This window comes from Phocoena sinus, chromosome 12 (assembly GCF_008692025.1).
Source record: "Phocoena sinus isolate mPhoSin1 chromosome 12, mPhoSin1.pri, whole genome shotgun sequence".
In the NCBI taxonomy this organism is placed as follows: Eukaryota; Metazoa; Chordata; class Mammalia; order Artiodactyla; family Phocoenidae; genus Phocoena; species Phocoena sinus.
In genome coordinates this window covers 68,739,269-68,811,357 of record NC_045774.1, presented here as the reverse complement: position 1 = coordinate 68,811,357, position 72,089 = coordinate 68,739,269, and the positions used below count along the sequence as shown (strand labels likewise).

Genomic DNA, 72,089 nt, shown 5'->3' with positions numbered 1-72,089 from the left:
AGGCTTAAAAATCCAGAATATTCCCTTATTCACAGATGTGCTTTATAATGTTAATATCTTAGTGGCCTTTTTTTCATAGCTTCTGATTAATTACATGCACACAATGACATTCATGCTATGTATGTGACTCTTATTTTAAATGATGCAATTAAAAATAATATGGCACAGATTTTTCACGTTTAACAAGCTGAAATTAATAAATGGATGGTTCGCATTTTAAGTCATCAGCATGTTAAAAAGCAACCAGGACAACTGCAGGTAACTTTTGGTTGAGATAATTGGTTTGCTGCTTCAAGTGAACACTTTGAGGTCAACAATTTCTTCAGTAACCATATTAGCATATTTTAATACCTGTTGAATCTAGAGACACACTAATATGCTTAGTAAATGGAATTGCTATTTACAGTTATTACCATATTCAATCTTCATCCTAGCTACAAGGCTCTGAAAGCATCATTAAAACCCCATTGCAGTAACAGAATCTCTGTGAGTGTTTAAGATCATTCTGTTATAGAGCAAACAGGAAAATATAAACTCTCCTTCTGGACAGAACCTTTTCCTTTTAGGCATTGTCTCCTGTGTGGGCTTCCTAACAGACAGTTCAGCATGGGCTCTGGATCACATTGAATGGCTTTGAATTCTGGTTCCATTACTTAGTCATAGGGTAGCCTTTGGCCAGTTATTAACCTCTCTGTGCCTCAGCCCCCTCATCTGTAAACTCAGAATAATAACAGTACAAGTTTTGTTGAGATTTAAATAAATGCCATGCATGCTCTTTGAACTACACCTGGCATAAAGTTAGGGACTTTCATTTATTTAACTAATATTTTTTGAGCCCCTACTATGTGCCAGGGAATATCTAGGCACTTGGGTATATCAGTAAACAAAACAAAGATTCCCGGGAATTCCCTGGAGATCCAGTGGTTAGGACTCAGCATTTTCACTGCCAGGGCCCTGGTTCAATTCCTGGTCAGGGAGGTAAGATCCCGTAAGCTGTCTGGCATGGCCAAAACAAAAAAAACCACCAAAACCAAAAAGATTTCTGCCCCAGTAAAGTTTACTTGTATTCTAGCCAAAGAGACAAGCCCTAAACATAATAAATGAGGCCAAGTATAATAGTATGTTAGAAGGTGATGGGAACTATAGGAAAGGGCACATGCAGAGTAGGATAAGGGAGGTCTGAGTGCCAGCAGGTACCAGGGAGGTTGCAGCAAATAAGGCAGTCGGAGTGGGTCTCACTGAGAAGGTGAAATTTGAGCAAAGGTTTCAGGTAAATTTGAGCGGAGGCAAAGGGGTTTAGCTATTGGATATCTGGGGGAAGAGAGCTTCAGGAAGAGGAAACAGCTGGGCCAAATGCACTGGGTGTATTCAAAGTACAGCAGGAGGACTATGTATGGAGCAGATTGTGTGAGGTGTATTCGCACGGGTGAAGGGGCCAGGTCTTGTAGGGCATCGTAGGCCATTATAAAGATTTTGGCTTTAAATCGTTGTTTTTGTTAATTATCATTACTCTTTCCAAGACAAGATATCTTTGCTATTGATGTTGTTCGAAGTATTTCTGTCCCAGGCCCTTCGTACCCAAGTGACAGTCAGTGAATGATGTTCTGAGATTGGCCATGGCTCCTTTCAAGGTGCCAGGACTTGCCAAGATTGCCAAGGATAAAAGTCATGAGTTGTTTGCGTAATCAAGGTAGTATTAGATCCAGCCTATGTGAACTTGTGTCCCAGGACATGATCAGTACTAACGCTTAGGAGTAGAGGCAGTGGTGGTGGATGCTGTCTGAATTTATTGCTCTTCAGAAGCACTTCTTTACTGGTGGGGGTAGGGCAGTCACCAGCCCTGTGGTTAGCAATAATTCAAGGAAGAAGATCCTCTAGACACTTCTACACCTCCCTAAGCCACTTCCTTAAGCCACATTAGGGTAGAGATAGGACATTCACTTAAATGGGGAAAAAGGGATATGGTGTAAGAAATTGGAAGAGAGCCCTTTGTTCTGTCTCCTTTCTGTATGTTCCAAATCCCTGCCCCATCTTTCCAAAGCATATTCCTGGCAAACCTACAGTGTGTGTAGGTTGCACGCGTGTGTGTAAAGTGGTGTGTGTTTGTATTCCTGTGTGTCTGAGTATTAAGCCGTGCCCGCTGTTGGAGCTGTCCATGGTCAGTTATAAATGAAATATGTTAGCAGTGGTTTCAGCAAATTACAGGAATACGTTAGCCAAAGAGTTCACAGGCGTCTCCAGAGGGCAGAGAAGAATTTAGTTGCCTCTTTTTGCCTGGACCTGGCTTTTGGAGGATAACATCAGCTGCTTTTTGAATAAGAAGCATTTCTCACTTCATGATTCTCCAGGTAACCGGCCAGTTTTCACTGCTGGATTGATTTTCTTCCAAGTTTCCTGTGCATATTAAATAGGATGTGGTGACTCATTGTCTCCCAAGTTCTCTGAGGTTCCTAACCAAGACAGATTCCTCAGCTTGAATAGATGTGCTTCTATTCCCTGTCTCCCCTTCCTCCTCATGGTTACATTGTCTTGTGTTGCCTGGGGGCCACGCGGCTGGAGGACTGCACTCTTCTTCTTAGCCCTCCCTGTGTGCATCCTTCCCTCCTTCAGAAAGCTGTGCAGCGTTTGCCAAATGTGCATGAACTCAGGCACCAAAACACTTCTGTTTTCTCAGGCATTTACAAATAATCTAACAGCCTGCAAATTATTTAAAAGCAATCTAGCCAGAGTTCTCAGAACCTCCAATCATATTTTAGTATCTGCTGCTCTGACAATCTTTGGGCATATTTTTCCACTCTTCTGGGCACTTCGTTGGAGTTTCCTACACACCAAATGTAAGTTTGCCCACCCTAAATTTTGGGAAAAACATGGCCTTTTTCTTCTTTTTTTCCTCTGGCTTTCCGGTCCCTGCCAGCAGAATTCCACTGAAGAAAGCTTTCCTATGGTAGTTCCTTCACGTGGCTGTCCCCCGCCAACCCACCCCAAACCATAATGACTGTGTACTAGGTGATCTCCCTTCCAATCCTCAGGACAAGACTTCAGGGTAAGCATTATTAACCTTTCACTGACAATGAGGAAACGGAAACACAAAGCAGGCAACTTACTGGCTCAAGGTTCCATAACTACCAAGGCAAAAGGTCAGGATTTGAATCTAGATCTTCTGCTCCATAGCCACACTCCATTTCTTGCCTTGTCTTTTCTGCCAGATGGCACCTTGGTCTCAGAACACCCTCTATTCTATATCCATAGGCTGTCTCCATTTGCTTTACCTAGATCTCTAGACTTGATTCTACCAGAGTCTACTCTAGCCCATCCCAACATATCTGTGAATGGAATAAAGGAGAAGTGTGCTCATACAGCCTGACAGATGCAGCTCCAATCAACCTCTCTCTAGTGACTATTCTGATCCCTCTTGATGTGAGATCAGGACAGGATTCTTTTACTTCCTAAGCCAAGGTCATAGGACTTCAGTCATGCTAAAGAACAAGAGAGAGGGAGGGTGGCATTTATACCTGTGGGAGGTTGACAACAATGTCTTTAAATGAAGGGAACTCAGGGAGCCAGAAATCGAATTTCTCATCTTCTACAACCAGCTGCCAAAGCACTCCCCATTTGAAAATGACTTACTTCAGTTTCAGTGGGAGCTGGTCTCTGTGGCATGTGTGTATGTCTATAGCAGAAGCTCTCTTCCCCAGAGAGTGGAATTCGTGCAAGTCTAACAAAAATTGGGAAAACTCAGAGCAGGTCTGCAGTGTCCACCCCTCTACCCATGTTCTTCATTTTCTGTTGACTCAGATGATGGAGACCCTCATCTTCAAGGCACCCTTCCTTCCTCCATGCTCTGGCTAACCTTGCCTCCTTCTTGAATTACCCACCACTTTTTCTCTCTCTAGGACTTTCATTTCCTCTGTCTTCTTTGTACATGTCCTTCCTATCTTGAAAATGCCTTTATCTGTGTCTCTGGCCCTCCCTCTTACCACGTTCTCTCTCGCTCTCTTCATAGCCAAACTTAAAAAGAAAGCTGTTTACACCTCACCACACCTCTCAGCTTCCTTCTCGCAAATCATCTGAAATTGTTCTCTTAAAGATTATTGTAAGTTCCTAGTCACCCACCTGATGGTTTCTGCTCATTCTTCCTGGGCTTTCTGCAGCTTTCCACACCTTAGCAATGTTCTTGCACTAGTTTTCAGTCTTTTCCTCCTGAACTTCTAAGAGTCTCTTCCTCCTCAACTTCTAACACTCCCTTCCCCACCTCAGATCCTTCTGTCTCCCTCTTCCATTCTCTGAGACTTTGGCTCTATGTGAAATCTCACTCCAAGAGACTCATCCCTTCTCAAGAATTCAAATAGGATGGGCTATTCAGATGGCTTTGAAATGTCTATGTCTAGTTCCATGCTATCCTTCCTCTAGACCCCAGCCCTATGTGTATACCTATTAAATATTCCCACCTAGACGTCACATGATCTCCCTGAAGTCAAAATGTCAGAACAAAAACATCATCTTTTTATCCAGCATTATTCCTTCCTGATGTCTTTATATTGGGTGATAGCATCATAATCCTATAAATTACTACAACATAGAACCCAGTCCCCTAGTGTTTTTCCTTATTCTTCAGATGACGTAGATTTTCCTCTAGGACATCTTTTCTGTTGATATTTTTCTTTTATTCTCAACCATGTCGCCTATTTTTTCACTGAACCACCTCTAATCTATTTTCGTTCTAGTGCTAAATTCTCTGCACTCGGGGCACAATTTCTGTCCATTTTCTGGCACATTGTACCAGACTCATCTTACTGAAAGACTGGCACTTTTCTCCTCAAAACTCTTTTCTGGCTCCTCACTGTCAGCATAACAGAGTCCACACCCCAAGTCCTGCATTAGGAGAGTCCCTGCTAGAGGGAGGCAGCCTCCACCACCTGTCCAGCCTTATCTTCCACTTCTTTCCCACGTAAACCTACACATCTGAAGTTTCACTGCACTTCACTTTCCAAATCTCCCTTGTACCCTCCTCACCCATCTTCTTTCCTACTTTCATGCCTACCCTTCATCCTCATTCTTTCCTTTAGAAATATTTTACCCTACTTCCTTCAGGAATCCTTCCATAATTCCCCCAGCTGGAGTGGCCTCAGCCCCATGGACATCCTAGAGTACTTGGTGTCTCTATCTCTTATGTGGTATTACATGTTTTCCTAGATTCTTCCCTCCATGCTCCCCTACGTTGGTTATTTGTACATTGTTTTTCTTCCCAACTACACTGTAAGATCATATTTACATTCTCCATGACACTTAAGATAAAACTTATTTATTGAATAAGAATAGTCTCTTCTGTGTGTGTGTGTGTGTGTGTGTGTGTGTGTGTGTACAAAACCAAGCACGTCCATGTTGGGGTCTTCCCAGTGACAGACCCCTCTGTGTTCCTGCTTATTGTTGACTGGAAAAACGGCTATGGAAATACACTGTGACCTCCTGGGCCTTCCATGTAGATCAAAGAACAGGCCCTAGTAGTCAATGTTTGGGGAAGTAAAGAATGCAGAAACAAAGATAGGACATTTAAGCAGGAGAGTAGCCATAACTTAAACAATAAATCAGTCACAAGGACCCCTGGTTCTGTTTCAAAGGTAAAGGTAAGTGAAATGCACATTCCTAAGTTGTTTTGCAGGTACTAAAACCCCCACCAGGTGGAGGAAGCTAACTCTGTGATGACCAGGAACACATAACCCACGGACTGGCTGGAGCCTGAGGATTGATAATGTTGATCTCTGTGATATCACCCTGTTACATCACCATCAACCAGTCAGGGAACTGAGCATGAGCTGATCACACACCTCACAACCCTTTCCCTCACACTGTCTTTAAAAACCTTTCCCTGAAAGCCATTGAGGAGTTCAGGTCTTTTGAGCCTGCCTGTGTTCCTTACTTGATGCCTGCAATAAATGCCATACTTTTCTTCACAACCTGGTGTCAGTAGATTGGCTTTGCTGCACATTGGGGCTGGGGGGGCGGGGGTAAACCCAAGCTTGGTTCAGCAACATGTGTAAGGGTAGGGGGAGAGGTTGCACAAGACGGTTCATTGAGCTTTGGAAAGAAAATATTAGAACTTCAGCTTACATTTATTTTACATTTCTATTTTGTGAATGTTTTGCAGTGAAATAATATTTAACAGTATCCATATATTCAACATTTGAATACAGTATTCATTATTAAATAGATCTGAGGGTTGTCTTAGACTGGATTCACTCGAAACAGACTTGGAGGTAGAAAGTTGCATTCAGAGGTTAACTGGGAGTGGTCACGGGTGATACACCTGCTAGAAAGAAAGGAGGCAGGATCTGTCACCGAACTGAACTTGGGTCCTGTCGCCCGCTGCACAGCAAAGCCAAATTACTAAAATCAGGTTGTGGTGAAGGAAAGTCAGTGTTTATTGTGGGGGACCCAGCAAGGAGCGTGGGCGGCTCAAACTCAAAAGACCTGAACTCTCCAATGATTGTCAGAGAAGTGTTTTCAGGGTGATCTAGGGGAGCTTCAGCCTGTAGTGGCTTGAAGAAGGATTTTGGTTCCTGGCCAGAGATCGAAGTCAGGCTGCATCAGTGAGAATGCTGAATCCTAGCCACTAGGCCACCATGGACCAGTGGCCAGTGACAAGGTCCTGGCCTGTCAGCTGTGTAGAAATGACTTTCTACGTAGAGATGGAAAGTAGTGAAACAAATAAAGTGCTTATTAGGAGACAAATAGTACATGTGGATAGACACACGGGTGGACTCAGAGAGAGAGTCGCACCCTCATAGTACTTTGAATCACTTTTATGGGACATTTTTTCCGGGTTCCCTTTGGCCAATCATCTTGCTTTGCCTGGTTCTGAGTCTGTATTTGGTATATCTTAGGGTCCTCCTATGTGTGCACACGCATCTCTTAGCCAAGATGGATTCTAGTGATGGATTCACTTACTGTGAGGTGAGGCCCCCTCCCTTTTTGACCTTCAAGGAGCCTTTCTGTGCATGTCTATTGGGAAGGTCACCTTGACTTCAAGAATGAGGAATATGTGGTCTTTTATCTCTTATCTGGGCAGGGCTTAGCTTCTCATCTCTCCTGCTATTTTGGAGTATCTGTCCCTAGGGGATGAACTCCAGCTGCGCAGCCTGGGGCCCATCTACCTCCCACCTCAAGGAGAGCATTTTTTTTTTTTTTTTTTTTTTTTCGGTACGCGGGCCTCTCACCGCTGCGGCCTCTCCCGCTGCGGAGCACAGGCTCCGGACGCGCAGGCCCAGCGGCCACGGCCCACGGGCACAGCCGCCCCGCGGCACGTGGGATCCTCCCGGACCGGGGCACGAACCCGTGTCCCCTGCATCGGCAGGCGGACTCCCAACCACTGCACCACCAGGGAAGCCCCAAGGAGAGCATTTTTAAAGGCAATATTTGGGGGTGAGGGCTACAGAGAGCATGACTTTCTTCTGATTGACTGGTGGTGAGGTAACAGGGTCCTGTTTGGGGAATCTCAATCCTCAACCTTCTGGTTCCATGCAGCCTGAGGTCTACTGCTTGTGCTCAGCCTGTAGTCACCATTCTCCACCTGGGTGGGTAGATGGGTTGGTGGGGTCTTAGTTCCTAAAGAACAACTCAAATATACCCAACTCAAATATACCCCTTGAGGAGGAACTAGGACTCTGTTTTTTATTTTTTAACATCTTTATTGGGATATAATTGCTTTACAATGGTGTGTTAGTTTCTGCTTAATAACAAAGTGAATCAGATATACATATACATATATCTCCATATCTCCTCCCTCTTGCATCTCCCTCCCCCCCCACCCTCCCTATCCCACCCCTCTAGGTGGTCACAAAGCACTGAGCTGATCTCCCTGTGCTATGCAGCTGCTTACCACTAGCTAGCTGTTTTACACTTGGTAGTGTATATAAGTCCATGCCACTCTCTCACTTCATCCCAGCTTACCCTTCCCCCTTTCTGTGTCCTCAAGTCCATTCTCCACATCTGCATCTTTATTCCTGTCCTGACCCTAGGTTCTTCAGAAACATTTTTTTTTTTTTAGATTCCATATATATATGTTAGCATATGGTATTTATTTTTCTCTTTCTGATTTACTTCACTCTGTATGACAGTCTCTAGGTCCATCCACCTCACTACAAGTAATTCAATTTTGTTTCTTTTTATGGCTGAGTAATATTCCATTGTATATATGTGCCACACCTTCTTTATCCATTCATCTGTCAATGGACACTTAGGTTGCTTCCATGTAGGACTCTGTTTTATGGCTGCACTATTGTCTTACTTTTCTTGTTTAGCTGCTTTTTCTGTTTTTGCAGTCCCACACTTTCCTAATTAGTAACTGCCTGTACCTGCTCTTTGGAACTCGGGGAAGGCCCAGAAGACTAAAGTTTTTTTCTATACACAAGAAACGAGGGGAACGGAAGGGCTTTTGTATACAGAAAGGCTGCACAGGGTCCTGCTTAGTTTCAGATCCAGTAGAGGGAAAAGGTAACCTGCAATGTATTTGCACCTGAGGTCTCAGCAGATACTACTGTGAGCTCTGGAGCTGGGAAGGTCCTTCAGAGTTTTCCTGAATTCAAGTAAGGGGGCTGGGCCTTCCCACTTCCACATTGGCCAGTCATTAGCCATGGGCCACCCTCCTGGGAGGAGGGAATACCTCAAAGGAGGCAGTTCCCTTCAGTTGAGGGCAATTCAGGGAAGGATGCAGCTGTGAAAACCAGCAGTGGGGAGTTTGTGCATCAGCCCTGGGGAGGAGAGCTAAGGGGAGCACCACAGTATCCACTATAGTGGCATGTCCTCGTAGTTTTCATTCTCTCTCTCTTTTTTAACTGATGGGAGTGCTATAAAAAATATTGGACACTCCTTGATGACTGAGGGAAGGCAGAGTACGGAAACTAACACTGCTAAAGGCCTCTCTGCTTTAGGCACTTTGTCAAGTTTTTAGCATATTCTTCTGCTCCATTTCAAAGCATAAAAGGACAAAGAATAAAAAGTGATGAACATCCTTCATGCATGTTTCATGCTGCCAGGAAAGCAGACTCTGAGTTGCATTTGGTTTTCTAAAGATGGCGCTCTATGATCTCATGGGGAGGACTGTACCCATTTCCATCAATGGCCACCCATGCAAGATGTGAGGCAACAACTCTACTCAGTTATACTCTTTAACATTCAGTAATGGTGTAATCAACAAAGCTGGTTATTGCCACTAAGTGGGGGAACAGAAATTGAGTTGGAAAATGTTTTCCCTGTGAGTTTGTTTTGAACAATTATGGGATCCTTTCTTACTAATGAATAACATCTTACTCTATCTCCTATCTGCAATCTTTTCTGAAACTCTCAGGGACTGAGAACATTCATTTCCAAATCCTTTTCACCCTGGACCTTTTAACTTACATGACTCTTCAATTCCTTTTCCAGTCCTACTTGGAGGAGACAGTGCAACATTGTGGTGGGAGTGAAGACCACAGAGTTGGACAGATTCAGGGTTTTTTTGGTCCAGCTTTACATCCTGGAGTGAGTGAGTGACTTTCTTTTAGCACAAGTTTTATAATCTGTAAAAAGGAGAGAAGGTTGGTACGTATCTCTCTTATTGCAGAGCCACTCCCATGGGATTGTAGTAAGAATTCTAGAAGAAAAATCATATAAAGTTCGTAGCCCAGTACCTGGTTTAGAGAATGTGTAAATTAAGTATTAGCTATTTTAAATTTTGGATTTTTCTTCTTTTTTAAAAAAAAAATTTTATTTATTTATTTTTGGCTGCATTGGGTCTTCCTTGCTGGGCACAGCCTTTCTCTACTTGCAGCAAACGGGGGTTACTTTTTGTTGCGGTGCATAGGCTTCTCATTGCGGTGGCTTCTTTTGCTGTGGAGCACGGGCTCTAGGCACGCGGGCTTCAGTAGTTGTAGCAGGCAGGTTCAGTAGTTGTGGCACACTGTGGCTTAGTCGCTCCGTGTCATGTGGGATCTTCTCAGACCAGGGCTTGAACCCCTGTCCCCTGCATTGGCAGGCAGATTCTTAATCACTGCACCACCAGGGAAGCCCTAAATTTTGGAGTTTTCTTTGCTTTTTCTCACACATATTTTTTCTCACTATTCCCCAGGAAAGTATACCTTATGGAATCTCAGAGTACACAGCACCTAAAAGGTAAGCCAGTTGTACCGCCCATCCCCACGGTTAGTTGCCTTTTCAGCACCCTTTGTACCTTGCTAATTGCCCCTTCCGACCACATTTTCATAGCCTCTCCTTTACATTGTCAGTCTGAGCATAAGATTGCACCAGGAATACATTTCTGTTTAATTACTGTTATTTATTTATTTATAATTGAAGTATAGTTGTTTTACCATGTGTTAGTTTCAGGGGTCTATTATGCATATATATATATATATATATATATATTCTTTTTCATATTCTTTCCCATATGGTTTATTACAGGATATTGAATATAGTTCCCTGTGTTCTACAGTAGGACCTTATTGTTTATCTATTTTATATATAGTAGTTTGTATCTGCTAATCCCAAGCTCCTAATTTATCCCTCCCCACCCCCTTTCCCCTTTGCTAACCATAAGTTTGTTTTCTATGTCTGTGAATAGGTTTGTGTTTCCTAAATAAGTTCCTTTGTGTCCTATTTTAGATTCCACATAAATAAGTGACATCATATGGTATCTGTCTTTCTCTGCCTGACTTAGTTCACTTAGTATGATCATCTCTAGGTCCATCTATGGTGTCGCCACGTTTGTGTTTCTTGATACCCAGAGGACACCCAAAGGCCAGCCCAATGTGAGGTGCCAAGCCCTGAAAACCAGTGCCTGCTCACTCAGCCACCTGCTGTGGATTAAAGCCCCATCAGTGTCCGACTGCCGAGTTTAGAGCCCCGCCAGCATTAATACTCAAAGAAACAGTTCTTGATCACTGCGACCGTGCTTCCCAGTGCAAAAACAGCATGGGCTCAGGCCAGCCAATGGGGAGCCATTTACCGAAATGCAAAGCGAAAGGGTCAGGGGGACAACCGTGTGAGCCAATAACTTTAAGTTGCCTTGCGACCCTGAAGCTATCGGTATAAAACCATTTCACCCGTTTTCCTGATTATTGATTCCTTGTCTCCGTTGCTGACAACTGCTAAACTCTTTGCTCTACAAATACTCCAAGTTGCCCATCCCCACCGTACATTCAACTTTATGCTTTTTATTTCTTTATTTCTATTTTTTAAAATGAAACAAATAGGCCAAATATCCTCTCATGTCCTCCTTATGCCAAGTTTCCAAGGAAGGCAAGTTCCTGCCAAGATCCCCCCCGCCCCCCCCACACACATACACACCCCAATCTCCAAACCATACCTTTCTCCAAAGGCAAAAATGCCTTTGTGTCCACTTACTCCTGGGGCCCCTTGCATCTATCTGCCTGGGTCTGTTTTCTGCACCCCACTCCTCTAGCTCCTCTTTTTGCTGGATTTTTGGAGATCTACTCTTAGAGCCCGTTCCAGGAAGACAGAGGGTCTTTCCAAGCACCAGATTCTTTCCAAGGTCTTTCAAAGCCCAGATTCCAGGAATCTACAGGAGTTTCCCTTTTGTTGTTTGTTGTTGTTGTTGTTGTTGTTTTTTGTGGTACACGGGCCTCTCACCGCTGCGGCCTCTCCGGTTGCGAAGCACAGGCTCCGGACACGCAGGCTCGGCGGCCATGGCTCACGGGCCCAGCCGCTCGGTGGCATGTGGGATCTTCCCGGACCGGGGCACGAACCCGTGTCCGCTGCATCGGCAGGCAGACTCTCAACCACTGCGCCACCAAGGAAGGGAAGCTCCCAGTAGTTTCCCTTTTGAGCCTCCCCAGATTATCAGCAGCTCAGAGTCACTGACAAGACTTCCCGTCCTCCTGGTGCACTTATTAGAATTCCTGTCAGTTTCATTCACAGGCTGGGCAAGAGGTAGAAAAATTCCAACGTGAAGAACAGCTGTTAACCAGTTCTCTCTGACCCCCTTTGGCCCTCACTGACCCCAGAACACACTCCAGAGAGATGCATCCTGCAGAACCAGCCTATGCATTTGTCTTTCTCCCGGAGGAGATTTTCAGACCCTTTGCAGCAGGAAACAATCATCTGTATCTTTTTTTTTTTTTTTTTTACATGGTAGTTTTCTCTTACATGCATTCCTGTGGAGGATGTATACCCTTTTCATTTGTGGTCATTTTTTAAATAATCAGTGCTGTAATAGAATATAATTTCATAGCACTCTTCATCCAGGAATCTCATTGCTCTTTATAAACAGTAACTAATTGGAGAGGGACTGCTGTGTATTTATTTAATGATACAGTTGTATCTCCGGTTTTAACAAAATGTTCGGTTCTTTGCTGTTTACTGTCAATGTAATTTCCTTCAAATAATACAAATTAATGAGGAGAGTAAAAAGCAAATTTGTTTTTCATTAGTTACTAATTTAAGGGTTTCCAAACTGATTCATCAGAGTTCTAGCCCACTCCCACCCATGCCCTCAACTGATCAGCCATTTTTCTTCCTAAGAATGTGATCTGTAATGAAATGTTTGTTTTGATTCCTTAACCTATACTAATTTTCCATTTGCTTATACATCTGCATTTTTCACATTTCTCCGTTCTCTTCCTTCCTCTCCCACAAAACCCACATGCACATGATACAGATACATGCACACTGTCTCATTTTCACCTCTCAAGCAACTCCTTCTTTTTCATGTACTCTCTCAAAATTATGCCTTTCTTCTTTTCACTTTTTTCCACTACCTTTGAATTTAACTCAGTGGCCTCAAGGGTAAGACCTTTCAATTTGGAGTTATCTCCAAATACACACGCAGACAGAGATGATAGCTTTCTGCAGCTGGGGAGATTATTAACTGCTCATATGACTTTATCACAGATTTTTTGTGTGTGCCTGACAGTTGCTTGTAAAAATTATATTTTTCCTCAAGTTCTCCAACAGCATTTCTATCATCATCACGTCTTCACCTTTACTGGGCCCACTGGCCAAACCTCAATTATTAATTGTGAAATAAACAGCTCTCCAGCAGAAAGAGACCCTGTCTTCTTTTATAGGAATCCCCCAGTAGGGCCATCTTCATGGGCGTGTGAGTTGTGAAGTTGTGCAGGGTCCTGTACCTAGAAGGGCCCCTTGCTGTATTTCATGCTTTGTCATCACCATCTTGAAATTCTTAATAACTTTGTAACAAGGGCCTGCATTTTCATTTTGTACCAGGCACCACAATTATGAAGTCAGTCCTGCTTCCTCAGTAGTATTGGCTTCCTCCTTCTTTTTACAGGTCCTGGGACCCCTTGTGAAGTCAAAGAGGTCACACTGGCCCTTTGGGGTGTATTGTTATCAAGGAAGAGAACACATTGGGAATTCTCTCACCAGTAGGAACTTTCCATCACCCCGATCACCTCCACTGAGAGAATCTCTTCTGAGTGTCCTAGGTCATTTGGTGACTATGACTCCAACACATTCTTCTCCCCAGTCTGAGACCTCAGTTTTTCTCTTCCTAGGACTCCTCACCTGAACTTTGTCTCATCCTCTTCTACCTTCAGGTGACTCATCGTCATCAGGCGATTGGGGCTGATGCAACTCAGTACCTCAATGGCAGAGACACTGAACCTGGTACCTAGACACCTCAGGACCTGAAGTCTGAGCTCAAGTATTCAGAAAAAGGTTTTCCTGATAGCGATTGGAATGCTCTCTAGAAGCAACAACCAGCAAGAGGTGGGCTGAGGTGACAAGAAGGACACAAGTGCTTTGAAAGAAAGGGGCTAAAGGATGGTGAGAGAATCAACAGGAATCAAAACAATAACTGGGTCTAAGGAAGAGGCACGTGTCCATCCCTTATGAAGCTATATGCAAATTAGTATGCAAATGAAGGGAGAGAAGGCAGGGGAGGTGTCCCGTGAGTATCAAACTGATTGAAATGTCAACTGTCATCTGCTACTTCAGGGCCCATTGTGAAGGAAAGGCCAGGACTCTACTGGAAAACAAATCTGACAGGAACTGGACCACGCCTTTCTCTTTTAAACACACACAGACACACACACACAAACACACACACACCACCACCACCACCACCATCAATCATGACAATATTATTTTATCGCACCTGACTTGCTCTGTCAGACAGCTGCTCTTAGGGATCAGGACTTTTATCCTTTTTTTTTTTTTTTTTTAAGGCACGGCTGTTTGTCACAGGATCTAGGACTTGGTGTGTGTCTTCAAAATACCAGCTCAATTTATGACCCTCTTTCTTTTAAGCAGCTGTGTGTTCTGCATCAGAGATGATGACACTCAATGCAGATTCGATCAGATTTGAAGAGTCGGGAACATGAAGCATACTGCTTGGAACCAATTCTCGTTCTGCTGTTGCCAGCTCTGTAGCCTTAGACACATGTCTAAACTTCTCTATGCCTTGGTTGCTTCATCTAGAGACAGGATGTTGTGAGGATTAGATGGGTTAATATACATAAAGCACTTACCATGCCTAAGCACTCAATAAATGTCAGCAATTATTATTGTTGTTGGCTTTTTTCTCTGCCTTGGGAGGAAACAGAACTGGACTGTGCAGAGTGTGTTGTGAGGCCCTGCTTTCTGGAGCCCTGGGGCCACATCTCCTGCTCCAAGCAAAGGCTGTCATCCTTCCAGGGTGTCAGAGCATCCTCACCTCTTATGGCGGCAGCAGGGCTTGATTCAGAGGTATCCCTCTCTTTCACCTCTGGGCAAAGGTGACATATTCCATGTTTATTTCCTGAAGAAGTTTACCAGGAAGAATATTTCTGACCATTCACATCTAGAGCAGAGCACAGAAATATGACTGTGCTGGGTGGGTAATGTTATTTCCAGATATTGGTAAATCTGATGCAGTGGTAAATGAGACAGCAAGATGAGGATGATCTCTCCAATGCATAAGTAAGAACAAAACATGTGACACTTGGGAAAAACCTCTCTGGGAAATCAGTGGGTCCAAGGGGTGGAAATACTAACAAAACTGATGGGACTACAGTACCTGATGAAAGGCAGCTTCTTTCTCACCACATCTGTGCAGCCCATAAAAAGCAATAAAATCAAACGAATTACACAATAAAATATTTCGACCACATTATTCAGTTTAACCTGCTAACACAATGCTAGACCTTAGCATTTTCCATTGCTTCTAGCTTCTTTGTGGAAAGAATTCACCCCATTAGGTGATAGCTGTCCTTGATACTAAAGTAACATTCAATCTCTCTTCTTTTTTTTTTTTCCAGATGCAAACCAGGGACATTTGTGACTTGCTTTCAGAGACTCAAGCACTTGGGGTTTTAATTGATTATTTTTTTAGCTCAGCCAAGCTTGCCATTGGACAATCCTTTGAATTTTCAAACAAAGCCCAATGCCACAGAAGCCCTGCAGCATCTCAGAATAAAGCAATGTTAAATCCCAGAGAAAGCATTTGATTTCAGGAGCAGCCATATCCTTCACGGCCCCCAGTAGGTGCACCTAATAGCCTTCTGCTAGATGAGACTGTCATATTCTGCGACCTCCAACTCCCTCTCCACTCAAGTATCAGGTTCTGTGGTACTTGCATTAACTGACCACAGCCAGAGAGCCCCGAAAGGAGTCCAATGATCAGAAGGAAATCACTCTGGATAGGAGCCAAAGGAGAAGAAAAACAACCTTATGCCCCAAACTGGTTTTCTTAACACCTTCCGTCTGAAGGAAATATGTACGTGAGATCATCGGGGAGATGATGACAACAGGGACATCTAGGTCACCTTTGCCCCCGAACACTGTGTATTGTCAACAGTTGAATTGTCAGTTGCTTCAGCTAAGCTTTTTGAGTGCTTTGCGCTGGTAAAGATAATAATGATGATAATAAGGTAAAAAAAAAAAAAGCTTCCTATCCTAACATTTCTTCAGATTCCACCTGGGTGACACTTTCGTTCTTTTTGGCACAGCAGCCCATGAAGGGGCAGTAAAGGTATAACATGCTAGGAGGATGTATTTAACCCAACACACTGTGACACTAATGAAAAACATCTCAGCCGTGGTCCTATGAAACTATTTGCATGAACTCTCCCTTGTTGCTGGCAATCATGCTGTGACAACCGTCATCTTCAACAAGAGGAGAACCTTAAACATCAAATTTTGGCAAAAACATCTTTTACTAGCAATGAGTAATTTCAGGAAAACAAGTGCTTCTACATAGATTTCTCTTGCATACACTGACCTAATGTAAGGAGACAGTGCAGGCTGACTAATCAACAAGATGCTTTGAAGCAAATCCTCAGGAATGCCTATCCTTCTGATTTCCATTCGTAAATATTTTCTGTTTCCTGTGCTTGTAATGAAATTTGAAGCTAGTAGGACTTTTTATTGGCTTTAGGAGGTTTTTGAGGTGGCAGAATTTCTCAGTCTAGTGTGCAGATCTGACATTTGCTCTTAGTTAATTCAGAATATGTAATAAAATGTTTGGTATAGGATTTACGTATACATTTGCACTACCTGTTCTGTCGGTATTTCATTGGTGCTCAAAGATCAAAAGGGTTTGATCTCCCTTCTTATGTGGAACATGGGGTTGAGGCCCTTTATGGTCCAGCTAACAGAATGTTTCGTATTGTCACTTGAGGTTTTCAAGATGATGAGAAATTTCTAGAATGTGTTCCCAAAGGGATGGTAGTCAGGACCAAGGAAAACAGCTGGAAGCAACTCACTAACCTAAACAAGTCTAAATGAAACAAAACAAAACAAACAACAACAACAAAAAACCAAGATGCAAAACCAAATATTTAAGGAACCAAGAGAATTCAGTTAGAGAAAAGACATGAAGGAGAGGGAGGTAGATGAGCCAAAGTGAATTCTCTGATTTAAGGTACCGATCCTCACTCCTGCTTTTTTAGGGTACCTCTGGCCCCTGAGCTATTTGTATTGGAGGGGGCCAATTCCAAGTGGACAACCTGACTGTCTTCCACATATGGGCTTTGTTATTTTTTCACGGGACCCGGGCACCTCAGAGCACGCTGCATTTGAAGACTGTTTTCACCCCTTGGAAGCCTAGAGTATAATAATACTGTCAACAAAGAAGGAAAAGGTGCGTGATTTCTATGCTGGGCATGTAATTCTTCAGTAGACCCACAGGTCTTAAAATCATTCTTTTGCAGATTAAATTTGACCTATCTTCCTAATTTCCTTCTTCAGTGGATGGAGCAATGATGTGTGAGTGCAAAAGGATGAAGTTGATGCAGAAAGATATAGGGTGAAAGTGAACCTCCCCCCTGTGATTGAGTAAGGGAGAGTGATTCCTGTGGTCATAGAAGGCTCTGGGTAAATTCATGAGGTTTGAGAGACAGCTCAGAAGATAGCTGGGTGGCAAAGATCACTTAGTGTATTTGAGAATGGTAGATATTCATCAAAATACTCAGACGAAACGACGAAGATGCAGGAGAGAGGTGTGGAGCAAGGTGGGTTCCGGGGGAATAAACCAAGGTCTAGAGCCCATGAAAAAGCAAGTTGGCCATCTTTGCCCTCACTGGGTATTGATTGAATTTTTGGGTCTCAGTTTGAACAGCATCAGGTTAAAACTACAAGCCTTGAATTTTTCAAACTGGCAAGACACCTTATTCCTCGTGAGCACTTAGGTAAGTCTCTTACACTATTTCAACCTACAGAGTTGCCTAGTGTAAGAGGGCCTACCACCTGGCTAGTCTTTCTTAAGAGTTATTCGTGGATCACGTGAGAAAGCATATGAATGTGTTCTAAAAATCTAAACCGGGACTTTCAATAAAACGGAAGATCAAGAAGGCAAGAATGCAAGTTCAAGTGCTGGAAAAATATTTTTCCACCAATTATTCAGTACAGAGCTAAGCTCAAAAAATGAAATGGAAATGCTGTGGCAGAAATTGAGAGAAACCAAAACCAGAGCAGTAAGTAGCAGCTGACACCACTTGTCCAAGTGGGTTTCAGATCAGATACGTCTCTAGATTCCAGAGGTAGGGGACCCAAGACATGGCTTTGGATCTTTGTGAGGTCTGGGGGGGTGTGCTGAAAAAGAACTCCACACATAGAGCCTGGAGTCTTAAAAGCTGCCTTGTTTGTTGAAAGAGATCTAGAAGAACCTTTCCTACCAGCTCAGAAAAACAGAAATCAAGCTTATTATTTGTCCAAGGCTTTGGGGGTAAAAGGGGAAGAGCTGCTTATGAGAAATGTAAAGCCACATGTGAGTTGTGTGAAACGTAGATGTGATCTGCATTAATTCTACTAGGCTGGTGCAGACAACTTAAACCATGACATTAGCATCAGAAGCTGATTCTGGACTACTGAATGACTTGAAAGCCCTGGTGACAACACGTCTGAAAGGACTCAGAAATGCTTTATACTTTTCTCCCACGTTCAGAGCGATCAAGATCTCCTGGGAAAAACAGGCCCTGCAGAAGATGAGCTCACAAATTAAAAAACTGCAAACCGGCATGAGGAAATGAATCACCGTGAAGGAGAGTCAAGGAAGGCATGAAAACAAATGAAAACTACCCAAGTTTGAACATAATAAAATTGAGACTATGTAGTTTTTGAAAGAATTGCATAGAACTTCTGGAAATGAAAACAATAGAGATTAAAATGTTTAAATGCTAAAAAGGGTACATATGAGTATGATGAGAAGTTATGTATCAGAAATAGATGTTTTTATATTATACAATAATGATAAATATTATGAGAATAAGGAACTTTTATGTAATATTTATTAATGCCCACTATGAAGGTCTATATTAAGTTCTGAAGATACCAAAACCAGTTAAGATGCAGTCCTTGACCTTGAGGCACTCATATTCTAGGACAGACCACAATAGTGCAAAAAAAGCAATAAAATGTTACAGATGAATAGGCTACAAGGAGGCTTAAATGAGGGAGTGATCAAGTCTATCTATTGCGGTTGGGTGGAGGGCACAGAAAAGCCTTTGTAGATCCTTGAACTGAGGCCTGAAATATGGGTGGGTATTTTCCAGACCCATAAAGAGGGAAAGCCATTAAAAGTAGAAGGTGCATGGTAAAACAACACGGTAAGTCTGGGCCACCGGGTGTGAGGTGAAGGAAAAGGTAGAGAAGTAGACAAGGGCAGGTCGTGAATAGCAATAGTGATTTTTACAGAGAGGTAGAAGGAAAGTACAGTCGTACTACAGTTAGGAACCGGGAGCCAGACTTCGTGGTTAAATCTTGGGTCTGAAATTTACTAGTAATATAACCTGTCTCAAATTACTTAATCTCTCTATAGCTCAGTTTCTTCAACTGTAAAATGGAGAAGAACAATACGAAACCTTCAGAAGGTTGTTGTGATCGTTAAATGAGATTATGTGTGTCAACACCTGGCACAGTTTCTAGTATTTATTTATTTATTTATTTTTGCGGTACTCGGGCCTCTCACTGTTGTGGCCTCTCCCGTTGCAGAGCACAGGCTCCGGACGCGCAGGCCCAGCGGCCATGGCTCACGGGCCCAGCCGCTCCGCGGCATGTGGGATCTTCCCGGACCGGGGCACGAACCCGCGTCCCCTGCATCGGCAGGCAGACTCTCAACCACTGCGCCACCAGGGAAGCCCTCTAGTACGTTTTAATGAACACTGGCCCTTGTTATTATAACTACCATTCTTATTAAGACAGGGAGGATTTTGAGAAAGATGGATGCAAACAGCAAAGTCATAAATATCATGGTATTTATTCAGTCAACAAATACTTGAGACCCTGTGTAAGGAACTAGGTTTATTGTAATGAACAAGACAGACTTAGTGCCTTCCCTCGAGAAACTTACATTCTAAAAGGGAGGACAAATATCAAAAGGAGGCAGAGAATATTAAAATATGAAAAGGAGGCAGAGAAAATGCATTGTGTTGCGAGGCATCACCTGGGAACGTGTTATAAATGCCATTTCTCAGATTCTATCCCAGACTTGCTGAACCGAAAACTGTGAACAGAGCCCATCAATCTGTGTTTGAACAAATACTCTGATTCTGACGCAAGCTAAAGTTTGAGAATCACTGCCCTAGGCTTTTATTTCTTTAAATTTCACGGCAGGAGCTCTTTATTGTAGTTGGAAACAGCCTAACAGCACCTGGAATGGAGCCGTTGAAAATTCTGGGTACTCTTCTTGTGCTTTCAGTCTTTCATGGGTTGTTCTGAGGACTAATTTAAGTTTAAAAGACCTTGTTTTTTAAATAGAATTTTGGTAAGAAAGAAATCAATAGCTAATTACAGTCTCTTTGATTTCGCCTCTTTACTACCCTCAGGGAAATAGAATATGGGCCTGTTGTCCCCGGCAGGGGGCTCCACGGTCATCCAAAGGAGCAAGGAGAGGGTCCCTACCCAAGACCAGGAGTGAGGGCCAGCCATACACAAGGGCTGACTGCCGAGAATTCATTCTGCGTCGTGCCCACTATCTGGCCTCTTGTAAGCTACTTGAAGCACTTAAGTGGTCGGTCATAAAGTACCTTCTAAAGAAAGTAGGTTCAGTTAATTGCAGGGCTTTTAGTTTGTGACTGGGAATACAAATTAGGACAATACTACCTGTGGTCTTCCAGTTTGACCCTCCTCCCACAAATGATGCTCAACCTTTATCTTGAATATATGTTGAAGAAATACATAATGAAAGTTGATTCCAAGGAAGGCCGAATGATTCGCCTGCCCAGGGTTCCCCCAGGTCCAGGTCAGGCTGGAGCAAATGGACAGTTCTATGTTACAGCTGTTGAGAGACAGAGTGGTGGCTTGTTCTTCGCCCATGACTGGGACTGTCCACCTCAAATGCAAGTCAGGCTGCTGACCTCACTGGAAATTTAAGCAACAGTTCCAGATAAACACAGCACCTTTGAGGCTAAACACATAAACACAGCATCTTTTTAGTCTAGAGGAAATTTTCATCCCTCAGGTTGGTTTGTAAGGTGTTCAGCATTTGGAGGAAGTTTTCCTATAGACATCTTGTTATCACATTAGCTTATATTTTTTTCTTTTGGCCGTGCCGCATGGCACACGGGATCTTAGTTCCCCAACCAGGGATTGAACCCCTGCCCCCTGCATTGGGAGCCCGGAGTCTTAACCACTGGACCACCAGGGAAGTCAACATCTTGTTATCTATGGTCATTGGGTAACCAGGTCAAGACATGCTGTGCCCGTAGAGTAGCATTAATAGTGCTGATTTAACTAGGCATAATCCCTATCTATAAAGGATGAGAAGGAATGCATTTGGATGCCAAGACTACATCCATCTCCTATAATGGTAGGGTCACTAAAGGCAAAGTTTGGTCATGAGCAGTGGGTTGGGAGAAGGATGCAGAAGGAGAAAGGAAGATGTATACCTTCACTAAGAGTGTAGTGCTGTTATACACTTCTACATCCCTAGAATGGAAGGAAATGCTCAGTAGCCTATAAGAAGGCCTCCCTTAGTGTTCTGCACTGGGGACTCCAGGCGTTTTGATGGGTGGGCAGAGGTGGAGGGGTGAATCGGGCTCTGGGTCATTTCAAAGCCAACAGGTAGGGGTGGGGCTGTCTGTTTGGCAGCATTTATATGTGGTCTTAAAGTACATTCCCAAGTGGAGACATTGACCTTTTCTTAACAAGAAAGTGATTGACAGATGGAAAACCTTTTGTGCGTGTGTCCAGAATATTGGAATGAATATGGGATCCCTAAGATTCAAATGTAGTGTGCCTGCGGTTTGTTTTATTTTTTATTTTTGTTTGTGGTACGCGGGCCTCCCACTGTTGTGGTCTCTCCCGTTGCGGAGCACAGGCTCCGGACGTGCAGGTCCAGCGGCCATGGCTCACGGGCCCAGCCGCTCCGCGGCATGTGGGATCTTCCCGGACCGGGGCACGAACCCGTGTCCCCTGCATCGGCAGGCAGACTCTCAACCACTGCGCCACCAGGGAAGCCCCTGGTGTTTGTTTTAGAACCAAATCAAAAGTGCTCCTGATGACATGACAAAGTGTCAATGGAAATGGAGGATTCCATAGGTCCACGGTCCCACTTGGTATTTGCCCAAGGTTTGAACTCAGGCACTCTGACTCCAGAACCTCTATTCTTAATCAGCTAAACTTCCATAAATTTAACTGCCTCTGAGTCTCTGGATTTGTGGACAAAAGGACGTACCAGCCTTTTGCAGAATAACCTGTCACAGGTGGAGGAGCCTTTGTTCTCTAAAATTTGCACTTAACCTCAATTATCCTGAAAGTTCAGATAGGCATGCAGTGAGATTGAGGGAATTTTCAATGTACTGGTTTAATCTGGAAGAATTCCATTAGACTATTTCTCTCCCCTCTAGTCTCCACTCACTTTCCCCATCTCACCATCTCTGTATCTTTTAAAAAAGACATTAGTATGGCTAGAACACTTTAATTCCCAGATCTACTGTGTATTTGCACATGACTTTAAAGGGAGGGAATTCTCCAGTGATTCTCCTCTAAACATTTGTAAATTGCAGTGTCTACATGTGTAAATGGCAGGTAATGGCCATTGCTTGATGGGCTTTTAAAAAGCAGTGTGTTTGTACATGGCTTCTGGCTTCCTTGGGTCAAAGAATTATATCAATTAAAGCAGAAAGATTCTGACATAACACCAGTTATTACTGGGAAATAGAAGAACATGCCTACAGTAAGAACCATGGAGCTCAAAGGGCAAATGCATTCAGTTGAGTGAAACTAATAAATTATTGGAAAACACTTTCCTCAAAGAAGAAAATGTCATATATATAAACAATAGCATTATTATTAACTTTAAAAAGATACAGAACGTCTCTCGTTGCAGCCTATCAAAATCATCTTTCAAACATCTTATTCAGAAACAATGACCTACTACAATGTTTATTTAGAAACTGAAATTCCCAGTTCAGAATAAACACTTATTTCATTGATGCAACTCTGGAAGCTTAAAAGGCATTATTAGATGGAGGTGGTGAAAGCAGCCTCCTGGCCTTCGTACAAATGAGATCAAGACATGCCCAGGAGAATTACCAGAAATGTCCATGTCTGATCCGAGGGGGAAATTGACAGTAGATCAGAATCTACATGATAGACATATATTATTGAAAACATAGGCTTTACAGTATAGTATCATAGCCTATCATTTACTATTATCATTTAGGATGGTAAATTATTATTATCATTTAGCCCACCCAGCCCAGGGTAAGTGAAGTAAAAGTGACTATTAACAAATACATATAATTGAAGCTATTATTTTAGAATATTTACACTAAGGTATAAATGATGATGAGTTCAATATGTCATGAGGACATTTGCAGTCTAATAAAGGATCTTGTTAATCTGAATTCATTTCTAATTGGAGAAATCACAGCTTCTCTTCTCCTAGCAGCCACTCAATCCCTTCATCTCATCTGGGGAGTCAACATCCTCCATCTTTTGCTGCCTTGCAAACTAGTCCCGTACGGTATAAAATGCAGAGAATCAATACCGTTTCTTAGCAGGAAGTCTCATGTCGCCTAGACTTCTCTATCCTAACATCTTTACAAATGACTTCATATCTCATGGGACTTGGTAAAGAGAGTCATTTTTGGAGGGAGAAGTGAATGTTGGCTCAAACCTAATAGATATTCAAAGTCCAAGGAATTGTAGACCTCTGAGTACAGGGGATCACTTACATACTATAAATTATCACAGAACCATGTAACCTCCAAGGGGCTTTGAGTTGTTTCCCCAGTGTAGGCAATAGATTTGCACAGGTGTTTGTTGAATGAATAACACATAAATCAACAAATAATCAGATTCTGTCGACTCATGTCAACTATCATTAAGGAACAGAGTAAAACAATTTGGTCTTTGCACAGGGCTTTAGCCTGGCTAAAAAATCAAGAACAAGGTAGCAATAAGCAATTACTCTAAAACATCATAATGGGATAGTTGACAGCTAGGAATCATGGTACAATCCTGTTTTTGAAAGTCAAATGGACAAGCTAAGTTTTTCAATCTGTATTCCCAAAATTGATTCCCCAAATTGGATCTCAGATCGATACTGAAATAGTGTTATCAATTACATGGAGAAGTTTCAAGTATAACCCTAAGACCACTGGGAATCATCTATTTTATTTATTTTCAGTGTCTACAGTTTTTTGCATGTATATGATCTTTGGGAGAAAATAATATCTATTGCAAAGAGTTTGACTTTATATGTGAATTCTGTGCACGGAGATTGACAGCTACTGCATCACCCGGGAGGCTCTGGCTAGGTGGCATTGAATTTGATCATAGAAGACAGAATCATATTTTAAAAAGAATTCTCCCAGCAGTTCAGCTACATAGCAGAGGTTTGCCCCTTTTCTTTTCAGTGCTGGCTACAAACACCACACTCCCCTTCAGGCTGTCAGAGCTCTTGGAAGTAGGTAGAGGAGGTGAGACAGAACAAAAGGATTGGACCCTATCGGAAGCTTGTGGGAAGACAGCCAGTCCCTTTGACATGACTTGCAATGCCGTCTCATTTTCTAAACCCTCCCGAAAAAAAAATCTTACATGAATACAGCATTTGACAGACTTAACACGTAGCCACAGAAATGATCCCATTTAATCACAGTTCTAGCCCACTGGTTCTGCAAAGCAGCCAGGAAAACAAGTACTGGGGCCTCATCTATGGGGCAGGAAAGAAGTACAGCCAAGCTCAAACTCAGCTACTAAGTCAGGCTTGAACATGGGCCTGCCGTCCTTTCCAGGACAGCACAGTGGTTTCACTGAGTCTTTGCAGCTTTGGGGAGCCAGGGAGACAGGGGGCTGCCTGATGGTGATGGCCTTTCTGGAGAGCCTTGGGAGAGGTCCAAGGCCGAGCACTTAGCCTCAGCATCCACTGGACATGGACAAAATCACTGTTAAATGGAGGTAAAATCCCCTCTGGCGTGCCCCTGCCTTGTTTATGGCCTTCTCTCTGTTACTTTGGAGCTAATTATGTGGTCTGCCGAGTGTCTCCGCCCCCAGACCTCGTGCTGTCCTCTCTCTGACCATTTGCCTGACTGTTACTTCTGTCAGCAGACAGAGGTCAGCGAGAGAAGGTGCCAGACTTTAATCAGCCTCCTCTCCCACTTGTTAGCACCGGTGGAAAAATCTTTACAGAATGTTTCATATTTGGCTCTCAAGGATCTGGACATCCAGGGATTATTTATGGATTTCATTATTCACTTTATTCCATTCACTATAATTGTGAAGAGCCGAGGTTTGCCTACATTCCTAACACAATTTCAAGTTTGCAGAGGGGTCTTATGCCCTGAGGAATTGAACATATTCAGTTTATTATATCTATCCAAGCAAACTATTCCGTGTTACAGAATACAGAAGGATGCAAGAAACACTTGCGTAGGATTAGAGGGTAGGAAGGGTGAAAAGTTTTAAACTATAGGAACATCTCCTTTTGAATAATATTGCTACTTCTGAAAAGTTATTAAAAATGGATTTATGCAAAACTGCAATGAGGTATCACCTCACACGGGTCAGAACGGCCATCATTAAAATATCTACAAATAACAAATGCTGGAGAGGGTGTGGAGGAAAGGGAACCATATTACACTGTTGGTGGGAATGTAAATTGGTGCAGCTGCTATGGAAAACAGTATGGAGCTTCCTCAAAAAACTAAAACTAGAGTTGCCATATGATCCAGCAATCCCAGAACTGGGCATATATCTGGACAAAACTATAATTTAAAAAGATACATATTCCCCTATGTTCATAGCAGCACTATTCACAATAGCCAAGACATGGAAACAACCTAAATGTCCATCGACAGATGAATGGATAATGAAGATGTGGTACATATATACAGTGGAATACTACTCAGCCATAAAAAATGAAATAATGCCATTTGCAGCAACGTGGATGGGCCTGGAGATTATTATACTAAGTGAAGTAAGTCAGAAAAAGAAGGACAATTACCATACGGTATCACTTATATGTGGAATCTAAAATATGACACAAATGAACTTATCTACGAAACAGAAACAGACTGAGAGACATAGAGAACAGACTTGTGGTTGCCAAGGAGGAGGGGTAGGGGAGGGAGGGATTGGGAATTTGGGATTAGCAGATGCAAACTATCATATATAGAACAGATAAACAACAAGGTCCTACTGTATAGCACAGGGAACTATATTCAATATTCTGTGATAAACCATAATGGAAAAGAATATGAAAAAGAATATATATATGTATAACTGAATCACTTTTCTGTACAGCAGAAATTAACACAACATTGTAAATCAACTATACTTCAAAAAAATAATCTTTTTAAAAAATGGGATTTATGAACATTAAGTTACATTTGAAATCCAGCAGAGGAGTTGACAACTCAAGGCACACCCTGCTATGAGCTCTTTTGCAGTTGCAAAGTATTTTTGTGAGGAAATAATTCCCTCCCCACTTGTCTTTTTTATAAATTTGAATTTGAATCTGTCAAGTTGTCTTAAAACACCTGTATAGCTAAATCTGCCAAGATGCTTTTCACTGACTACCTGATAGATGAATGAACTCATCCTCTTGCGGGAACATGAGAAGCTGTGTGGCTGTTTCCACGTTCAGAGGTGAGAAGTGCCTATCATAAATTTGACATGAGGCTTTTAATGGGCCACACCTGGTTAGGTTCCTACAATTTTTGAACACTCATTCTCTGCCTATGGGAGAAAAGCAAATGGACAAGTTTATACAGCCAGATTTAGAAGCTTCCGCTTTATGTAATGTTAAATCTGTTGGTTATTGTGTTTACATATATTTGGATAAGAAAGACCTGTTTGCTTTTAAGTTTCTAAATTTAATATCTTTGCAAATACTTTAATCACTTACCTAGGGAATTTTCATTAGGCCCAAATTGTTATATAAGCTCATTTTCCTTCATAAACTACATACTCTTTTCTACTCTTTATGCCTCATTTTTACTCTCCTAGCTACAGAAAAAAACTAGTGGTTTTAGCTCCCACTTTCCAGATAATTGCTGTCTTTGCTGTCCTTTGTGCAAATGGCTTCAGAGTTCCAACACAAACATATAGCACCATGAAAAATAAGCCAAAAAATTTGTAAGAGTTTAAGGTAAAGTAAAGCTGATTTTCCCCAGAGTTTTCGTTTCTCTTGGCCCACCGCCTATCATCTGAATATTCTAGCCCTGGACACAAAGGAAAGAGCTTGCTCTTTAGACTGGCTTGTTCCATTTACTGTCAGAGATGACAGCAATGAGAATAATGGCATTAAGCCTTGTTGCCAAGTCCCTTGGTTCACGACTGTTCCCAGGCATTGGTATACATTCCCCTCTTTGCAACTAAGATGAGAGGTCATACATTGGTTACATGCTTAGTCATCCTTAGAAGCAGCCCTGGAAGTGCTTTTGGTTGTCCTTCAACTTTAAGAAGGCCAGGCTCTCCATAAGGAGAGCCATGGAAGCCGATTTCATTGGTGGCCACTGCATTTTAACCGTAGTGTTGCTTGTTTCTAGCTTCAAACTGTCAAAAGTGGTCTGTTAGTAGGCAAATAAAGTCTCAAGAAGCTTCCTGTTCTATTGCAGACATCTCCTGAGGCCACCTTGTTAAAGAATTTACTTTCATAATCAGTTTCTCAGAATCAATATTTCTTTTCCTGTTTCCCTCCACTTGGACATAATGTGATTAGAACAAAGAGCACTCATGCTTTGGGACATACCAGAATTTCTGCTAAAGAAACGCTGTCCAGCTGTCCTTCTCTCACATGTGAACTCAGCCGTCCTCTTTCCATGTAGACATGGCAATGGCTGTGAGAGCGGGGGAGTTCAACCCAGCAGGCTTGGGACTGGGGCTCTAGAGGAAGCAAACATGCCCCCATCTTCTCGGAGGGGCCTCAAGAAGGGAAAACTTGTACCAAGATCTTTGTTGATTCATATTTGCTGTAACAGCAACATGCTCCATCTTGCTCATCTCTCCCTAGAGGCTGTCCTTGGGAGACAGTGGCGTTTTATAGTTAAGTGTGTCCTATTCTGGGTCATTCAAAGGGATATTTGGATTTATCTACTGTCAGTGAATAATGCAGCAATCCATAAGGTTTTTCCCTTTGTTAGGAAATAGAGGGCATTTTCTAAGGCTTTCTATCTCTAATTCCTCAACCAGTGGGAAAGGATTAACACTTGAAAATATTTGCATCGGATGACGAAGTAAGACAAATTGTTCAGAGCCACCCATGTTAGAAAGAGAGGGATTTAACAAGACAAGCAATCAGAGGCTGAATTGAACTGCTAAAAGGTCTCTGTCCCTTTCTAGAATAATCAGAGGTTTGAATGAGGCACAAACCAGAAAAATCGCTGTTAGTTTTATAAGTGCAAGTAAATAAAAGCTATCAAAAAATGTATGGCAAAGTTCCCCCCACCCCCCAAAAAAGATGCAACATTTCTTTGAGTAGATTTTGTGAACACTGGTATAGCGAATCTTGACAAAAACTGTGAAGTATGCTATTAAGCTGGAAAAGGATTGATGGCAGGATATTTTAAAGCTTTATTCCCCTCCCCACAGCATAACTCAAAGATGTTTTCAGTTTTTTCCCTTCCTTTTATAAACTCAAACTCCTAATTGAAAAACAGTCTGTGTTATTCGATATGAATGAAATAATTATATTTGCATCAGGTGTAAGGTTGGGTTGCTTTGGACAGTTTTAAGAGATTCTCCCCCTTAGTCCTTATTTATTTGCTCCCCGAAGGATTTCTGTATCTCTTTGGGCAAACCACACAGTAGCAGCAATAATCTTATTTACAAAGAGGGCAATAGGGCACAGGGTTGGAGGCCCCAAGGGCTGGAGTTCAATATTGTCCCTGTCATCCTGAGATCAGAGGGTTTGCCCCAGCCCAGGTGACTAACGACCAGGAACACTTTGTGACTGATGACCGCTCTGTTTGGGGAGCTAATTGATGTCCCCCAGTTCCTAGTGAATAATGCTCTTTCTAGCAGTGACAGTAATGTCATCAGGAGGGAAAATATGTGGCTGGCTAATGAGGAAACAGGATACAGAGCCCTCATCCCCCACCCCCAGCCCTGGGTGCTCTACTGGGCCAAGCAGGAAGTCATACTTTTACATATATATGCAATGCTTTGTAAAAAAATCTCTTTGAACCAGCAGAACTAGGGGAAAAGCTACCTAAATTCTGATCTCTTTTGACTAAGATTATGAATCTGCTCAGGTCTCTGTAAATCACAGTGAGGTGCACAAAGAACGATGAAATCTCCTTAGCATCCATGGCCCTTGGTGGTCTGGCCCTTGGCTCTCATCCTCGTTACTCTCCTATGGGTACCACATCCCAGTCACATCAGTCTATGTGTCATTCTCTGGACATATCACGTTCTCTTAAATCTCTTACCTGTCTCTCCCACCCTACCCTTATTTTTCTCCCTATAACATCTTTTATCTCTATTTTTTCCCTGTTCTTTTTTTCCTGGCTAGCTCCCTCTTGGTCGTCAATGTTCTGCTCAGGTATTACTTCTTCTTAAGTCAGTTTCTTGTGCCCTTTCTGGTTTCCCATGGCCTCGTTTGTTTTAGCATTTGTTGCATTGCACTGAGATTATCTGTTTAGGTGTTCACCTTCTTTCATTAGATCTTAAGTAATCTGAGGACTTGCCATGGTAGATACTCAATAAATGTTGCTTGAATTGAACAAAATAGAAACAAAAACTAAATAGAGACTGGCTTAAGGCTATCAACTCAGTAATGTAGGGGCTAAGAGCAAATCTCAACTCTACCACTTACTGGCTGTGTGACCTTGGGCAGTTTACTGTCTGCCAAATGGGGATAATGATACTTCACAGGCTGGTTGAGAGGTTTAAATGAGATGTTGCATCTCCAAATCAATGAGATAATGCTAACCATTATTGTTAATGCTAAGTACAACACAGTTTCTCAGTAAATACTTGCTATATTGTATTTTACGATTCTAACAAATTATATTTCATTGACTGGTAGAGCATTATTTCCTAGATGCCTTGTTCTATATACAACTTAAAAATAAAGCACGTGTTTTTTTAAATTAAGAGAATTAAAATGAAAACTTTGTGGTAGGAAGTGGCCAAAGAGGTGGAGAAATAGTTACTCTAAGTGAGATCAGGAATATATTTGTAGCACCCAGCTCAGGGGATAAAATAAATCAAACTTCTCAGCCACTGTTTCAGCTACCCAAGGTGAGTGATGATTTATACTAGGCAGGTGATGAAGAACACGGATTTAATTTATTTTGACATCCAGAATGGGTTTGATATGGTTTCAAATTGCTGCTGTCTGGAGAATGAAGGAGGGAAAACGCAGGTACCTGGTTAGAACCGTGCACCTCAGCACATCCCATGTAACGCTGCAATGTTGTCAGGGGGAAAGATCCCGAGCTGGGAGCCCAAGGACCCGGGTTTGAGCTCCAGAGATTCAACTTACTACTAACTATCCATGTAAACTTGGGCAAGATCCACACCTACATATGTGGAAATGTGCTGTAAAACACAAGAACTTTGGGTGTTATCTGTAGCAGGCATTCTGGTAAGAAAAGGTAAGTTTCCATCTTTGCATTTCCTAGTGCAGGGGAAGTTTTTGATACATACTGTGGAATATATGGCTTTAAATAAATAATGGATGAATGAGTGGAGGCACTGTGGTTTAATAAAATTAATATGGGCTTTGGAATCAAGAAGGCCTGGGTTCTAAGCTTAGCTATGTGGTCTTTACCTGACTGAGCTTTTGTCTCACCTATAATATGAAGGTAATGACACCTACATGATAGCGCTGCTGAGGAGATATATATATATATATATATATATATATATACACATACACATCTATACACACACACAGATATATATGTTGTGTATATATATATATATATATATATATATATATATATATATATATATAGTGCCCATATAAAGTGCTGGTACGATGCCTGTCACTCATAGGCACAACAGAGTATAGCTTCTTTATTCCTGATTATTAACTAAAGCAGCAGTCCCCAACATTTTTGGCGGCAGGGACCAGTTTCGTGCAAGACAATTTTTCCATGGACGGTGGCAGGGGTGATGCTTTAGGCGGTACTGCAATGATGGGGGCGATGGAGAGCAGCAGATGAACCTTGGCTCACTCGCCCACCCGCCACTCACCTCCTGCTGTGCGGCCCGGTTGCTAACAGGCCGCGGACCGATAGCGGTCCACTGCCTGGGGGTTGGGGACCCCTGAGCTAAAAGGACTGGTATAGACATTGGCTGAATACGATAAAATGAATTATTTGAACACGGGTTAATTCCAATACTTACATTGCTGTAGCCCTTCATAGTTTTCAAAGCTCTTCAAAACACTTTACATCATCTGATGCTACTGACATTTTCAGAACTGGCATTTTTACTGATGAGAAAAGCAAGTCAGAGTTGTAGCTTGTCCAAGGCCAAATAGCTAGAAAGTGACTGATCCAGAACTACATCCTAGGTCTAACAGTTTCTTCTCCAGTGTTCTCACCAGCAAAATAGCTGCCTCTGTCAGTCAAAGCTGGGTATCTTTGACATCTGTCATGATTCTGATGTTAGCCAAAAAGATTGTGTGCTAGGTAGTAAACATTTAAACATTTTCAAATGGATCAGGCTTACCCAAAGATGGGAACAATTCTGTTATTGTTATTATTAAAATAAACAACTGAAGTGCTGCATTCGTCATCTAATTTCTTAGAGTTAAAAGAAAAATTATTCCATTGCTCTACAAATATTTGCGCATCCACGTTCAAAGCAATGAATAAGGTGTTGCAGTTAGTACTGGGGAGTCCCAGAATTTCATTTGGTTCTTAATCCAAGACTGCAACTGTATACTTTAATTACTCATCCCATTTGTCATTCCTTCCTGTCACTCTCTTTCCCTTTGGGTATGTCACAGGGAACTATATATCTTATAATCCTCTATATTCATTACTTAGCCTTACCCAGAAACTTATGAAGTAGTTCACAAGTAACCCAACCTGTATTTTTGAGATGTTCAGAGACCCACCCATGCTGCACATTTCATCACCTCCTAAACTAATCAGATATGTACACTCCAAATTTCCCTTACCAGCATTCCAGGGACAAGGCGTTGAAGAACAAAGATAATGTGTATTGCTCACCTTCTATATTCCAAGACTGTACCAAGAACTTCACATGTTATCACCTTCAAACCAGGAGAAACACCTACCATAGAATATTCTAAAGAGGATGGTGAAATTTTTCCAGTTGGAGCCATCTGGGGGCATACTGTGGCGCTTCTTGCATACCTCAATTGGTTTTCTGTTTCTACACCATTCTTAATGTATATTTCAATATAGATGGCAACATGTATTACTGATTGGTATCAGTTTTGAGTTTCAAGATGTTTGTGAAGATATTGAAAGAAGTATCTTATTCCCTTCAAACCCCAGTATAAAATTTAAGAATTAAGAACACGTCATTTGCTCTTTGTCAGAAGCATTTAGCTCCTCAGTTAACTACAATGTTTAATAAAAGAAGAATGAAGAGTTTTAATTATAGCTATTAAAAAAATAAAGATAATCTATTTTCAAATATTTGTCAATTCATCATTTGAAAAATTTAAAGTCTTCTTTCAAAATTGACTACGAACATACTTTATTTCAGACAGTAATACTGTGTAAACTTAATTGTAATGCTTTTTTATTGATACTTCTTTATAACAATTTCAAAATATTTTCTCTTTCTGTTCAGATAAAAAATTATGTTTTTATAAGTTAAATTGAAAAGTAATTATCTTTTTCACATGGTTCCAAATATATGATGTTATAAAGTCTTTAGATTTGTATATTTTACTAAGTCTGCTATGTTCCAACTTAATTTATACATTGAGAAGAGTACATTTGCTTTAATTTACTTCAAAATCGTTAAATGCTTTAAATAATGACGTAAAAGGTATGGCAGGCTTTTGTCCTTTATTATGTAAATGATGGCTTTTTGCATGTTTTTCCTCTGTTAAAAACTAATACATTAATCCAATCTATACCCATTTCTCAAATAAAGTCTTCATTGCTTTGGGGGAACAAATCAATCTTTTACACTTTAAACCCCAAGTGTTTTAACATCAGACTGTGAAATAAGGCAGAATTCAAAGACACTGTATGTTCTTTGTGATAATCTAGAATTTTTATTTGATTCCAGGTAACTTCAGACAATAGACATGATGGGATGTTTTCTCTTTGAATAAATAACAATTTAACTACATCATTGAACTAAAATATAGCATGGGCTTAATACATTGTAAATATTACATTAGTACTACTTCACTATAGTAATCTAATGACTGAAGCTACATTGAATAACAATCTTACTAGTACTTGTGTACAAAGTTTTATTACTAACAAAAATATTGCAGCAGTTGCAAGGATGTCACCAGCTCAACAAACATCTAACAATACAATATTCTTCTAAGAGGAAAAGTAATCATGTTTGATTTACAGACAATAAAGAGCTTTGTTTTACACTTGAAACATTGGAAATAAGAATCCAGATCATCTGGTATCTTAATTCCTATTATTACAAGGAAAGGTTTCCTTTCTTGAGCACTCTGGATCCTCAGCAGGCCTAGTACACTCAGTTTACGTGAAGATAGCTTTTAGGATGCCACAGCAATGTAAGGAAACTCTCCTATCTGAAAATTACTGATTTGTAGGCCACTGCTTAAACATCTGACTTTTTAAAAACCTATTTACATACATTCAGCCCAAACCAGTAGATAAAATGTTTTGTCTATATTACAATAGGCATTGTTAACATTTCATCAGAAGGCCAGTGCAAGACAATTGTTAATAGCCGTTGCCCAGCATTTAGGAGATTTTAAAATATCATAAAAATATACAGTTAGAACACAAGAGATCTAATTTTACTCATGATATGGGTGGTCTCTTTGACAGACATGGGATGGCAGAAATCGATCAACAGGACAGTAACTAGAATGCCACTCCTCAAGGGCCAAAATTCTCATCTGGAGGTTGGGCTTGTCTCCTGCAGTGTGGGTTTAGACAGCCAAAATTCCATGACACTTAATGCCACATAGACCTGACTCAAAGTGATGGGAGGCTTGGGAATCATCTCAAGTGTAGGCATATGTCTGTAGCTTCTTCCAGATCTGTGTTTCTTTTACATTTATTTCATACGGAGTGGAAAATTAGGGGTTCTTGGAGACAGCCCTTCTTTTCTAAAGAAAACTGTTAGTCTGCGATTAAAAGGTTCAACATTACTCTGAAGAAATTGAGCAGGTTGGCATTTGGCCCAATCTAAAGACATATAGGATGGTGAAATGCAAGATCACCATATGTCAGCCTCAGAGGAAAGCAGCTAACTGTGAAGGTAGACCTTATAAAGCTTACTGCAATCTAAATTATATGTAAATCAATGGGTCTCATTAAGGGACTAATTAATGAATGATACTATTGAATAATAATGGTAATGAGTATATTCATTGGGGAGAACATTTGAGTCACTTGGTTTAGGAAATGATATTAAAAGTATCAGAGCGAATCAAACTCATTTAAATGTTTTAAAATGAAGGTGGTGTAACACATACATGATGATATTTCACAGATATTTCTTAGAATATCAATAAGCACCAAGTTTAGTGCCGTCAGCCCCGTTGTCCCTTAATTTATTATATATGATTGAGATCTTATAAGCACGACACACTATAAAATCTACACTGCATACACACAAATACAGTTTCAAAAATGAATCCTGGAATTTTTCTACCAATAACAAGAATTTCATCTTCACCAGGTCTTCATAGCTGTGAGAAGAGCGTTGGTATTGCCTAGTGAGCTCTGAGATGTGTGGATTAATCTTCAGGGTAATTTAGAACAAAAGAGTGGCAATTCTTCAATGGAAACTAGACCCTGGTGAGTTTTTTCATAAATAATCTTTTCTTCTTCTAAAGAGATCGTATTAATCCTCTAGCACACTGAGCATATCATCTGCATATCACAGAGAGGTAAAGTGAGGGAACCAGCAGGCAGGTTCGAGCCGTACAGACAATTAAAGGCATCTCAGCTTGGCCCACAAGCCACATTCAGCCTTACACTGCAAGAAAGGACATTGTTCCATCAGGCTGCTTGGGTACCACATAGCTAGCAATCACCAGATAAATGCTAGCTCTCTGCTTTATATCAGGCTATGCAGGCCTCCTGGTCCTGCAAAAGCCATGCTTTATCTGTTTAGGGAGAAGATAGTTTGTAAGTAAAATCTGTCAGAGTCAGGTGGCTTCTTAAGCATTATCGGTGCTTACTGGGAAAGGGCCTAATTCAGAGCACCCATGGCACCATTAAGGAGTATGAAACAGGGGCGTAAGAAGAAAGCAAGCCATGCTCATCTTTGTGCTTTAGCACCTCTTGTTAATCAGGAACAGAGGAGAGGCCTGTTCTTTAAAGAGCCCAAACCTATACAGACAAAGCTGGGTGCTGGGCTGTCACCAAGGGCATCTGCACGAAGCGCAGAAGCAGCCGTATGACATCCAGGCCTCAGTCACGAGCGTGTCAGGTCCTCACTGCCCTCTTCTGTCTCACCCACCATCTGATAGGCCTTCTTACCACATAAGCCGGATCTGGTAGTCCCACTGCAGTGAGCAAAGTATAGTGCTACTTAAACTGGGATCACGCTGCCTACACACATAACTAAAATATGTTACCACTGGAGGGTTTTATTTTAGAGCTACTTCCCTTATAATGACTTACGTCTCCGTGGACTTGATCAATATTAGGTGCTCAGAAACCAAAACACTCCCATTTCCCGACATGAACACTGTAAACACAGACCTTGACCTGAAGGTTCATTATAGATGACTCCTTGCTAAACGCTGGTCTTGTGAAATACCTAAAGGTCAGTTTAGTACTACTTGACCCAATTTCAAAGGGAGAGGGTTCTGAAGGCTTATGGTCAGTATTTTTATCAACTAGATTTCCGGAAGAACTCAATTTTGGAAACTGAATCCATGTGCAAGGGTGCAGCAAGGGGAACAGCTTACACGTGGTCACAGTTTTCTCACTTTAGGACATTACTAGAACAGTCACAGGATAGAAACACACACACACACACACACACACACACACACACATTTATCTTCACACTCACACACAGTATAATTTTACTGATCCAGACAATACTTCTTTTCAATTAAGAAAAAATGAAGACTGTTGTTTGGCCACCCAGGCATGAAATCTACTTAAACCTGGAATATAAGGATGCAATACTCTTCAAGAAAACAGCAACTGCATAGAGATAACATACATTAAGATTGACACATGCTGTCTTAAGAGGTCCAGTAAGAGCTAAAGTCTAAAGAAAGTCGGAGATGTCAGCCAAAGTCAACATGCAGTCTCTCTTCTGTTCTGATTATAATCCATCACCCAACAGAACAGCTATAGTCCAGAAGATAACACAAGTCCTCGTATGAAAATGCTGGACTAAGAAATGTTTAAGTGTCAACGAATTCTGCTCAAGACTTTGGACAGTCTTCAAATTCTTCTTGTTGGAATAACAGAAAAATAAACCTTTATGGTTATTTCAATGTCAAATTTAAATAGAGATATTTGAAAAAGATATTAAGGTTTCTAAAGTTACATCATGGGCAGTAATGTTTTAAAAAGTGGTCTCATTGGCATATATCCACTGCTTATGTGCCGTTGTTCTTGTAGAAGCCCACCTTGCAGATTTGCTGGACTAGACAAATATAAATAACACATGGTAAACACTGATACACATCTCACAGGACACACTACATTTTACAAAATAGCTTTACTTTAGTACTATAACTGTTGTAAAAATGGACATCTCTGATTACTTCCGGACAAGTACATTTCACATTATAATGAAAGTTGTGATTACAAAGGCATTACTCATTTGATGGCCTTTTTCTATGGGTATTTGGGCTTCCAATTGTGTAGCCAAAGGTTCTCTCCTATTTCACTGAGACTTTGAAGGACCTTCCAGTCCCTTAAACAACAGCCTTTCTTCACCGTAAACCCCTGGAGAACTGAGTTTGAGGACCTACACTATGGAAACGTTAGAGAACTGAAAACTGATCACGGTGGCAATCACCTTTTCACTGAGCGCGGTCAACTTAAAAAAATATAACCGATGAGACGACAGACTCTTCTGGGTTTTTGAGCTTTTAAAAAAAAGAGAGAGAGAGAGAGAGAATTTCTTTTCCTGTGCCGCCAGGGACGCGTCTGGCTCACAGAGCCTCGGCAGACGTGTCCGTGGACACAGACATGGTCACCTTGGCGATCTTGACCGTGCTCTTGATGCAGCTCTCCGCGGCCCTGTGGACGCTGGCTGCATTGTTGGCGTGTTTGTGCAGGCAGTCCGAGTCCCCCATGCTGTTATCGAGAGGCTGCGCGGTGCCTTCGCACGAGGGGAACATGCTCCGGAAAGCGTGTCTCAGGTCCTTGCTCCGCAGAGCGTAGATGATGGGGTTCACGGTGGAATTCAGCAGACAGAGCATGCTGCAGAATGCAAACACTGTCTTAATGAGCTTGTTCATCTTCCCAAAGACGTCGTACACCATGATTGCGAGCAGAGGGCCCCAGCAGATGATCAAAACCACCAGAATCAGGACCAGGGTCTTGGCCAGCCTAATGTCCATGCGGGCTTGGTCCGGCCGGGTCACCTGCACCTTGCCGTCCTCAGACGTGTGGATGATGATGCTCTTCTGGGTACCGCGCTGGATCATGCGGACGGCGTGGCTATGCGCCTTCCAGAGAATGTACATGTAGGCGTACACAATGAACAGCAGCAGCACGCTGGTGACCCCAATCCAGAACATCAGGTAGGTCTCGTCGATGAGAGGGAAAATGTCTGAGCACACGGATTGCAGTTTCTTGCAGTTCCAGCCCAGGAGAGGCAGCACGGCGATCACAATCGCGATGGTCCACATCAGGCAAAACGCCACCACGGCCTTGGGCCGGGTGACGATCCTCTTATAGGCCAGGGGTCTGTGAATAGATATGTACCTGTCAATGGCCGTGAGGAACAGGCTACCGACGGAGGCCGTGAATGAGGCTGTGACCCCACCCAGTTTGAACAGAAACACGTTGGGGCTGTCTTTGCGGTGGAACACGTGGAAGTCGACGAAGCTGTAGACGAAGATGACGCTCCCCAGGAGGTCTGCCACGGCCAGGCTGCCGATGAAGTGGTAAGAAGGCCGACAGCGGAGGCTGCGGGAGTGGAGGATGACGCACAGCACCAGCAGGTTCTCCAGGACCGTGAAGGTGCCCAGCGTGAGGGACAGCACGGCGATGGCTAGCTGCTGGCTGGGGTTCAGAATCATGAAGCACTCCATGTCCATAAAGTTCTCCCCGCACTGAATGTTCTCGTCGTTCTCCTTGTAGGAGGACAGAGACTTGTTGTAAAACTCGGTGAGGTTCACCTGGTCTGCTGGGACTAACTGGGGGTGCTCTCCCGCAGTCATCTTTTCTTGGAAGGGACTTCCCCTGAAGGACGTTAAAGGAAATTTCTGCGGGAAGTACCCTAATTTGGATGCCATGTCGCCTTTGATGTCTTCGTACTGAATGTCATTGGCACCCACGTAGAGGAGGTCTGTGGTGATCGTTCGGAAGGTGGTATCTGCAAGGCCATCGAGGATGGACTTCATCCCCTCTGTCTTCGATTAGGCCACACTCACGATGATGGACAAAGGGCCCCGCAGCAGGAAACCCTGATGGGAGGGAAAACAGATAAGCTGAATGGGGAGAGAACAGGGAGAAGAAAACACACGAACAACTCGCCTCCCCTGCCCAAAAGAACGATGGTAAACATCCCAAATATGTCCCCTTGTGTTATTTCATTCCTGTCTCTGAACATAGGTAAAATCCTTGTCCGATTCTGTCAACAAAATGTGTCAATCCTTCAGTTAAAGAAAAGCTTCCCAGGGGATTCCCTGGTGGTCCAGTGGTTAGGACTCCACACTTTCACTACCAAGGGCGCGGGTTCAGATCCCTGGTCACGGAACTAAGATTCTGCAAGCCACACAGAGCAGCGAAAAAATAAATAAATAAAATAAAGCCACGCATTTGATCAATGTACAGAAAAATATACCATAATAAAAATAAAAACACAATTAAGATTTAAAAAGGAAGAAAAAAACAAGAAAAGCTGTCAAAAGTTGGTGAGGTAGGGCACACACCCAACACATCCATTTCTTTCATTATTTAAGCTCTCTGGACTTGAGTCGCTGTGTGAGGCCCGCGTGGACCTCCAGGGTCTGGTGGTCAAGGGAAAGCCACATGTCTTGGGTGTGGCTGTGTTAGGGAGTGTCTGCCACCTGGCTTCTACTATCACACACACACACACACACACACACACACACAGAGTCCTGATGCTGGTGGGGAAAGCAACCACATGTCACACAATCTCTGCTCTTAAAGACTTTACTGCCTTGTCACACGCCTTGTCACACAGGTAAGACTGAGCATATAAGACAACCAAAGAACAACAGAGTGTGGAGTCAAGGACTGAGTCGTGTGGTCTGTGTGTTCAGTGTAAAGGTGGAGGAGGACATTGCTGGGAACTGTAGGAAGCAAGTGGCCTTAATGGGAGGATCCAGGTTCTAGCCCTGACTCCATCGGGCAAGTTTCCTCACCCAGAGATGTTTGAACTGAGCCATGGCTGAGGTGAACTTCTAGAATGTCAAATGTTACGGAAGGTAAATTTGCACTGATGCTCCCGGAAAGAACAAGATCTTTAACACTGGAAAGTAGTCACAATGGACAGTGCTTCCAGACAGCGACTTCCATGAGTGGCGAGGTGACACCAGCACACACTGGAGGACGGGAGAAAGACCTGATCATCCAGGTCTTTCCAGGTGGATGGCACTGGAAGTAAGGATGGCTGAGAGGAGAGGCCAGATTTTCAGGGCTCTTCAATTCTCAGCAAGGCAATTTGCCTCTGTTTCAAAATAAATGGCCAGAGAATTGGTGTTCCTATTTATAAATACTTGTTTAAAATGTGGCTATTGGGCTCTTTAGCTTATACATTAGAAATACTGAGGGCAGTCCAAGATGGCGGTGTAGAAAGATCCAGAACCCCCTCCTCCCAGAGGCCCACCTAATCTACAGCTACAAATGGAACAATTCCCTCTGAAAAAGACTTGAAAACCAGCTGAATGGCACTTCACAACAAACGATAAAAGGGCCACATCAAGGTGTGTGGGAGAGGCAAATCATGATGTCGTATACCTGAAATTAAGACAATGTTCAATGTCAATGATCTCAGTATAAATAAATAAAGAAGAAATATTAGAAGTATGGAGTGATATCCACAATCATTTTAAAAATCATAAAAGCCAATATTTTACTCACTAAATGTCTTTTTGTTGTTCCTAAAAATATCACACTGTATTGAGGGGGGAAAAGATAGGCATTAGCTTGGATCCAATTAAAATGTTCTGAATCCTCCTGCTAAAATACAGAGATCCCACCTATCTGAATTAATAATTCATTTATTCATCCATTCAACAAATTGTGGCACACCCAGTATATGCCAGGCACTGTCCTAGGCACTAAGAACAGAACAGCATCCGGAAAGAGCCCCTGACCACATGGAGTTCAGTGTAGCAGAGGAGACAGGCTGACCCTGTAAATATGAGAAAGCATTGTAACAGCTACAGTCAGGGACATATAGGATGCTGTGGGAGCAGCCGTCTGGGGGTTGAAGGCGGCTTCCCCAAGGAAAGGCTGTTTGTGCCAAGAGTATGTAGAATTAATGTGGGTGGAGGCAGGACACGGAGACACAGAAAAAAATTTTTAATGAATACCTGAAGTGTCATGATGCGGTTTTTGTTCTGTTTGTCTGGTAATTGGGAATAGGCACAACATGCTAAATGTGGCCCAAGTTCCCATATTCTGCCATCTCTAAGTCCAGGCCACCACCACTGCTCACCAGAACCCGAGTGCCAACCGCGTGGCCAGTTTTCCTGCCTTTCTCTGGACTGATTCCTTTTTTTTTTTTTTGCGGTACGCGGGCCTCTCACAGCTGTGGCCTCTCCCATTGTGGAGCACAGGCTCCAGATGTGCAGGCTCAGCAGCCATGGTTCACGGGCCCAGCCGCTCCGCGGCATGTGGGATCTTCCCGGACCAGGGCACGAACCCGTGTCCCCTGGATCGGCAGGCAGACTCTCAACCACTGTGCCACCAGGGAAGCCCTGGACTGATCCCCTTTTGATCACTTGCCAAATAAATAGCTGCTGCCGTGATCTTCATAAAACAGGTGTCTGATTACGTGACTCCCCTATTTCAACCTCTTTACCCTAAAGACCAAGTTCAAGTTCATTCACGAGGCTTCCCCTTCAGGCCCATGCTCTCCAGACCATCCCACGCAGCTCTTCTCTCTGCCATCTGTGTCAGTCCAGCTGAGGGCCTTTCAGATCTGACCCTCACTCCCTTGTGCCCAGAGCTCTCCACGTTCTGTTCTCCCTGAGCAGTAAAGCTCTCTACCTCCATCCCCACACCCATAAGGATGAAGTCCAGTAAAAGGCTTCCTTCCCAGGGTTGTCTAGTCCCTGCCTGTCTCTCCATCCCTCCGCTCACCATTCCTGGACTTGCCACTATACCAGAAAACTCGGTTCCATGAACACACCAAATCCATTGCTTTTCAACTTGGTGCTTTTGCTTCCACTGCTTTACACACTCCTCTGAGCAAACACCCTTTCCCTTCCTCCACCTGGTCAACTCCTTCCCCCACTTTGATGTAGCTCCCCTGCTCCCATCATACCCTCTTTGGGGCTCCTAGAATATCCAGATAGAGTTCTACCATGGTGTCCATGGTGTTTACTAAATATTCTAATATTTCTCCGTGTTTGCATCTGTTTTGCCCCTCCCTCCCACCCACTAGGTAGTAAGCTCACTGAGGGAAGGAATTTTATTTATCTTAGTGTTTATTCATAGCAGTTAATGTAATGCCTAGTGTATAGCAGGGGGCCCTACATAAGCTGGTTGATGGAATATATGTATTTCAAAAGAGAAAAAAAATCCCTTTCCTATTCAAGGTGGGGGAGGGAGTCACCCAATCATAATGGGAATAAATAAGCATGCAGCTTGAATCAGGGTATCTATCCTAAATAGCTGCCCGATCCATTCGTGCTGGAAAAATGTTCTATTTAGATGAGGTAACTGACATTGTAAATGAAAGCTGCCTGTGTAATAATTACCTAGCCTAAACACTCATGGAATGAGCCACATGACACAGCCAACTTTGGCTAGATAGAGTTGAAGGAGAATACCAGCAATATTTTACCGGGTGGTGAGCAAAGCAAGCATGACAGGTAAGTCAGGAGGGCACCCTTAGCTCCTGCATGGTCCTCTAGCCCTTTCACACGATCAGCATAGCCTGCAATGACAGTTTGGAGGCACCACGGAACCGAGTGCCCCGAATCATCCATGGCTAACTTCTGGCATCACTCAGGAACTAACTGCTTCTTCTCTGAGCCGGTTCTGCACACCTTCCCATACTGGCAAAGGGCAAGGCACACAAGGGCTGGGAATTGCTCAGCCAGAGGCAGGAACACTAGTGCACAAACCACACAGGGACACCCAGTGTCCACCGAGAGTCTGATAAAGCCCAACCAGGTGTCCTGGGGAGGTTGTCTAGTTGTGGAGGATGTAAAAATAAAGGATGCAGAAATAAAAGACTGAAGTTCAACAGCCACAATGGTTGCCCTGTGCTTCCTGGTTCCTGTACTACAGTCTCTCCTGAGTCCCCAGCTCAGCCTGGCTCCACCTGTTCACTCTCAAGTGTCCTCAAGTTCCCTGTTCAGCCATCTGTCTGTCATATCCTCTCTCACATCCTCGGCTCTTCCAGAAAATGTTGTACATGTGCCCACCACTGGGCCGTGTCTCTTGAGCCAAGTTTGCTCTTTGTGCAAACTTACATTCGCTCAACAACTCCACTTACATAGGAAAGTGTTCATGGAATAGGTAGGACACAGAAGATAGCCACAATCTGTGAGAGCCGTTAATGGTCCTGGCACATCCTCAAATCTTACTTTTGCTTCTCAACTGCCACCCACACCGAAACACACAGCTTCCTGGCCTGGGAGATGGCTCCCTGCTCCTTGAATCACCCTTGCACACCTTCCTCCTTTCCTCCTACCCCTCCCTCTGTCTGAAATACTCATTTCCAAGTTGTCTTTCTGAGATAAATTATCTTTACCTCCTTGACCTGCCCTTTGCACCAGGGAGAACTAGTCCCCAAGTTTTCCCCTCTATTATAGACCTCATCATAGCATTTATGCATAAGTTTACATATTTATTTCCATAACTAGAATGTGCTTTCCAAGCACAGGACTGGCGTTTTTTTTTTCTTATGTGACTCACTGACCTGATAACATGATAGCAGGCGTAGGGAGGATGGGGGAGGCTGGGCTCCCTTAGAAATCTTCCCATGAACCTAATACAGTGGCAGTTGAATTTTATTAACTGATCCATGAAAGCCATGATTTAATAATATATATTTGCCTTTTCTTAAAATTAGAAGAGAGAAAGGTAATTAGTTCAATGGACATTTGGCCTGAAGATCAAAGTTTGAGCCCAACATTTCCAGGCAGCTACTGGGGCCCAGTCCATGATCTCCATCCCATAAGTCATCTTCTCTCAAGTAACTAATTCTCCCTTCACACTGCCTAATTAAAACCTAATTTATCTGACATTTTGATTATTTATATTCCATTCATACAATTCAAAATGTACAAAAGGATATACAGCAAAGAGTCAACCTAACCTCTCCCATTCTGATGTTCCAGCCAACCAGTTTTCCTCCTTAGAGGCAAGAAGTTTCTTGGTACTCCTTGCAGCGATATTCCATGCATATTCAAGCAAATATATATACATTTATCCCCTCTTTCTTTTCTTTTTAACAAATACTAGTACAGGTACTGTTTGGCACCTTGCTTTTCCACCTAAAAGTATATGTGAAGACAGTTCCACATCAGTACACAAAACCTCCCTCCTCATTTAGCAGCTGCCTTGAGTATCTGTTAGATGAATGTGACCTGTCGCCTATGGACACAGGTTTAGCTTATTTATCATCTCTTACTATTACAAATAATGCAGCCATGTCATGTTTCACATTTCTTACAGTATTGTGAATAATCTCTCTAGTCACTCAAGCTCACACCCCACGCTTACCCTGGATTCCCTCTCCTCGGCCTCTATAATCAGGTAGACCGCTAAGTTTTGCTGATTTTTCCCCTTTTAAGCACATATGGAGAGTTTGTTATGTGCAGCTGGCCCTCTGAGCCTCTGATGTATATCAAATTATTTTCACAGTAGCCCTGTGAGGTAGATGCCGTTATTATCTCCATTTTACAGATGAAAGGCACAGAGAGGGTAAGTAATTTGCCATTCACACAGCTAGTAAGGGCAGAGCCAGAATGAACTAGATATTCTGATTCTAGAGCAGTGTTGTCTGATAAAAATGGAATGCAGAAGGCTGCTGGACATCCGATATAAGATGCACATTTTTTTTGTTGCTGGTGGTGGGAATGTAAGTTGGTGCAGCCACTATGGAAAACAGTATGGAGGTTCCTCAAGAAAACTAAAAATAGAGTTACTGTATGATCCAGCAATCCCACTCCTGAGCATATATCCAGAGAAAACTATAATCCAAAAAGATACATGCGGGGCTTCCCTGGTGGCACAGTGGTTAAGAGTCCGCCTGCCAATGCAGATGACACGGGTTCGAGCCCTGGTCCAGGAAGATCCCACATGCTGTGGAGCAACTAAGCCCATGCGCCACAACTAGTGAGCCTGTGCTCTAGAGCCCGTGAGCCACAACTACTGAAGCCCATGTGCCACAACTACTGAAGCCCGTGCGCCTACAGGCCATGCTCCCAAGAGAAGCCACCGCAGTGAGAAGCCCTTGCACTGCAACAAAGCAGTGCCCCCGCTTGCCACAACTAGAGAAAGCCCACACACAGCAACGACAACACAATGTAGCCAATAAATAAATAAATAAAATCTATTTAAAAAAAAGAAAAAAGATACATGCACCCAGTGTTCATAGCAGCACTCTTTGCAATAGCCAAGACATGGAAGCAACCTAAATGCCCATCAACAGATGAATGGGTAAAGAAGATGTGGCACATATATACAATGGAATAGTACTCAGCCATAAAAAAGAATGAAATAACGCCATTTACAGCAATATGGATGGACTTAGAGATTATCATACTAAGTATGTCAGAAAAAGACAAATACCATACGATATCACTTATATGTGAAATCTAAAATATGACATGAATGTATTTACAAAACAGAAACAGACTTACATAGAAAACAAACTTACGGTTACCAAAGAGGAAAGGGAGTGGGGGAGGGATAAATTAGGAGTTTGGGATTAGCAAATACAAACTACTGCATATAAAATAGATAAACAACATGGTCTTACTGCATAGCATAGGGAACTATATTCAGTATCCCGTAATAAACCATAATGGAACAGAATATGAAATATCACTTATATATATATAACTGATACACTTTGCTGTACACCAGAAACTAACACAACATTGTAAGTCAATTATTCTTCAACAAAAAATTAAATTTAAAAAAATGCACATTTTTTTCACATTTTAACATCCCTGAAATTAGAGTGTACCTTATAGAGGGTATCATAGTTTCGTTGTCACAGAGCCTCTCCAGCTGGGGCCCCCCCGATGGGGTCAAGGAGATGCCCTCCCAGAGTCACCCTCCTCCAATTCCACGAACTCCGTAGGCTTGCTCCTGGGGCCTGTCCTCCTGGAGGCCGCCAGAGGCAGCTGTTTGTGGGGGAAGCGGTGTGAGGATGGGCAGGCTGGGCTGATCACATGCGTGTGCCTGCATGCGTGTGTCCTCGTGGTGCAGTGTGGGTGGGAGCAGAAGGGGGCGGGCAAAGCTGGCTCCCCCGCACCATCATGTTTTGCTGTCTAACTCCAAGGAAGCCAAAAATTCTAAATTTGAACCTGGCCTTGCAGGCCCTCGTGAAAGCATATTTGTCAAGGTAAGAGGCTGGAACATACTTTATTTAGTAGTTTATGAGCTTGATTTATAGCTTCAAAATATTTTTTTTTAGAAAATGGAATGCAAGCCACATAGGCAATTTTAAAGTTTCCATTATCGAGGGTAAAAAGAAAAAGGTAAAAGGTGAAATTAATTTTAATAATATATTTTATTTAACTCAATACATCCAAAATATTATCCTTTCAATAGGTGGAACTAGCCACATTTCAAGGGCTTAATAGCCACATATGGCTAATGGCTACCATATTGGATATTGACAGGTTTGGAGCTGCTTTCAACCTTTTTTTTTTTTTTTTGTGGTACGCGGGCCTCTCGCTGCTGCGGCCTCTCCCGTTGCGGAGCACAGGCTTCGGACGCGCAGGCTCAGCGGCCATGGCTCATGGGCCCAGTCGCTCCGCGGCATGTGGGATCTTCCCGGACGGGGGCACGAACCCTCGTCCCCTGCATCGGCAGGCGGACTCTCAACCACTGCGCCACCAGGGAAGCCCTGCTTTCAACCTTTATGATATGTCATCTCCCTAACCTAAGACAGGATGCTACTATCTCCCTTCTTTTCCCCACTGATTCCAGCCAGTCCAAGCACCAGTAATGGAGAGAACACTGAATTAGGAGTTAGCAAACCAAGATTAGTGTCAGACCTGTATTTGGGTAAGTAGTTACTTTTTCTAAAGCTCATTATTTCATCTGTAAAATGGAAAGGAGAAGGAGTAGGAGGATGCCTCCATCATAGAATTGTTCTGAAAATTACATGAAAAAAATAGTGCACGTGAAGAACTTAACATAGTGCCTGGCACAAAATTTAAGTCTTCAATAAATATTAATTATTATTATCATTACTTAGTATAATGGCTCTTTGCCATATACTAATTATACTTCCAGATAATTCATTGACTTAATTAGATCATAGGCTACTTATTCAATTTTTATTTTTGTCTCGGCACTTAAAGCATGAAGCAAGTATAAGATACACACATGGGTGAGGGAGGAGGAAACTTCATTGAATGTCTATTACATTCCAGGCATTTGAGAGACTCTGCATATATTCTATTGTGAAATTGTCATGACAACTCTATCAGGTGCTTATTTATAATCCCCGTGTCACAGATGAGGAAGTGGAGACCAGGAGATTTTAAATAAATTGTCCAGAATATGAAGAGCTTGTAGCTGAACCCATGTCTCTCAGACACCAGAGTTTCTGCTTTGGGACTTTATACATGCTTTTAAGCATTAACAGTAACTAGGATAAAGCCATTTTGCATCTTATAGTATATTCTAGCCTTCCAGCTTCTTACAAACACGAATTATGGCATTTTGCCAATATTAATTAAGACTACCTCCTACTAAATCGCTCTTTCCTATCCCAGCCCATCTAGGTAAATCTGCCTACCGGCATGTCCTCAAGGATAAAAATTTTAGTATTTGGAAGAGGTATAAAGCTTCTTCAGTTAAGACGAAGGATCACAAGCCTTATTTCAATAATTCAAAACATGTGTGCCTGTGATTTACTCTATATTAAGATCACCACATATGTGATCACAATTTCCCATTTTAATGTGACCAAGCACTTTCATTAAAAAAAAAACAGCTTGTTAAAACCTGAGTCAGGGTACAGTGTGGTTATGAAATATAGAGTAATTTCTACCCAATATAAGCCAACTTTTTAATTAAAGAATACAGTTAAAAATATACATGGATGTTGTGCAGTTCAAGGATCTTAGCAATGTCAAAATACCACTGTACACAGGTTATTTTAACAGTTAATGGGATCATGGCAAGAAAATTGTGCTCTGCATTTCGGTAACCCTTTATTTTTACATTTGGATTATTACAGTAATTTCCACCTTACTATTATTTATTTATTTTTTTGTATTGAGAGTTTTCTTTGAGAGTTCATTAGTAATATAGTTTAGGTTTTGGGGGATGCAGCTACCATTAATTTTGTTTTTGTTTGCTACTGGGAAAATCTAATTGGAAGTTTCCAGCAAGAGGTGTAGATGCACCTATTAAAGAAGCAGTTGGGTTTTGTTACCATTATAGTAAAAGAATGATTGAATGACATTTAAAGGGGATTTTCCTAGAATTCTGCTTTTAAAAATATAAGGAACATAGTCTAACGATTTAGGCTGTAAATCATGCCTTTATAACAATAATAAAAATACTTTAATATAGTGAATCTATTATTTTTTAAAAACTTCAATTTTTAGAATAACATCACCTGTTCTTTTTGCCCACTTCTCTATGCACACCTGCTTTTCTTCATCCACCACCTCCAAACTTATACATCAACCTCGCAGGCTATGGTGTCATCAAGAAATTGCTATGGATTTGGAAGCAGTATGGAGTTTTTTTTTTAAGTCTATTCAGAGTCTGTATCTTTGTTTCTATAACCATTAAGGGTATAAAACACCCATGTTCTGATTAGGATGAACATGGAGTAGGTCCTCAAAACAAGACTTCAAATAAAGTCTTTTCTATACCAGTATAATTTAATAGCAGGCTATTTTAGACGTCATTGCCCCACTGAAGACCTTCTTTGTTTCAGAGGGACACTTCAGTAATTTAGATATTTGGCACTGTTGATTCTGGAGTCAAAATCCTTGCAGCATCTCTAGGGGAACAGGCACTAGAGAGTATTTGCTTCCTGCAGGATGTCATGTCCGGGAAGGCAGAAAACCCTCTAGAAGCATCAGAAGACCGGCGCTCCCAATATAGTTACAGACTGTATCAGCCGACCAGGCTCCTTTTCTAGATTCTAAGTTTGTAAATGCTTTAAGGAAATAATCCCAAGCTCATCACGTCTAGATTGATAGACGTCCAGGATATCAAATGTAGGAGCCATAGGCCTTTTCTTAATCGTGTTATTTTCCTTAGTTTGTTGGTTCTGTCTTGTTCTGCTTGGTTAACCTATAAAAGAGCCCTGCGGATGGTTCAACAGAAAGAAGGTGCCAGTGGATATATTTGTTTGTTATTTTCCATTCATTTCTGGGAACAAGTCTGGTTTCTCTTAATTTGATCAAGAAAAATAACTTGCTAATGTATTTCTCTAAAGTCAGTAGGGAAATTTTTAGTTGACTCTTATAACTGCATTATTTCTAAGGCACGTCCTTAATGTACACTGGCAGATCTCACGGGCCAACTTCACAACATGATGAATGATGCTTCTGTTACAGCTGAATGGGCAACTGAGTCTGTTCTAACTCTGACCTAACCAGTTGAGTTTTGAATTATTATAGTAGTTTGGTCACTTATTGCACCATCTTCCATAGCAAAGTCAAAGACTGACTTAATTATCCTGATAATTCAGGCAAGAATACATAATTCTTCTTCCTTGTGTTAATGTTCTCTCTTTCCCATACAGAAAAGAAAATTCCGTTGTGCTCGTAATGCTCAGTTGGTTCTGAAAGGCTTAGCTTTTCTTGTATTTTGTAACATAGAGAAGTTATTAAATTAAAGTACCCTTTTCTCTGGTCTATTCTTACTAACAATATGAGTGTTACATTTTTCATTAAAAATATCAATTATTATGAACCAGATAGACATTAGGACACTTATAAGGCTATATTTCTGTTCAAATGTAACCTGAAGTATGCCTAATTATTTAACATTTATAGGCTTCTTAAAGCATAAAGAATTTCAGGGCTCAAGAAATGATGCCTTTAAACTACATCAAATTAAGCACTCACTATTAGGTGAAAATGCTAGGAGGAAAACCTAACACAAAAGCAAGTGAATGATACAGATGAACTGATTCCTTAGATCTGTTGACCTTTATAACCAATTCCATGAATCATTTAACGTTGCTCCGCTGTTTTGATGTTTCCTCCTACCAAGTGCCTTTGCTTGTTTGGCGCGGGGGGGGGGGGGGGGGAGTGGGGTAAAGGGAGATACATTTTCTATGTAAGCTGTAAAAGGAGCATAATTGAAGCAGCCTTCCCTTAAAATAGAATTTGCAAAGTTTTCAATTCAATAGAAGCCCTGGCCCATATACAAAATAGTCCATAAGATTGTCTTTATCTTGCATGAGGTTTGATCAACAAAGGCCGAAAGCAGTATGCAGAACCCACTAGGCAAGTAATCTTGGCAGTTCATTGCCAAGGACAACAGTGGTTTAAAGCGTGCTACGTGTTGTCCAATGGAGCAGCATACTTTTCAGTTTCTTCATTCATCTTTCAACAAGAAGTATCTTCTCTCTGAATCCATGCACAGACACATGAAGGCCAACTAAAAACAGAGTCTTGTTTCCCCGGGCTCAAATCTCAGTGACTGGGTGACTAGGGTGATTAAATGTACGACCGAGAAAATTCCAGTTCCCAAATATTTTCAATCAGAAACATGTTTATGTGCCATGTATCATGCTAAGGATATGTATTATTTTTTAATATTTACATGAATTAGGTGCTATTACAATTCCCATTCTACATATGAGAAAACTGAGGCTTAGAGAGGTACAGCTTTGCCCAGCGTTTCCCACTAGAGAGAATGGAGTTAGAACTTCAACCCAAGTCTGTATAACTCAACGTCCCTGCTCTCAACTTCAAGGTCCGGGAACCATTTAATAAGACAGTCTTCTTTCCACTTCTAAGGAAAGGGAAGAATCAATTTTGAGAAAGGAGGTAATAAATAGTACTTAATAATTTTACACAATGAACAACTAAAATCTGAAGGAATGCTCTGTTGACAGAAAAAAGTTGCCCGTAGCACTTGCAAATCATCCTTGCCCCATGGGCTTTAGGGACAAAGTATGAGAATTAACTATAAGCTATAAATCCTAGCCTTGGATTAGCACCTTATTTGCAATCAATGGCTGTTGGCAAGTAATAAATAAAATCTAACTTCTTTTTGCCACTAATTTAAAAAATTACGTATATATTTTTTTCTTCAGTAGTCAGTTATAAAGATTATGGACGGTTATGATAGTTTCCACGACACCAGCGAGGAACAGAGAGGGCACCTTCTTTAGGTCTGAATGAGACATGACTGTTGTAAGTCGACAAAAGCTTGAAACATCCATTGCCCATACGGAGCTATTCAAACTCAAAGGAAATCACTCCACTTCCCACCATAAGCAGGGTGGTTTTCTTAAGGCCCAGAGAGAGGATGCCACTCTCTGGTCAGTTCTTAAGAACTTGCCTGGAATCAAGGCAGAAGAAACTATGTAATCGTCATTTGGGCTCCAACAAGGGAGTGCCTGTGACTCACTCTTGGCGCCCAAATGGCACACAGCTGTGTTACTACAGCAAGGCGGCAGATGGATATAAAGTTATTGGCCCCTTACATGCTTCGTGTAACGTATTTTTGTTGGGCATGTGCTCTGTGCTAAACACTGTAGGCATTGTCTATTCACGTATCACACCTGGATAATGGATACAGGTCAAGGAAGCAAGGGAAATGATTCTCCATTCCAATCCAATAAAGCCCATCCATCTGCCCTTCCCCTCCCACAGGAGACAGAGTTGAGTAGGATATGAATACAAGTAATAGACAGATGATACTTCATCATCAAATAGTACTGGCTTGGGTAAATTCCCTTCCTATATGTGCTTTGAGGTTTTCTCCCTGGACAGATGATTGGCAATGCTGAGTCATCCCACAGCAGTCTTTCTTGTGTCTAAAGCCTTCAGATCATGAACACCTTGAGAGTAGGGACCTGTATTATATGGTCTTGAATGTCCTCTGCCTGGCATAGTGCCCGGCACCGGGTATGTACTCAATGCCTGTTTACTAAATGAATGCTGGCAGTAGAGCAGAGCTATCCTAGCAGAATGACTTTTAACTGTGAATAGTTTTCCTTGGCATAAAGTCAGTTGATCATTAGGGAAGTAAACCTGAGTCTTGGTCTCATACAAACATCCAACTGGAAAGAACTGTAACCAGATGTAAAAGTTACATGAAAGGCATCAACAACTGTGTATCCCAGGATCTTTGATCTCAGTATCAAACAGAAATTATATTGATGGCAAGTAGAAGTTATGGGCAAAGATCAGGTATTTACTTTCTATTCTGATCCTTCTTCAGCCTGAGTATGTACTATGAACCTCAATGTTTTGCCATATAACCATGATATATAAGGAGATTTTTGTGAGATGCACAACTGTGAATGAATCCTAACTATATGTGTTGATAGACCTTTAAAGACAGTGTATGAAATTATGATTATAATGGACTTTTTCCTTCCCTCAAATGCATGCTATTATGCACTGATTTTTCCCAGATGGGTTTCTGCGTGTGTGTGTCTTCAAAGCAACTTATCAAGAGAAGTTATGTGAAAATTCAACCACTAGATGGAGCGGCTTTTATAAGCCCTCAGGAATCAATTTGTTACTCTGTTCAGTGGACGTGGTTCTTGCTTTGGTTGAGCAATTTTTCCTGCTAACAACATTTTATGCGTTTTACAACTGACTAAATTTAAACATAAATAAGAAAATATGTTAAAGAGGGTTATTACTATTGCCTACAAAATTTCTAATTGCTTTTCTGAGGCAAAGAGGCATTGAGAAAATTTAATATATTGATACAACTTAATTGTGAGTATTTGGAATTGTGCTTCAAGAAAGTAATTAAGAATGAGTAAAGGAAAGTAGTTATACTGAAAACAAATGACACGTTTATGCCAAGAGATGCTAAAAGTAAGAATGGAATGTCTCAGGAGCCCAAAATCAATTCTAATAACAAACTCAACTCATTTCTATTTTATGAAACATTTGGCTTTCCAATTTTCAAATATAAAATCACCAACACAGGTCATAACTCTGTGATGAAAAAGAATGGAAAATTATTTTCTATCATTACAGAAGCTAAAATGGAATATTTCACAAGAGAAGTTAATATTTGTTTAAATACTCATACAAATCAAGGATACACTCATTTTCTAAATAATTCAATTTCCTTCCTATCATTTTCTCACTGGAGTAATTTAAAACATTTTTATTGTGTGTAAGTTCAGGATTCCATTTAAACATGATTTTAAAAACTAGGTACTTACATATCACCTACTTTAATTGAAAATCACTTAATAAAGAATATTTTCAGTGTGTATGAACAATACAAGATATAAACAGAAAAACATGCTTTCAAGATGTAAATTACAATGTACAAACAGAACTAGAAGAACTTGGTTTCAGTAATGGTGTAAAATTTGCTTTGGAAATGTAGTAACAAATCGGATGCAAGTACAGAGTTTTTATGCCATTGAAACCATGAGGTAGTTCTATTATACTTAAGAGTGACCTTGAATCATGGTTTGTGTGCTACAACTATGTGATTTTGAACAGAGTTGAGGAACTAAAAGTATTCAGAAAAAGTGACGTGAAGATAAAGAACTAGGAAATAAGATAGTTGAGCATAGGCTGGACATCCCAGGGTACACCTTAAAGAACAGTCTGAGAAGTCACATGTGGTTTGGAAGAGCACACAGAGTTAGTTATTTTATAGGTCAGTGGTTCTCAAAGGATGCTCTCCAACCAGAAGCATCAGCATCACCTGGGAACTTGGGAGAAATGCAGTCTCAGGTCCGACCTCAGACCGACAGAATCAGAAACTCTGTTCCTGGGTGGGGGCACATCTGTGTTTTCACAAGGCCTCCAGGAGATTCTAAGACACTCTAAAATTTTAGAACCATTGTTAAAGATGGAAACCTGTGAAAAAGACTAGATGGGGGAGGAAAATTGAACTAGCCTTTAAGAAGAATTGAGGTGAGATAGGAAGAAAGAATATTCTATGAGCATAGGTTTTTCGATCATTGAAATGGATGGTGAAGGAAGCCTGTTCATGATAAAGTAGTCTCCCACAGAAGATCTTTAAAACCAAGCTTCTTCTATTTGATTGGAGTAGAACAATGTAGTCTAGCCCGAAAATGAGCGTAAGGAGTGAAGAACCTCTCAAGGATTTTCAGTCTACAATCCAGAGCTTCTCTGCACTTTTTCAGGTAACTTATTTGCTAGATCTTTTGCCCAGCAAAGAAAAGTGGCTTCAAGACATAACATGCACTTACCCAGTAAGCAGACATAAATTAAAAACTGCATACCATTTTCTCTTAATTCTATTTACAAAGTCTATGTAAAGTTTGATAGGACTGCTAACCATGTCTATCAACACCGTTGTGAAGGAACCCGTGACTACTGAGCATGAAAGAACAGGAAAAAAGTAAAAGTAAGTAACACTCCAGCTTATTTCCTTTTTAAGCTGGAAATGTTTCTATTTGTTCTTCTCTTGCCAAAACCATAAAATTATGTATCACGGGAGGTGAACCCAGAAAATGACGAACTAAAATGGAAATTTTGCAGTAGGCCCAAGTAATGCAAATCTACTGCAAATTATCTTACAGTTACCCTGGTAATTATGCAATTTGCACTGCTTATAGCTGGCAGGGATCTTTCAAAAATACCTACAAGTTATAAATATATGGAAATGTATCCCAGAGCACTTAAATATATGACTCTGGGCAGACTGTTCCCTCTCTAATTATTTCATCAATAAAAATGGATCATAGATTACTCATAATTAGTTTCCTTAGCCGAGGACTACAATCATTCAAAGGTTTCCCTTTTGAAAAATTTGTATGAACTTAGATCTAATTTCCAAAAGTAGTTGTACATTTTCCAAAGCCAAATTCCCACATAGACAAAGATACAGATTTCTTTGGACAATCTTTTGCTTACTTTAGTTATGAGTTAAGTTGTTTAATTTTTTTCTTTTTATTTTATTTTTTCCTTTTTCTCCACATGCATATCGCTTGTTCACCACAACTTGTACAAAAGCTAGAGAAAACATTTACAAATTCTGGTAGCAATACATTAAAATGAGTTGAAACTATGGTCCATTTAAGAAGTAACACTGGAATAAACCAAAATACACAGATCACACTGGTATTAAAATACGCTCTCTTACAAAGAATAAATCAAGTTGATTTATTTTTAAATATAGCGGGGTTAAAAGCAAACAAGAGCGACAAAGGCACACTACCTATGGTTTTGGTTCACTTGCTATATTAAAAACATCTTTTTTAGCCACCTGACCAACAGCAATCAATGTTATAAAATTTCCTAGTACAACTGTCCAATGTGAAAGTAGAATTTTTTTTAAAGCATACTGGAATCTCTCACCAATTTAAATGTAAAACTCCTTTTAACTCAATTTACAGAACTCACATTGACTCCAATTTTTTTCTCTAAATATATGGTCTCAGAACGAATAAAGAAATGATAAAGGAAAGAGGGGAACCCTCCCATTTCAACATAAACTTTGAAAAACATTATTTCCTAATAATATTTTATTTTAATTATATTTAAATATACTACTGACATACACAGTTTGTGAAAGCATTTGCCAGTATATTCAACTCCCACAACAGATTGCTTGGCATGTCTTTGAAAAATGCTTCTGCTTTTCCTTAAAAAGCAATAGCATGGAATTTGCTAGTGGGAATAAAGAAATAGATATCACACTGTCGAATTTTGGAAACTATGCTGCACCTTACCTCCTGAAGTTAAAAAAAAATTCTAATGCTATTCAGAGTTTATAATGGTGGTAAGGAATCATGCCAAAGGTATCAAATTTCTCTTCAACGAATCCAAACTCTAAACAATTAGGAATCCAAACGTGAGTGGAAAAATAAGACATCAGATAATAAAATATTGCACTCCTAGGGAAAAATGATTTGCCATCTGTGTTAGGAGAAAAGGGAACTTAAATCCCTTGTTGCATTCAAAAATGCAAAATTTATTTTAATAAATTTATTCAAAAATACAGACTATAATGCAATAACAGCGCAGGGGGTTAAAAAAAAAAAAAGAGGTGGCTAAAAAAACACTGATTCCCATCAGACCAGTCTCAACTGGAATGTTCAATAAGAAAAGAAAAGAAAAGAAACAAAGCAAAACTTTCGAAAGCCTTCCTAAAGTGCAGGTGTGAACATTTCTCCAGTTGGGGCTAAAACAGAATTCATGGTACTTTGAAACAACTGCTAGGACTCTGCCAGGCCTATTTGCTCAGGTTTGGGGTGTAAACAATTCTTTCCTCAAAAACCCATACGAACACAACTCTGAACCTCAGAATTCCACGCTTGCTAAGTTATGAAATTAACCTGTCCAAATGAAACTTTCAGAGGATATCCCAAAGTTATTCACCAATAATCTATATGGAAAGTACTTCGAATATGTGGAAAATAGCCATAAAAACTAGATCAAGAATATATTTGTAATCTCAACTGCCCTAGAAAAACTGTTATAATGAAATGTACTTTATTTTCCATAAGGCACTCTGTTCAGTGAAGAAATATGACCCAGGATTTTCAGTAAATATTTTATGTTAATAACTAGAGGTAATCACACTGATTACTTTATGTAATGGCTTTGACCTCTGATTACTGATATGTCATAAACATACCTATTATCCATGCAAGCCTGTTTGAGATAGAAGTTCATCTAACCTCAAACCATTTGAACAGCACCAAGGGAATCACTGGAAAATGACTAAAACAGCCAGCCTTCCCCTTTCCCCCTCACAAATTTCCTATAGTTTTAACTTAGTTGTGATAGCATTATAATGTGTTATATCCAACAAATATACCTATACTAACGTGCACCTTGTGACACAGTAATAACCTTGTATATTTTCTCCCAACTTTCTTCCAAAATTAATAACCAGTCAGCAAGATTGGTGAAAACTGTGTTAAACACATCCATCGGTGTTTATGAGAAAACTATCACCGAATGTGGTTCTGCCCATCCTAGCATCTTTGCAAGATTTTTAGAACACAGGACACTGGAACAGATTTCCACTATCCTGGAAAATAAGAACAGCCTTGTTTTGATTCAAGCTGGATACTTCCTTTTGCCTTGAGTTTTCCATGTCCTCTGCATAGCTGCCTTGAATCTGGACATTTCCCCAAATTTGTAGTATTTATTTAAAATCTGAATCATATGTTCAAATATATCAAGGCAACATGTCTCAGTTTTTATTTCGGTCTTGATATATGTCTTTGAAAAAGTTTCTTCAGACATATTTATAAAAGTGTATTTATATATCCTGGTCATCTTAAATGATGCAGTATATAACTTGACATTTTGTAAACTCTGGATGACATTATTTCTTTTAGTCCAGAAAATATTTGGGAGAAATCTGAGTTGATCTGTCATATGTTATAAAGTTAACCTAATCTAATCTAAGAATATACAGATTGGTGAATTAAGTGGTTATCAAAACATTAAACAGCAATTCAGTTACAAAGTGTTGAACCCTCCAGTCCCTCAAAAACAGCATTCATGTGGTTATAATATAAGGTTAACATCATCATGAGAACAGGATTAGGAAAGAGCTGGAGATTCAGGGGGGAAAATAGGAAGTTAAAATTTTGCCAACACAAAATACATCCATTGGTTTTGATTGCCTCTTATTCTTTAACTTCTCGACCAACTTTGAGTCAAGAAAAGCAAAATCAGCAGAGCTTTCAGCCCCTCAAGATATAGATATGCAGTATATAAACCTGCCCTGGCATAGTTTTTCACAACAATGTTAGGTCCAGGTCATTTCAGAGTCAGAAGCAGAATTATAAATAATTTAAACCCAAAGGCTGTCTTCACTCTCATTTGTTAGTTCAATTAGAAAATGATGAATACAAAAATAAAAGAGACAGACTTACACTGGTGGAGACAATGGCATCCCTTTAGAATGAAAGAGGAATGAAAGCTCTCATCTGTGTGCTTCATACAACTGAGCTAACATCATTACCCCAAGAATAACAGCAAACTAACAGACAGGCTCCATCTTCCTAACCAAATTCAAGACCCTATAACCAAATCTCATTTTACTCATCATGTGTTGTTAGGTATTTCCAAATTTGATTTATTACTCTTTTTTGCAGCATTCCTGGAGAGCTAATTATGGGAAATAATCCCTCTCCTTATTAGGCCAACTGTTTTCTGGGAAGAAACATTTGGTAAGCCTGGTGAACTATAAACTGCTATTATAAGTTCCATTTCATAATGTTTATTCTAATACAGCCGAGAATTCCAATTCTAATTCCACATACTAATATGTAAGACAACCTAGGAGCCTGTCTAAATATCCTGGTGGTTCAGATTAATTCAGTCAAAGCAAAGAAGAATGTCACATGATTGTTCTGAGTGAGTTTTTCAGGCTTTGCCTTAGTAATTAATAAGCTGACACCGCATACTAAATACATATCAACACGATCACTGGGACTGCTTCTTTCTTGAGAAAATAGGTAAACCGATTCAAGGAGTTTTCTTTTGGAAGAGACTGTGATAGGCCACAAATGTAGTGGTTCTTCTGGAGAATTTCATTCCCAGCAGTTTCCTCTTGGTAACATTTAACAATTTCACTATTTTAACATTTTGAAATGCCAAAAAGAACACACTGATCCTGCAGCTAGGCTTATTAGAGAAGAACAATCTCACAAGCGAGACAGAGAGGCATGTGGTCCACTGGGAAAAGGGTAACAGAAAAAGAAAACAGTGGATAACAAACAAAGCCAAGCACTACTCCAACGTGAGATCAGATTTTTCACTAGAAGGTGAAACTTCACACACCAAAGTAAATAATATCACCTAGGGCTTGTTTAAGGGACTAGGCATAACATTCTTCTTATATGCACATGTACTGATGCTATCTATTAAAAGTTGGGGGGGGTGTCATGAATATAATTTGCCTTCCTAACAACGAGTATGCAAGCATAGTAATTTTATTTTTGAAAGGTCAAAACTGAGCAGTTGCCCCCTGTGGCATCATGTTACCCCCAGGGAGACTAGGGAACACAATGAGACCTTTCCCCATCAGACACTTGATACCTACCTCAGCCAAGATTGCTCCTTGCCAGGAGTGGGAGACATCTTTGGAACAAAAAGAGTTCGTTTACAGTAAGTTCTCTTGATAACCTAAAAATGGATTTGTTTTTAAAAACCTTGTCCAAGCGTCTTGCCCAACGGTGGTAACGGCTATTGTACCTACAGAAACCGCCTGCAGTATGCAACGTTTAAAATTCTGGAGGTGCGTGGATCCTGTTCATGTATGGATAATCAGAAAATAATCTGTCTCACTCAAGAAACTATACGTGGCCTTTTATTTTGAGAACACGGCTTTTAACTGAGTTAGAGAGTGGGGGAGGGGCAAGGAGTACCAGGAAAAAAAGGACAGAGAAAAATCAATCAGTATATCTTCTCTTGCAAACTGTCAGTAGGGTGGGATTAGAAAAGCAACACCTTAAATCAGATAAAGTCCTATGGGAACCTTAAATCAGATAAAGTCCTATGGGAACCTTAAAGGTTGGTTGCTCCGAGCTTCTCAATATTCTGCAAAATCGATTGATGGCAGTGGTCACCCACTGATAGTTTCCCCAGAGAGATTCCATTTCCACCATTGTTCAAAAGATACTAACTTGGTCTTTAAAATGAGAAGAAGTTATGGGACCCACTGAGATATATTTCAACACCTTTAAAACCAGTAGATCTGTTCTAATTTCTTATTGGATTAAATGCCCGAGGGTGCTAATACATCAAGAAAGCAACAACAAAGGCAAGAATAGCACTTATCTGAAGGAAAATAAAAAACATGGGAGACACAATGATTAAAAGGTGACTAATTTTTTTCTCATCTGTTTAATTAAAAACTAAAATCAGAAACATGCATGTAACTTCTAAACTTTCAAACGACCAAATGACAGTTTCTCACGTCTGTCATAGCAAAACACATTTTCATTCAGGAGCTGATCCGTTTGTGATTGTGAGCCTTGGCAAGAAATGTCTCTTAAAAACACAACGTCAACTTTTTTCATCTAACAGCTAGTTCTGAATTAAATGGTTCCATCACTTCAAATTGAGATATCAGCTAAATGCTCGTTCATTTTTCCTCAAAGAAGAGTGTTTCCTGTAGCTATATTTTTATATGCAAAAGTTTATTATTTGATATACATTCCTTTATATGACATTTAATATTTGACTTTAGACAGTTTTCAGGTTTGGTGCAGAGATCGATGTATTTCTCCGGGAAGACTTAGTGGATGATATGGCTTAGAAGCATCAAGTACCAACTCAAGCGCCCGTTTTTCAAACATGCACAATTACACATTTTCCACAAACAGACGTCAGTGCATACAGAGAGCCAGGTGCGCACACATTCAATAACTAGTAAATGGTAGAAACCTCCAGAAGTAGCACAGACCACAGTTAACAGGCTGGGGCTCTACGGCTTAGTAAACACCGATGCACAATTCGCTCACACGGAATAAGAACTCCACGAAGGACACTTGGGGACCACACTGGTCAGCACCCGAGGGGGCGGGAGGCGGAAGAAGTATTTACAAACGCAACTCTGCCAGGTCTTACCCTTCGCATCCCCCGGTCCTCGCGGGAGAAGCTCCCTCTGCACCTCTTGCCCAGCGCAGGGCTGCTTCTCTGCTAGAACGAAACGTCCCCGCCCCCCGCCCCGACTCTACGGTGAGCTCTGCCGGGAGCCGAGGCACCCCGCCCGGGCCAGGGGAAGGCACTGGCGCCGCGGGAGCCGAGCAGAGGCGGAGGCGGAAAAGAAGTGGAGCGGGAAGGGGTGGCCGAGGGAGTCGCGAGAGGGAGGCGGCGCCGGCGCGGGGATGCGGGCGAGGCCGGGTGGGGTGGGTGGAGCGGGGTGTGCCTCCGTCGGTCGGTCAGTAAGTCGATCGGTCCGCGCAGCCCGCGCGCCGGCGTCCCCTGCCTCGAGCGCCCGCCCGCGACAGAGATCGGGACTGGCGCCCCCTCCGTCCGCGAGCCTCACCCCTTCCCGGGGCTCTTCGCTGATTCCTGCCGCTCGCCCCGCCGGGCCCACCGGTTTCCGCCAGCCCGGGCGCCCGTCGCCTGGTCGGTTCGTGCGGTCCCTGCCTCTCCCTCCGCTCGCGTTCTGTCTCTGGCTCCCTCTCGCTCCGGTCCCATTTATGAAGCGCGGTCCCATCACGTGTTAATGAGCCTTTGTCCTGCCCTGGCAGCAGCGGCGGCACAGACACCGCCGAGGGAACTGTGCGGGGAGGAACGGGCGCGCGGCGCCCGTGGCTCCAAACTTTGCTGGCGCTGGGGATCCGCCGCGGCGCCGGCCCCGGGGCCAGAGGGGACGAGCCTCTCCGGGCCGCGTCACCTACTTCTCTTCCTCCTCCTCCGCCGCCGCCGCCGCCGCCGCCGCGGTCCCCAGGGCCCCCACCGCCATGACCTGGCTCTCCTCCCGGATACCCTCACACCCTGGCCGAGCCAAGAAGGGGCTCGTGCCTGTGCCGTCCCCGACCTCGGGCCATTAATCACACGCGCCCCGGCAGCGCGAGCACCTTGTGCGGGGGTCACGTCTGGGCCAGCGGGCTGAGCCTGAAGGGAAGGGGGGACCTGGGGAGGGGGGGCCGAGGCGGCGGCGCACCGGGACCGGGGGTGCGGCCTCCAGCCCCCCCACCCGCCCCGTTCCAGGCCGCCCCCCGCGGCGGCCGGCCACGAACCGGGCCCGGGGGCAGGCAAAGGCTGGGGACCGCACCGCGCAGCCCCCGAGCCGTTTGCTACCTGGCGGCGGCCACGCGGCCACCTGTCCTCCGCCCTCGGGCACCGCCTGGCTTCGCGCCGGGCGCCGCCACCAGCCCCCGCCGTCCCCGCCCGGCGCGGACCACTAGGGCGCGCCCCACCCGCCCGGACCCGGCTGCAAACAGTTGGGCTCCGTAGGCGGCTGGCTCTGCGCCTCCCTGCCCGGCGCGCCCCCTCCCCAGCCGCCCGGGGGACCCGCTCCTTGCACCTTCTAGCTGGAGGAGGACGCCCCCCTCCAGGGCCTGGCGGGGGGCGCGCGGAGCTCGAGGGCAGCCGCCTCAGGCGCCTGGGGATCCTCGGTGCGCCCGGCGGCCGCGGCAGGAATTAGGGGACATGCTCGTTAATTGGTTCCACTATCAGCCGCCGTCTGCCTCCTGTGTGCACGGATCAAACCTTAATTGGTCTTTACATTTATCATGGTGAATTGCGAACCTACAAACAAGCCCCAGCCGTGGCTTCAGCAGAAAAGGCGCTCCCCCTCCCCCCGGGGCCCGGGCAGTGTTGCTGTGGCAGCGACCCTGGTTATTTAGACATCTTTATCTCTCTGGCGTTGGGTCGGGGGAGGACTTCATGGTTTCCACCTGATGGATGGAGCCATGTCAATCCTGCCCCAGGAGCTCCGCTGAAAACCCTTGGTTCAGTTCCCAAACTCTCCTCTCTGTGGCCACTTCGGGGTTCATCTTATGACACCCCGCTGGGCATCTGGCAAATTCTGCCCCAGTCTTCATCCCACACTCGCTCTGGTACCGACCTTCACTCTCCTCTTGCCCGAGCCCAGAGACCAACAGCAATCGACACATATCTGGGCCCCATATTTGGACTACGTGGTGAGAATCCGGAAAAGCCAGCCTCACAAGGAAGGGAGGAAAATTGGTGCGGAGGAAGCCCAAGGATGGTGGGTCCAGAGTCCTGGAGGAGAGAAGGCTGTTGAGCGCCTTTTGGGAAAATCAGGCCAAATCCTGGAAAGGCACAGAGCGCCAGTGAAGTCTCTGAAAATCCCCCTAGACTGCTTTACGTTAGAAAAAGTATTTTTCATTTCTCCATCAGAAAAATGACCATTTGCGATAGAGTTCACAGCTGAAATGATCAATTTCTACTAGGTAGGTAGATGGAATAAGTTATAAATAAAGATCTGATGGACCCATCAGTCGATGGAGGTTGGGTAGATGTGGGATTAAACCTGATGCCTCAGGCAGACTCTGCTCCTGCCAGAAGAAGCCATCTTCAACCCACTGGCACTGCAGACACAGCTCCATCTAGAGATTTAAAAGGGGGGTGGGAGGCGCTTCAGCATCTGTTCCTTTTTTTTTTTCTTTTTAGGGGTCATGGTTGTTAATTTTACCTTCGCCTCACACCCTTGGCAGGAGGAAATATTCGCCAAGTTTTGCCCCCCTTGTGACCTTACAGACTCTAATTTCCCAGGTGACCCGGTGACTTGACAAGAAATAACTTCAAAGTCTGCCACTTCCTGGTAGCATAGGTTCACATGATCACTAGTATTCAAAAGAGAGGATCTAGACAGATCTTCTTCTGGCTATGATGAGATCATCTTTCAGGTGACAGGAAAAGCTAGGGAGCTGGACTCCTGGAGGGCTTTTAGGCAACAGGATTTCACATGGGTGCTGCCGTCTTTCCCTGTAGCCTGGCAATCTATGCTCTTGGGGTGGCCGAGGTTTTTAGCATCCCTCGGATACACAACACTGACACATCCTGGGGGTGCCCCTTATAGGGCATTCTCCCACTTACCAATCTACTCCTTGGTGCTGAACATCAAAAATCTAAGGGTGGAAACCATTTACAACCTATGGAAGGAATTCTATGGAAATCTCATATCTCAACTCACCCACACCGACTTTTGCTTTCTCCTAAAGAGGAGCAATCTAATTACCTTAATTATCACTAAGTCATCCTAAATCTCTTTTGATTGATGGGGGATCTCTTCTGAATTCTATGAAATTCCAAGCAGAAACCTGGGATCCAAAATGACTTGAAGTCTATTTGTTGAGTGACTGGCTGAAGTGACCTGTGGACAGAGACACTCATTAAGAATCGAATCAAGTAGTGACTCCAGCAGCTATAACTGTTTATTTAGCCTGTTAGTCTGTTGTTGTTCAGGGTGAGGGGAAGGCTGGAGCCTGACAGCTGGTGAATTGTACTGACTTTCCATTTGGAGCTCAAGGATAATGCTCAGTAATGGAGTCAAAATTTCACTTGTGACCTGGCGTTTTATCACCGTGAGTGAATGCTTTGTTGAAACTGAGACAGTTATTATGTTGCTTAGAAAATACCTTTATTGTGGGCATGCTTGTAAGTCTTTAAAATTTAAAGCCTGTCCTGGGCTCATCAAGGTGTTAGACTGTCAGTCAAAGAGTGGCTCTACTTTTCCCTTGGAGCTGGAAGATGGGCAGACAGCAGACAGCATGAAAGCAAGATGCTCCTTGGTGCCTCGGAGTTCACATTTGGCAAGGATCACGTTTATATGGGAGGAAGTGATTTAGTTTCCACATGTGGTTGGCCAGCCACTGTCCTTATGAGAGAGTCAGCAAGCATGACAGATGCAAGCTGTCAGCATCCTTTTGGGAACATTATGTTGAAGGCACACATATATTTAACCTAAGACATTGAATGGTCCTTGGTCATCACAGACATAGGTTGAATTTGAACCCATGACCTTCTGGGGAAAGACACCGAGAGCCCCTTAGCGGGCTTCACTAGTCCCTGCATTGCTACGTGTGAGGCTGTCTGGTTTTTTAGTTTCTACCCTTTTAAAATTAGAACAGGGCTATGATGAGCCAATTTACTGCCGTTCTGTGTAATTTAGGTTATTCACTCAGTGCAATGTAGAGGATGAGAGCACAGTTCAGGCTGCATATTTCGACTTCAAAGAAAAAGAGATCTCAATTAATTTCTGCCAAAGTATTGATAGTTATACTGGACATAGAGCATTAGAGAAGCATGTTCTGCCTCCCTGAGATAGATGCTGATACGAAAGGAGCCGTACTCCACAGTTTCTTTTTTTGCTTGTTTTCGTTTGTCGTACCTCTCGCCCACTCCCTAAAGGAGTGATCTGTTGGGATTGATGAGTAATGGTTTCCTGGTTTGGGAAGTGGAAGCAAAAACATCACTCTCTCTTAGAGTTTGGGAGTTCTGTCTGAGTTTGGGCTTCATGTGGTTGGTTTCTTTGTTTTTAGGTTTTTTTTTTTGTATTTTCAGTGTGATGCTCACACCACAGGATTGGAATGCTCGGTGATTAAAGACATTTTCAGAATGATGTTATGACGACAGGACTCATTCTCATTCGGCGCGTTGCTTTAGAGTTCGACAGTTATTATTGGCTCTCCTTCGAAGCATTAAAGCAGTGTGTTTTTCAGTGGCTCTGCATTGCGAGATGGGAATTTATTCTTCATTCCCAATGTAAAGGGTGAGTGTGAGTGAGCCTGCAGACTGGGCTGGGTATCTGTCATCCCAAGCTTGAGATCTGAAATGTGCACTCATGAGATGCTCAACCAGTGATGCAAGCAACCGAAAGACCCTCCCGCGCCACTTCTGTGTGTTTTCTCAAGAGCTACAAGCTGGTGATGGGGAATGACATTCTTTTTCACTCCACCACCAGAAATTAAACTTTATGATATATGCTGTAGGTGGAGGAGCTGGTTGCCAGGGTAGGAAATGAAGGGGTGGGGAAGGAAGGATGATGGGCTTCTTTGACCTTGGGGGACACTGCATTATGTTAGGCACAAAGAAAATCACTGCCATGTCTCAGTGATCTTTCCATATAACTAAACACATGCTCGTTAGGGCTTTTTTTTTTCACCTTCTCACCTTCTTTCATTAAACCCCACTCTTGAACGTCCCAGCTGAGAAGCAGCAAGGAAGGCTGAGAAATGACAGGAAGGCATTTTTCCTTTGTCCGTATGTTTTGTTTTGTTTTTCATCACCAAGCAGAGGATCGGTAATGAGGAGATAGATCATCCTTTCATTTCAAACCATATGAGGAGTTCGTTCTAACGGATAATAAATAAGCACATAGTGCAAATAAGGGGAGTGAGAAAACAGGTTCATAAAGCTTTTGTTCCCCCCTGATTAAACTCTTGCAAAATAGTCATCAAAACTCTATGATTAGGGAGGGTGGGAGGGAGGGAGACGCAAGAGGGAAGAGATATGGGAACATATGTATATGTATAACTGATTCACTTTGTTATAAAGCAGAAACTAACACACCATTGTAAAGCAGTTATACCCCAATAAAGATGTTAAAAAAGAAAACAAAAAACTCTATGATTAAAAAGGCTGCAAACATTATATGTCTAAATATTTCCTTTTGAAAAAAATAGGGCAAGCAGCAGTATTATCGTATCAAAATATGGCAAATAATAGAAAAATAGTGCTAAAAATATGTACATCTTAAATAGTCACTTGACCTGCCTTCTGAGTAAACTCTCTTCTCAGTGTTCTCCGTGGTTTTTTCAACTTCAGGTGGGAACTTAGAAGAAGAAACGACTATCTATCTTGGGTTATGAGGATTAAAAGAAATAATAAACATAAAACTCCCAGGCTGGTGCCTGGAATTGAGGCTCTCAATAAACGACAGCTGTTTTTCTTGCTCTCACTACTATTGTTACATTGTAGCTGCATCTGTATTCACTATCTGGAGAGGACCAGAGTATGGCTGGAGGCTCTTTAATTCTCAAACCAGAGCGCAGCCCGCTGATTCGTAAACAAAGTGTTCACCTTTTGAGGGTTTCTTGGGGCTCAGCTGACACTTCTTTGCTATTGCTCCCATTCTAAACACGCCGCCGGTTTATGCGGTGGTCTGGATGTACCGATACCCAGAGAGGTCCGCATTAGCCACTGCCTGCAGTTCACCAGCTTTTTCTTGAAATGCAGCTGCCAGTAAAACTGAGAATTGGCAAAAGCCAATGGGGTGTACGATTAGTCTGTGGGTTTGTTGTCTTGTCCGTTGAATCCAAAACACGTTAAACAAACAGGTACAGCTCAGACCTTATTGTTTCAACAGCACTGAAGAATTGAAAGGATCCTATTGTCTTCTAATTTTAGTTTAAAGATTGAAAGGATCCTATTGTCTTCTAATTTTAGTTTAAAGATTTAGTTTAGTTTAAAGATTTAATTTAAAGAATTGAAATGATCCTACTGTCTTCTAATTTCAGGTGAGATCTGAGACCAGAACATCTTGCGGATATAGATTTGACTCCAAAGGTATGGCACCAATGACCCAGACTATCACTTACCATTTCTAGACCTCACTTTTCTATTCTGTGAGATGGGAGTACCACTAATTTGCCTAAATTCTTTTACACTGTCATTGAAAATGGCTAACAAGACAATAAAGGTAGAAACACATTGGAAAAAGCTTTAAGAAAAATTCACTGAAAGATTTTATTACCATTGATAATTTATGTGATATAATGGTTCACTGATTTCTCAGTTGTATAAGATTACATAGACTATTTAAATTATTCTGCTCATGTCGAGAGAATATAATAAATAATGAATCTTAGAGCTGCGAAGGCATTGATTTTGTATCTAAGCCCCAGAGAAGAGGATGTAGTGTGCTAATAACCAAGTTGAAGACTCTTAGGCAAGAATACTGGACAGAGGTAATAGATAATTATGTACATTGAAAAGAATTTCAGTCCCTGGCATGATGGTATGTCTCTCTATGCTGGTGAATTGACTGATCCACCTGTGCTTATCGCTACTGCTTGCTGCAAATTGTTGCCCACTGGGGGTCACTTTTTCCAGTCAAGGGGATATACTTTCCTTATGCTTAAAAATCTGGAAAATGTGCAATTTATTACTCCTATAAAAATATAACTTTCCGGGCTTCCCTGGTGGCGCAGTGGTTGAGAGTCCGCCTGCCGATGCAGGGGACACGGGTTCGTGCCCCGGTCCGGGAAGATCCCACATGCCGCGGAGCAACTGGGCCCGTGAGCCATGGCCGCTGAGCCTGCGCGTCCGAAGCCTGTGCTCCGCAACGGGAGAGACCACAACAGTGAGAGGCCCACGTACCGCAAAAAAAAAAGAAAAAAAAAAAAAAATGTATAAAACTTTCCTCAAAACTGGTTGCTGAGTGTTAAGGCAGTATAACTAACATCCTCCCTAGAGTAGGGACCATCTCCATGTAGTGTGTGGTTTTCAGGCATCAGAAGAACAACTGGAAGGGTAGAAATCTCATATGAGAAGTTAATCTAAAAGCTGTTAATAATTTGCCAGATATGATCCAACGTATCAACTCAACAGTCTAGAAAAAGAAATCATGTGACAATTTTATACTGTCAAAGTTATTAAAGAATATAAAAGGGTAAAATGAACCATCAGTAAATGGCATTTTTAAAAAAGCTTCAGTTCTGAAGTTTTCTATCATGATCTGTTATGAGGAGAATCCCAATGTCAAGGCCATGCCTCCACTGCTCTGTCACCTTCTAGAGGAAGGCTTTCATTTCCCCTTTCTCTAGTTCTCTAATCCTTTAATAGACGTTTTTGTTAATAAGGAGTCTGTTGGGTGGGTAGGTGGGAGAAATAAGAAAGGAAAAAGAAACAAGGAAAAAAGAAACAGGAGGAAAGTAGAAAATAAGAAAGATTTCTCGACAATATCAATATCTCTTAGAGTCCCTTAAATAGTGAAAATGAGAAATTTGCAATGGTCTGTGAAATTTGTGATCTGACACTTTGCCTAATATGAGGCTGGTAATAGTCCTCAGCTTTCACAGACAGCCCCAAGGGTGACTTTGGAGAACTCCTGGCATATTCCGTGTAAGCAGCTCTTAACTAATTCATTTCTGCTCTAAGAGACCTCACAGGAATGAACTGGTCTAACAATAACCCTGAAAGTGAGAGCACACTGAGGTAAAGTTGGACATTTCATTTTATTTTATTAAGAAAATGATTCAAAGACAGCACAATGTCAAGATGACACCTTTTAGTGACATTACAGTAATACGTTGGGTCTAATGTACTCAATGGGTTGGGTCACTACTCAAGCTGATCATTTGATTCTCAGCCTTTATTATTATTTTTGAGTAAAAATGGCATTTAAAAAACTACTGTTTTCATAAAAGTGAAACATACTCATTAAAATGAAAAATTATGTGATAGAAAGTACAAAGTCAAAGTCCACACCTCATACCCCAATCTCCCAACTCTTCACTTAAAGGCATTTGCTGTTAAGGGTGATATATATCCTTCTATCCATTGTTTGTATATAGAATTGCTTGAGTGAATGAAAAGACAAAGTCCTAGGAATGGAATTTTGGAGTGAAAGTTTTGTGTATTTCAAATGTTGAAAGAAAATGTCAACTGTATCCTAAGCCTTTTAAATGGACGTGATCAATCTATATAAACGCACAGCTAGAGTGAAGTGAGAACTCAGTCTGGCCCCATCTCTCCAACAGCTTTGGGCCAGCTCAAAGATGGTAGATGAGTACTGCCCTGCAGAGGCTTTGGAAATTTGTAGGAGAAAGGGTGTTCTGTTGTCACAATGATTGGGAGGGCGGAATAAGGGGCTGGGACATTAGACATGCTGCAGTGCATAGGGCAGTCTCACCGAATGAACAATTGTCCTGTGTCCCACACAATCTACAAATGTTTTGGTGGGCATTCATGTTGATGAAGAATCTTTGTTATCCTGGGCCCAGAGCCTGGCTACATTGTACATATAAATTCATCCACAGTGTTTTTTTTTTTTCCTTTGTCATGTTTTTAATATATATTGAATTTTCCAGGAATACAGCCACGATGTAAATAGACAGTTAAACGTTTTGGAAAGTTGCGTCACTGTGGCATTTTAAGTCCTAAACCAACATATTTTTATTGGTCTCTATTTATAACTAGTGCGTTCACAGTGATTCTATTTGTAATCTGACTATACCCAAGTTTATACATAATGATATATATGTTTATTTTATAAATTACTTGCCTTTTGTTTCCTTTTATATTGTGTTTAGGGTGTGATGTTCATTTTTTTTTAAGTATGTGTATAGTAAATTATACTATCTATAAATTCTATTTCACTTTACTTAAGGTTATACTACAAAATATTTGTCATAAAAAGAGGCACTGTGTCTGCCAGGGATGAAACCCACTGTGCTAGGGAACATTCACATTCCCCGGTTCAAGAGGGACCTGCTGGCCCATTTGGCGTCTAAGCTTGCTTAGGCTTTGGGATCCCTTCTTCACCCTCCAAGGCCCCTGAACCCACAGGAAGATAGTTACTCCAGTCCTACACAGCAGCTCCAGTGAACCAGCCCAGCCAAGACAGTTCTGCCCAGTGCTCTGCAGAGGGACAGCGCCATTTGTGGGCAGAAGAGCTTCTCTCTGTTTCTAGGAGAAAGCAAACTGGCCAACCTAGTGACCGTGAGCATATGAAGAGGAGTAATAACATGAAGATGCTCGCTTACTGCCCTGAGACCTGCCCAGTATCTAGAGAACATGTGTCACTGGTCATCCAGGGGACGAGAGGCTGCATAGATCAGTGAAAATTCTCTCCACTACTAGAAGTAGGTGGGTAGTAAAATCTTCATAAGTGAGCAGAGAATTGTTGTTGCTATTGTTATTCTTTTCAACTGGAAATAGTGCCATAGATTTTTTTTCTCATTATAAAAGTAATAAATGCTTATTGTAAAAAATGTAAAGTATGAATAATAAAATATAAAGTAATTCATAATCTGATTACCCAGAAATGATCATTAATATTTGGAGCATATTTCTCTAAACTGGTTACTCGAACCCTATACATAAGTATTTGTGTGTATTTTACAAGTATGAGTAATATCATACAATCTGATTTCACTTTAAACAGAATACATCACCTAAAAATACATCCTGGATACTCATGTAATTATATATGCTAATGCTACTAACCTTACTGTGTTACTTTTTTCCTTTATGGCTGCTTAAAGTTCATCTCATGTTTATGATACTTCTAAAAATATTTATCCATGTTTGTTTTCTAATTTCCCTAAAAGCACATTTTTAGTGCAGAGACAATTCCTTTTTATTTGTTACACTCCACTAGAACATAGCTGTCATATGTGAGTAAGAAACTTGTAACCTCAAAGCCTAGAATAGAGCTTGCTAGGTAGGTGCTCAATAAAAGTAAACGAATTAAAATATGTATCCACCCATTCCCCCCAAAATAAGACATTGCATGTCTTATATAGGAACCTAATGAAACACATTTCTTTTATCTCATGTAAGACAAAACTTTTTTGGGGTCATGAACAAAATTCAACTTGTATGGAAATGTTATGATTCCATCTGAGAGAGTTAAAAAAACATGGTGTGGAATGAGACTGTATAGTCAGGGTGGCAGCACCTTGATGCGGGCTCCATGGGCTGTAGTCTGACCCTTAGCTCTGCATGAGGAACAGCTTGTCCTTAGGTCCTTAATTGATCTAGATCCCTAAGAGATGCTGCCTTATGGTAGCCAAACTCGCAAGAGACTGATGTATGTAAGCTAAAATGACAATGAATGATGAGAATGCACACTTGTGATTCTTCTGATCAGCACAGTCTCTTTCAGAGCACAGGAAGTTAAATTACTATCAGAAGGGAGCTGGTAGGCATGAGAACCTAGGAAGGAGGTTTGGTGACCTTACCAGCAGCTGTCATGAAGCTAAGGGAGCCTAAAACCGCCACGTCCATTACAAGAACCTACTGATGGAGTGAAACAGCCCTGTCAGCTGCCCAGGGCACCTCTCTCCTGGACCGCATTCAGAGAATCCCCTCTCGTTCAGACCTCATACAGTTGCCTCACTTCCTGGTAGCGGAAAGAGAATATATGTGACATAAGTAAATGATGAAACATTAATAAAATAAATGCTCATGAACATAACTACCCAACTTAAGAGTCAATTTACTTTTTAAAATGTCTATTTGTAACTCCTTTCCCGTCCCATACGCCGTCTCCCCCATCAGAGTAAATGACATCCTGACATTCGTATTATCATGCCTTGCTTGTTTTCTTCTTTAATAAATTTAAATCACATATTTATCACCAAAAATACTGTTTTCAGTATTTATAGAAATATGGTACTGTAGATTGCATATTTCCCTCAGTATTATGTAGACAAAATTTATCCAGCTTGGTTTTTTTAATAGTTGTATTTATTTTTACTTCTGAATAGTATATCTTTGTATGAACACACCCCAGTGATTTTAACTGTTTTCTTTTGAAGGATGCTTGTTGCTATAAACATTCTTGTGCACGTCTCCAGGTAAGATATAAGAGTTTTTCATGGATAAATATACCTAAGAATGGAAATGCTGGGGTATAGTGTATGGACATATTTGACTTGTGTTTATAATGCCAAATTATTTTCCCCAAATGCCTGTACTCTTCACTCTCCTGTATTCAGTGTAGAATACTTCTGCTTGCTTCACATCACCATCAAAACTTGGTGTTGTCAGATTTTAAATTTTTTTCTAATTTAGTAGTTGCACTTTTTAAAAAGTTTTTATTTTATATTGGAGTATAGTTGGTTAACAATGTTGTATTAGTTTCAGGTGTACAGCAGAGTGATTCAGTTATACATTTTACATGTATCTATTC

At 41.9% G+C, this 72,089-nt stretch overlaps 1 protein-coding gene across 2 annotated transcripts; it reads right to left on the bottom strand.

The window, feature by feature from the left end:
* Positions 1 to 33,068: 33,068 nt before the first annotated feature.
* CNR1 (cannabinoid receptor 1) lies at positions 33,069 to 60,356 on the bottom strand. Of its 2 annotated transcripts, none has more exons than XM_032651492.1 (2): positions 60,320 to 60,356; positions 33,069 to 38,644 (listed from the first exon to the last, which is right to left on the bottom strand). In XM_032651492.1, exon 2 carries the CDS (start codon positions 38,579 to 38,581, stop codon positions 37,163 to 37,165), a length of 1,419 nt encoding a protein of 472 aa, XP_032507383.1. In that variant the 5' UTR covers positions 38,582 to 38,644; positions 60,320 to 60,356; the 3' UTR covers positions 33,069 to 37,162. The 2 variants fall into 2 exon arrangements, with proteins under 2 accessions (XP_032507383.1, XP_032507384.1); XM_032651493.1 differs by lacking the exon at positions 60,320 to 60,356 and having other exon boundaries at positions 37,163 to 38,420; positions 38,496 to 38,581.
* Positions 60,357 to 72,089: the final 11,733 nt, after the last annotated feature.

Bases quoted from the DNA above. Each gene is read 5' to 3' on its own strand.
- CNR1 (XM_032651492.1), bottom strand. From the start codon at position 38,581: ATGAAGTCCATCCTCGATGGCCTTGCAGATACCACCTTCCGAACGATC.